The sequence below is a fragment of the Scardinius erythrophthalmus genome, assembly GCF_964197995.2.
Source record: "Scardinius erythrophthalmus genome assembly, chromosome: 9".
Classification (NCBI taxonomy): domain Eukaryota; kingdom Metazoa; phylum Chordata; class Actinopteri; order Cypriniformes; family Leuciscidae; genus Scardinius; species Scardinius erythrophthalmus.
Window position 1 is genome coordinate 6,721,031 of NC_138229.1, and position 72,089 is coordinate 6,793,119.

Genomic DNA, 72,089 nt, shown 5'->3' on the forward strand with positions numbered 1-72,089 from the left:
CTTCATTGAGTGAGCGAAGTGCGTCTCTGACTGCCATGTGGTCACCTCCACTTCTTCGAAGAGGTCTGGATGCACACCACTCACGATCTTGCCCAGAGGACCATCCCACAACACTAGGTCGCCGACCCTTTGCAGCCTTTGTGGAGCTAATCGACCTTCTCGAGAACTGATCAATAGATCGATCTTCTCTGGGCGGGCCAGTTCTCCCGGCTTAGCTTCAGGGAAGAACTGCTCTAGCCGCTCTGATCTCACCACCCGATCCACTTTGGCGATGTCTTCCATCCCGTAGCAGATCATCTCGTGAAACTTCAAGGTTCCTCGTGAGGTCCACACTTTAATTGTCACGAGATACCTTTTCGTATCAACTTTTACCTTCATTGTGCCGACACCATACACGACAAGGGAGATTGGTTCACCTGTCAGTCCGAGCCTTTCCGCCGCTTGGTGTGTAATGTAATTCGTGTCAGAAGCGAGATCGACCAAGGCTCCAAGGCTGTCTCCTCTCTTTGTCGTGACAGGAACGAGCATCATGAGGACTGGATGTTCTTTCAAGCCACTCCGTTCTATCAGCCCCTTGCCCGAACACACTGTTGACATTGCCTTGTTAGTACAGGCTCTACGGACAGCCTCCAACTGGTGGGGAGTAGGTCCCAACTCGGCAAACATAGCCTCTTGCTCCTCCGTCGGACCACGAGGTCCCCTCTTTTCCTCTGCTTTGTTTTCCCTCTTAGCAGCATCCTTCTTTGTTGATGCCTTAGGGCAGAGAAAATAGTGGTGGTCCACTAGAGTGTCGCCTTTCTTACACTCCTCCTTACGACAGAGGAACTTTGGAGTGCAGCCACTGTCGACCCCATGAACATCCAGGCACTTTATACATGCTTTTGCCTTTTTCACCTGAGCTTTCTTCTCCGACAGACTGGCCTTCCTGAAAGTTTTACAGCGAAACAGTTTGCCTCCATGTTCTTCATCACCACACACAGCACATGGTAACTGCTTGGAGTCTCTTTTTACTTCACTTGCTGTAGTCTTAGTGAACGACTTCTTTTCTCTCCATCTGTCACCTGGTTTCTCTCGGCAGCTTGGTCTCTCAGGAGTATTAGCAGGCCATGGCTTGCTGGGCAGCAACTGCTCCAACCTCACGAGCAACGACTTTTTGTCTTCCAGGAACAGCAAGAGCCTGTCGAAACGGTTTCCTGGGTGGACATTGTTGGTAGGGTTTCTCACACACATGAGCCACTCTCTTTTCATGATATCAGGGAGTTTACTCTCCAAAGACCGAATCACCAGCTGATTCTGTATAGCGTCTGCGCACCCTAGGTCTGTGAGGTCTGTAAGGACCATCCATTGGCCCAACGACGGAATCCAACGGCCTGGCGAAGGTTTAAAGCGTGTATGTCTTTTCAGCGATCCAGTGAAGTTCACTTAATTTATTGGAACTTATTTTAGTATTACTTTAGCTCTATGCGTAATCTGACTCCAATTTCAAATGATAATCAAATTTAGATCGTATTTCTGATTAGAAAATAATCATAAATATTGATTATGAATTAATTTAGATCTTTGATTACTCTGAGTATCCCATACTTTCAGTTATTAATTCATTATGGACCCGAATGCCGCTTAGAGATCACGTCGGCCAAATCGTGTTTCTCACGGACACAAACCAGTTAATTCTGATTTCAGTCAGAGGATGTAGAGTTTGCTAATACCCCTAAAGTCGGTTGCCTACTGCTCACTCGAACTAGAGAGTGTAGTTTTATTTAGCCACTTCCATACAACTTGCTGAACCAGTGATAGACAGAAATCACAAGGTCTTCAGATGACGTGCCTACTGCTCCGTTCATACATGCGCCTTAAGTTTGACCTACCTTAACTAAGATTTGCGGTAGCACCAGCCTCCTTAATATATTAAAAATAATGATTTCAGAATACTTCAGAATAAATCAAGATGTAACATTTATTTGTCAGGTAAAAATGTATCATGCCAATTACAGAAGTAAATGATTAAAAGCCAATTCAGAAAATACATGACATCATTTACTCAAAGATGACTCTAAAAGTAAGCAATGTTCTCCTGACAAAGACACACAGTAATGTGTCAGGATTTTCCAACAGGAAAATACTGCCATGCATTACTGTGTGGGGGATGATCCCGGTAAAAGATTCCCAAAGATTGCTCTGTCCCCTCACCTTAAATACCAGACCAGAACAACAGGGGTTATACAAATGTTGTTTAGAGTTGTTTGGGCCAATCCATGTACCCCAGGGGGGTAGCACCTGGTTTCTTGAGATATCTTAAAGAGATATCCGCCAGAGAGGAGATACAGGATTCTCCTAAGTTCTCAATCTTTCTCATTAAACCAATGACTGCAATGAAATTAAGACCATTTTACCAATCGCACTGAGACCCTTAAAATGATACCAAACATGAAAAGGAAAAAACAACACATTCACAAGATATGCGATATATAGACATTCTTAATTTAACTTTCAGTGACTTGAGGAGGGAGAAGAGGAGGGAGAGGGGGGATGAGTTGAAGTCAAACAAAGGGACAAGGAGATAAGTTTGGGCAGGACAAGGTTCTGTGCTCTGTCTTTGCTATCTGCTGTCCAGGGGGCATTTTATGGCATTATTGCAGGGTGAGTTTTGTTTTAGCAGGAAAATCAGTTCTTACAGGTCCATTGCTGCCCTCTCCACCGCTAGGATCAACTCTAACGTCTCTCGTGGCTGGTGGTTCTTTACAGCAGGTCGTGATTGAAGCTCCAACACAATCTCGGTTCTCTAATTCCCTGAAGATATCGTTTGCATCTCTGCAACGCAACAGTCTGAGTTCACTTTTCACAGACTCACCTATACTGTCTAGTAAGTGAAGTTTCTTGCATTCCCTTGACCCCGTAGGTTCCGCTTGCGCCTGGATACTCTCCCATTCAGCCTTCCAGCGCCAATAGTCCTTCCTGTCCCCGGAGAACTTAGGCAAACTTATGGGTGTGAGTCTTATTTTTGGTCGGGCCCATTGAGAGCTGTTATCCCCACTGGCATACAAACCAGGGCTGCTATATGGAATGCTACTACCTTGTCCCATGCTGAGATCGACGGGCGGAGCGGCACGAACACTCAACAGTTGTGGCGTGCTGGCAAGGGTCGGAGGTAGGGCGAAACTGACACCAAGTCCACCATCAGACCGTCTTGACTGCAGGGTGGGCTGTAACGTATGTTCGGGGGTACTGTGTGTGGTAGCTGCTACATACCTGCTCTGAGATTGACTATTGACAGTAGCACCTTGAGCAGCACAGGTAGATATGCTTGCTCTGTCAGTGGGCATGAATGAAGGAGAGCTCGTAACATATACAGTCTCTTGCCTATCAATGGCTGAATTGACAATAGCAGGCCGGGTATTAACAGGTGGAGCAGTAATAGTAAGGGTTACTGGTTGGATAAAGGTGATGTTATCTGCAGCTGTAAGGCTGTCGATAGCTGTTGTGACATGCCCACCGACCGCGTCATCGTCTCCCAAATCTTCATCCTCTTCCTCCTCACCTCTTTCACCGTCACCATCGTCTTTTAATTCAGTGCTGCTCCGCTTCATAACCTCATTATCCCGTTGACATGTCCACTCATCCATCAGTTGCTCTTTGTCCTCTCTCAATGATAAAAAGAGCATCCATTTGTCCTGTCCATGTGGCCGATAGTCTCTCCAAGTGTACACAGCCTCCCTGAGTTCATGGAGTTTCCTATCCAGTTTACCACTTTCAACCCCTTGCTGCGGCCATGGCACTACTTTATTTTTCCCGAGCGCTTCAGCCCGATCAAAAGCAGACTTGAACTGTGTTACAAGAGTGTCTATGTCCGGCGCTGCATACTTGGACCACAACATTTCCATAATCTTGCTCTCAGTTTCAATGAACCTTTGCTCACTGGCATCTCTCCTCGCCAGGGCGTCCCGCGACTCACTGTTGTCACCCGTAGGGTCTATCTGGTTCTGTGCATCAACATATTCATTACTGACATCAAGAAGTTTGTCATAATCATCCTTCAATCTCGCTAACTCTTCTGATAACTCAACTTCACGTAAACGGCCAGCACTAACATCAAGGCGGTTTATTCGTGTTGTAAAGTTTCGTTGTGCATTTGAGCGTTTCCGCTTTAAGCTCTCTAGATCTGGCTTGTCATCTGCCATTTTGTCTTTTTATTTTATTTCTTGTATTTCTTCTTTTTCTAGTGAACAGAATCTTCCAAATCGCTCTTGGACAAAATGACTCGTTCAAAAGAATCGGTTCAAAGAATCGTTCGTCCGCGAACAACTCTTTTCCAACTGTTACGGCTTGTAGTGGTGTTGTTTACAAAGTCACTATAATAGCCCCGCGGCTGTCATCATTATCCAAACAGTTTTACTCACGGTTGTGGAAGTTATTCAGCCCTTTAACGGCCCCGTTAGCTCTTGGCTTCGGCTTCTCCGTTGTAATGGTGTTGTATGTTGACGGCCGCTTCAGAATCCGAGGCTGTGTTCCCGCCGGCGCGAGTCATCAACAATGGCTATCCGCTCGGGGCTCGTGTTCTCTCTAGCACGGCTCCGACGGCGGTTTACAACTGTCCAGTTCTTTACTAAGCTACCTTTTATAGCTCAATAAACTCCCCACTGGAAGGGTTTCAGGACAAGTACGGTGGATACAACTCGTGTCACTTTTTGAGCTTTTATTGCGCACACATACACAATACTCTCTCACACAAGGTAGCTTGAATGCTATCGCTACGCTAGCCTGTCAGTGACGTTAGTCAACCTTAGTCAAATTAGGTTAGGTTAGGTTGTAAACCTGCAATGAAAACACAAACACAAACACCAGAATTAACTAATAAAACTACACACTCAAGTGATATTAAATATCAACCCAAATTACTAGCAATGTTAGTTTACAGTCACTCACCGGCAAGGCGTACCAGTCCTGACCATCAACTAAAATGAAAATGAAACATAAAACTAAAGGCGCCTGCGCACTAACTTTTTAAGCATACACAGACATTCAGGGGATCAGGAATGATAATACAACAAACCTGTAACCTAGTAAGATTATAACACGAAATATAACATAAATATGCTTGCATTTGGAATGTACACAATAGTTTTCTCGAATAATTCAGAACGTAATAATAACATCTTGTAATATATATACATACATATATACACATATATATATATACACTAGATATACCTGCTGGAAAGTTCTACAGTGTCTGATGAGTTGTTAAGTACTTATGTGGATGTATTTATATATGACACCAGTGTCAAAAAGAAAAATGTCTGCTCTGTGACAAACAGAACGGACAATAAAGTTAATCTAATCTGACCATTTTTCAAACACAATCTCTGACATTACATTCACTGCATGTGCAACTGCCCCATAACATAACCAAAATGACTTATTACTTGACAGTTATTTAATAGTCATGTGCCTCGACAAGTAAAGTCATAACATAATACATTTGCAAATCATTAGCTAAGGATTAATTAAAGCAGACAGCTAAAAGTTGAAGTACATAGCTTTTACTCATTGTGGTAATAAACGCATTAATTTACACTATTAGCTAATACTATATAAATAAGGAATTAATACATGATGGCACATTTAATTAATAGCAATTCGTATACTTCTTAATCTATTAATCATATAGACTCTTTATAGTTGCTGATGCAGTAATCCTTAAACGTTTTAGTTCTTCATGAGTCCTACGATTATCTGTGCATTAGTTAAGCATGAATTCATGGATAGTGCAACCGTATTATAAAGTGTTACAGAGGAAAAACATATTAAATGTGTGAGTCCTTCAAGTTGATGTGTGATGAGATAGTAGTTTTTCATAGTTTTCAATAGTTTTTCATAGAAAATATGTATGTGTCAACATGGACGTACCTTTTTTACAGTTTGCAATAAATACTATAATGCAATTCCCCAAAAAACACACACTGCCCCCAAAATATATGTCCACAACTGGAGAGATGGCTCAGTCTTGGTGTCACTTGAGTTGTTTTCTGAAAAGTGAGACACACTTCATTACTGTAGTTGTCAGTTCAGGTATTCTGAGGTCACTCAGCAATGCAGCAGTTAGACTATTAGTGACCAAACAGAGATATTTGATTTGAGAGATGTTCATTTGCACTCTTAATGTATTGTTTGTGTGTGTTTGGCAATATACCTTTATTATTGACACAGAGCTGTGTAATGTTTATTCTGTCTTTTTTCCAGCTGACAGGGTTGCTATAGTTACAGATGATGGATTCCTCACTGCAGTTCAGGATGAGAGTGTTGTTTTGTGATGTCACTTCCTGTGGAGAGCATCTGTTGTTCTGATAGCTAGAGTTTATCATGAGGTCATGAGTTCTGCATGTGAAGTTCACAGTACAGGAGTCACTGCTGGACCAGTGTGAGTTTACAGTCAGAACAGGAGCATCAACAGCGTCTGAAACACACAATTATTTTTTTTAACAATATCATTGTCACATGTCTGTCCTGTCTTGTTCTGCACTTGGGTGTCTGTTATGTTGAGCCATGTGCTTGTGTCATTGTTAGCCCCGCCCTACTTGTTATCTGATTATTGTTTGAGTTCTCCCACCTGTTCCCCCTGATTAGTTTCCCTTTATTAGTTCCCTCTTGTTTGCAGTCTGTGTGGATCGTTGTCTCTGTTTCACCCTGTGTTATGTTTTGAGTGTTTGCCTGCCTTGTTTTTCCCCCACGAGGGAGTTTTGGTTTTTAGTCTGTTTTGTTTGTTATTCATTAAAATTCCTTTCCTGCACTTGAATCCTCGCTTCACCTTTTGAATTCCCGTGACAGAACGATCCACCAGAATGAGGATTCAGCAGAAGGATTCCTGCCCTCACCTGGAGCGAATCATGAGACTCAGCAGTTTGGTTTCCCTCCGACAGCAGGGGACCAGGGTGAAGGATTTCGCCCGGAGATTCAGCGCGGCAGCAGAGGGACTCGGGCTTGGGGATATAGTCCTTAAGGACGTATTTAATATGTGTTTGGATGTTCCCTTGCCTCAGTGGGAGATGAAGGGGCTGGAAATTTTAGACTTTCCGGGTTTCACTAAGTTTCTCCACTATCGTGCTCGGTGGGATACATCGGACCCGCCTGCATCCCCGCTGCCCAGCCCAGAGAATGCATCGCCGCTGCCCAGCCCAGAGAATGCATCGCCGCTGCCCAGCCCAGAGAATGCTTCGCCGCTGCCCAGCCCAGAGAATGCATCGCCGCTGCCCAGCCCAGAGAATGCATCGCCGCTGCCCAGCCCAGAGAATGCGTCGCCGCTGCCCAGCCCAGAGAATGCGTCGCCGCTGCCCAGCCCAGAGAATGCGTCGCCGCTGCCCAGCCCAGAGAATGCGTCGCCGCTGCCCAGCCCAGAGAATGCGTCGCCGCTGCCCAGCCCAGAGAATGCGTCGCCGCTGCCCAGCCCAGAGAATGCGTCGCCGCTGCCCAGCCCAGAGAATGCGTCGCCGCTGCCCAGCCCAGAGAATGCGTCGCCGCTGCCCAGCCCAGAGAATGCATCGCCGCTGCCCAGCCCAGAGAATGCATCGCCGCTGCCCAGCCCAGAGAATGCATCGCCGCTGCCCAGCCCAGAGAATGCATCGCCGCTGCCCAGCCCAGAGAATGCATCGCCGCTGCCTAGCCCAGAGCTCCATCCACCCTTAATTCCGTCCAGACCTGAACCTGCACCTCACCATCGAAGACGGCGGAGGAGGAGGAAGACCTCCGGCCTCCCCAATGTCCCGGAGAATTTCGTTGCGAAGGAGCCAGAGACTGTTCACGTCACGTCTGCCCAGCAAGAGACTGTTCCAGTCACGTCTGCCAAGCCTGTGTCTTCGGACAAGATGGCCACCACTGAACCTGTTCACGTTACGCCTGTCGAGCCTGTGTCTTCGGACAAGAAGGTCACTACCAAGACTGGGTCTTCGGACAGGATGGCCGCCGTCGAGCCTGTGTCTGAGTCGGTAGTGTCTGTTCCTGAGCCAGAGCCAGTGTATGTCCCGGAGCCCGTATCTGTCCCTGAGTCGGAGCCCGTGTCTGTTCCTGAGCCTGAGCCCTCAGTGACCGCGACACTGGCCATTATGGCCACAGCCATGTGGTGTGTGTGGGCTACACACACACTTGAGCCGGTGGTGTCTGTTCCTGAGCCGGTGGTGTCTGTTCCTGAGCCGGTGATGTCTGTTCCTGTTCCTGAGCCGGAGCCAGTGTCTGCCCCTGAGCCGGAGCCAGTGTCTGCCCCTGAGCCGGAGCCCGTGTCTGCCCCTGAGCCGGAGCCCGTGTCTGCCCCTGAGCCGGAGCCCGTGTCTGCCCCTGAGCCGGAGCCCGTGTCTGCCCCTGAGCCGGAGCCCGTGTCTGCCCCTGAGCCGGAGCCCGTGTCTGCCCCTGAGCCGGAGCCCGTGTCTGCCCCTGAGCCGGAGCCCGTGTCTGCCCCTGAGCCGGAGCCCGTGTCTGCCCCTGAGCCGGAGCCCGTGTCTGCCCCTGAGCCGGAGCCCGTGTCTGCCCCTGAGCCGGAGCCCGTGTCTGCCCCTGAGCCGGAGCCCGTGTCTGCCCCTGAGCCGGAGCCCGTGTCTGCCCCTGAGCCGGAGCCCGTGTCTGCCCCTGAGCCGGAGCCCGTGTCTGCCCCTGAGCCGGAGCCCGTGTCTGCCCCTGAGCCGGAGCCCGTGTCTGCCCCTGAGCCGGAGCCCGTGTCTGCTCCTGAGCCGGAGCCCGTGTCTGCTCCTGAGCCGGAGCCCGTGTCTGCTCCTGAGCCGGAGCCCGTGTCTGCTCCTGAGCCGGAGCCCGTGTCTGCTCCTGAGCCGGAGCCCGTGTCTGCTCCTGAGCCGGAGCCCGTGTCTGCTCCTGAGCCGGAGCCCGTGTCTGCTCCTGAGCCGGAGCCCGTGTCTGCTCCAGTGTCTGCTCCAGTGTCTGCTCCAGTGTCTGCTCCAGTGTCTGTTCCAGTGTCTGCTCCAGTGTCTGCTCCAGTGTCTGTTCCAGTGTCTGTTCCAGTGTCTGTTCCAGTGTCTGTTCCAGTGTCTGTTCCAGTGTCTGTTCCAGTGTCTGTTCCAGTGTCTGTTCCAGTGTCTGTTCCAGTGTCTGTTCCAGTGTCTGTTCCTGAGTCGGTGGTGCCAATTCCAGTGCCTGAGCCGGTGGTGCCAGTCCCAGTGCCTGAGCCGATGGTGTTTGTTCCAGTTCCTGCGCCGTGGCCGCCCGAGGGGTCTTCACCGCCCTGGCCGCCCGAGGGGTCTTCACCGCCGTGGCCGCCCGAGGGGTCTTCTCCGCCCTGGTCGCCCGAGGGGTCTTCACCGCCGTGGCCGCCCGAGGGAAAGTCTCCGCCCTGGCCGCCCGAGGGAAAGTCTCCGCCCTGGCCGCCCGAGGGAAAGTCTCCGCCCTGGCCGCCCGAGGGAAAGTCTCCGCCCTGGCCGCCCGAGGGAAAGTCTCCGCCCTGGCCGCCCGAGGGAAAGTCTCCGCCCTGGCCGCCCGAGGGAAAGTCTCCGCCCTGGCCGCCCGAGGGAAAGTCTCCGCCCTGGCCGCCCGATGGACAATCTGCTCCACCCTGGCCGCCCGATGGACAGTTTGTCTCTTCCGTCCCGCCCTGGTCTGTTCCTCCCGTCCCGCCCTGGTCTGTTTCTCCAGTCCCGCCCTGGTCTGTTTCTCCAGTCCCGCCCTGGCCTGTCCCTCCCGTCCCGCCCTGGTCTGTCCCCTCCGTCCCGCCCTGGTCTGTCCCCCCCGTTCTAGTGGAGTGTCTGGAAGCCACTCCTTAAGGAGGGGGTTATGTCACATGTCTGTCCTGTCTTGTTCTGCACTTGGGTGTCTGTTATGTTGAGCCATGTGCTTGTGTCATTGTTAGCCCCGCCCTACTTGTTATCTGATTATTGTTTGAGTTCTCCCACCTGTTCCCCCTGATTAGTTTCCCTTTATTAGTTCCCTCTTGTTTGCAGTCTGTGTGGATCGTTGTCTCTGTTTCCCCCTGTGTTATGTTTTGAGTGTTTGCCTGCCTTGTTTTTCCCCCACGAGGGAGTTTTGGTTTTTAGTCTGTTTTGTTTGTTATTCATTAATTCCTTTCCTGCACTTGAATCCTCGCTTCACCTTTTGAATTCCCGTGACAATCATAGATCACTCTGTTAAGCTGTGCAATTTAAATAGCTGTTTACAGTACAGACTGTTTCATGTAGCAGATAAACTGATGACCAAAAACACATTAATATATTTAACAAATTGATATTTGTCTAAAGATATGAACATGTCATTTCACTACATGTATAGTATAATATTGCACAGAATAAAAGCTGAACATAAATGAGTCTTATGATCTGAAAACTCCAAGCAAAATTACACTCACCTATAACAGATACTCTGTATTCCACAATATTGTTCTCTGATTCTCCGCTTGCTCTTGCTGTATAGAGTCCAGTGTCTGTCTTCTGCATGTTCTTCAGTGTGAGAGAGAAGGTTTCATCATTGAAATCCACTCTGTCCTTGTAGGAAGAGTGAAGTCTTACTTTTTTAGATTCAATTATATATCTAACTATAATCTCTGATTTATCATTTGTCCAGGATAAAATATCGAACTCTGGTAGTTCTTGTGTCTGTATATCCAGTTGAACAGAATCTCCCGTCTTCACAAACACATCAGAGATCTCAGCACTGAACCCTGAGGAGAGAGAGAGAAAGAGTGACTGCAGCTGGTGAATTCCACTGTAGTACATTGCAATAAAAAGCAACAGAACAATAAGACAAAACATGAAAACATGCATGTACTAATGAACTAAAATGCCAAAGAGTACAGATACGGTTTTAAGCGGTCCTTAAAAACAAGAAGAGTCAAGGAAGATCTAACATCCAATGGCAGATTATTCCACAATCTAGGACCAGTGACAAAGAAAGCACAATCACCCTTCAATTTGAGACACGCACAAGGAATAGTTAGAAGATCCTAGTCTTACGCCTGAACTTAGTAAGCTCAGATAAGTATTCTGGCGTCATTCCGTGAAGTGCTTTAAAAACATGTATCAGAATCTTATACTGTATCCTAAAATGTATTGGTAAACTAAAAAAGATTACAAGGACATGTATCTGTTTTCCCAGCTTTCATTAACAACCTAGCAGCAGCATTTTGTACTTGCTGCAAGCGGGCGACGTGTGTTTGACATGTCCCAACATAAAGTGCACTACAATAATCTAGATGGGAAAAAATATAAGTGTGGACAAGTTTTTTCAGGTCGCTAGCTGAGAGAATTGGTTTCAGTTTGGCTATTGCTCTTAAATAGAAGAAGCAATACAAATCTTTATCTGTTGGTCAAATATGATAGATGAGTCAAAAATGACTCCCAAGTTCTTTACTTGATCCTGCAGGTACCCCTTCCATGGGCATAAGTTATCGATTACCATTTGACTACCAGCTGTGTGACCAAAAATAATAATTTCCATTTTGTTTTCATTCAATTGAGCGAGATTTGATTTTCAGCCATCCACAGATTTACTTTAGGCAATAAAAGCGTTTTGAGAAATTCTGATGCTGTAAGTGGGGTGAATATATGGGAATATACCGTCGACATAGGAGCAGAAGGACATACACTTGGGAGATTCACATTAAATACCACTGGACAATGATCAGAAAAACTGTGGCATGATATCAAGTTCACAAATCGAAATTCTTAAAGACAGAACGAGATCAAGTTCAAAGAGGCATGATCAAATAAATAATATATTTGACATTTAATACAACTTCTTAAAGAGAGAATAGCATAATAAAAATGTAATGCAGCTATAATGCACATATCTGGAGATATTTGCTGCTGATTACCTCATAGGGAGGAAAGTTTAGTCATAAACCATGTGACCTGGTTCATACTGATTGTCTCACATTTCTTGTTATTAATATTAATCAAGGTGTCACATTTATTAAAAATAAATAATATATCCATACTTGTTACATTTCTTGTTACAATATAAGGCTACTTATCAGTAATCTAGAGAGCCCATTGTTTCATGCATGTGTACTGTTATTTAAAAAGTTATTCCTTCGGCTCCCATAGGGAAGTAATTGGTTTGGTAGAGCTGACTGTCCCAGCATATGGGTAAAAATGATAAAAAAAATAACCCAATAAAATGACCTAACAGGCTGAACCCATATGGGTTAAAAAAATAATAATAACCTAGCATTTTTTTGTCAATTTCTTTTCAGAATACTTTTACAAATTAATCAGACAAAATTACTGACATAAGTTAAAATTGTATAATTGTATAAAAATTTTATATAAAGCAGTATCATTTAGAGAAAATGCCAATAAATGTACGTATAGACCGTATCTGAGCCATGCCCTGTCCAGTCATCACTGTCACAATATAGTCATTAATGGTCAATCAACATAATTAACATGTGTTTTTACCTGTTTTGAAGGTCAGAAGAGAAAGAAGAAATACGAGGTGATGTACTGCCATCTTCACAAAAAGAAAAGACTAAAAACAGAACTGAAAATGACGGATGCTGAGACTCCCTATAACGGAAATGGAAAGTTCCTCAGAAGTCCTGTAAGCACATTTTGACTTCTCATTTCTCATCACATCTCCTTCACATAATACATGGATCATAAGGGTGTGTCTGTGTGTGTGTTACTCAAAAGAGGTTTTTACACAAAAACTTTAAAGACATCTATATAAAAAGTTGCAATCTGCACCACATCCTGTGGAATCTGCTAACAAATGACGCTAGATCTTTTCTCAAAACTAATTTCACTTTTCTAGGCTTTTTTTTCTTTCCACAATAAAACAAAATCAGACATTCTGTAGCTGGTGCTTCACAGCAGCTGATCTCAGTTCAGTGATAATTTTTTTTTTTTTTTTGACCATGTTTCCACCTGTATTTAGCACTGGCCACTTGGAATCAAACCACCAAAAATGCATCTTAACCAGGTGGAAACAGGGCCATATTAGTCTTTAATATATTTAAAGAAAATGTAATGTCTACGTGGCCAATTACAGTCATACTGAATTATTGATCAATATAAATGTCACCTGGCCTTCGTTTTCAACTTTCGAGTCAGTGACTCACAACCCAGACGCATCCAATATATAAAAAACTAAAGCTTAATTTGTTAAAGTAGTTAACAAAATAACACTTAGTTAATATACAATAACAAATTTATATTGCTCTGTTTATTGGACATTAATATCAAATGTTATGAAACTTCATACTGTACATAAATTGTGTACAAAAGAACAATTCTGTCATTACTTTTATGAGTTTATGTATGTTTTGTGAAAAATATGACTGAAAATCTTATCCTTTGTAAATGAGACAAAATATATTGTAAATAGTGCTTGAAAATCACATTTAACCTGGAACACTCATTTAATATACGAAGAGAGATATATTCAAGAGAGAGACATGATTATATAAATCCAATTAATATTATGAGCTGTATGATTTCAAAAATAAGTCAGAACATGAAACAAACACTTTAATGAAAATCAGGCAACTACAACAATACAATTATTACTCATATATTGACTTACATTTTTATGCTTGTGCATGGCACGTTTACGATCTATTGATGAACACAGCAGCATCCACTGTTTGCAGACACATTTTTACATATATTCAACCTCAGTTATGAATGACCAAGTGGTCTCCCTTTTGAGGATTTACACACTATTGAATAAATTGTATTTTCTGTTTCAGTAGGAAATGATGTTTTTTGGTGTTGTCCTATTGTACTGTAGGTGGTGCTGGGGTGATTTTCTGTTTGCACCTGTGCCCGTATCTGTGAATATACATACAGTAAATACAAAATAAGTACATATATTTTCCATCTATCTATTTGTCTCTCTCTCTTCACAAGGCTTTGTATGAGCATGTATTAAGTGTCTGCGCAATGAGGAAAGTAAATGTCTTCTTCTCTTTCTTACCTCAGGACTAGGCATGTTCTGACTGGTATTGTGAGTGTGTTTGTGCTCTCCTGTAAACCCATAGACAGTTTGAGGATTCGCTGATTTCTCCAACATCTCCAGGGGTCTTTGCTCTTTAGTCTTTGTCTGCAGAACAAACCAATCAAACAGTCACAAATCCTTCTGCACATTTACATTTACATTTACAGTATGGCTAGTAGTGTGGACACTGAAGAGGTTTGATGTATTTCCAATAATTCTACAGCATAAATTGACATTCTGGAGAATTATGGGTTAGAATTCATTAATTCATTCTTGAATTAAGAGCATTTATTATCTAAGATGGCTACACAAAAAGATTATTACCTCAACTTGTGCATAAATTGTTTGATTCTCTTCTTGGGCCCCTAAGAGATTTAGAATAGTATTATTTTAAAGAAACAACTGATCATTGTTGTCATCACAGAAAGTGTAAGCGCGACTATTTGTGTGTGTTCTTTGCTTTTCCTTCAGCTAGTGATTGAGTACCTCGAATAAATCCGGGATACAGTCCTTTTTATTTCATTAAGACAAAAATACCTTTTTTATGCTTCTTGTAAGAGCAGCATATTACAGAAACTGCTGCTAAAACCACCAGTGGAACAACAGCGATGATCAAGTGCCAATAGAGAGGACTGTTGCTTTCTTTGGGATTCTCTGCTGAAATGCAAGACATCACATTAACAACTACAGCCATCAGAACAATCATTGAGGTTATCTCAGTATTGAGAATACATTTTAAAGAAATTAATTATATGATGTAAGTTATTTACTTAAGGTTTGCTCATGAGGTGTGCAAATGCGGTTAATCTCTATGGTGTCATTCTTCCAGCTGACTGGGTTACTATAGTTACAAACAACTATGTTCTCTATACAATGCAGGGTTAGAGTCTGCATTTCAGTAGATGTCACTTGCTCTTCACTGCAGTTGTTGGTGTGGTAGCTGGTGCTGAGTGTAAGGACATAACCACTACACGAGACATTCACAATACAGGAGTTAACACTGATCATGGTGGCGTTCCAGTTCAGGACAGGAGAATCCACTGCATCTGAAACACATATTTAAGAACATTTTGCTTGAAGATATGGAAATAATATGGATTAAATGACTTTTTAAAGAGCATGTTGTAGCTATGCAATGCAACAAAGACAATTATTCTGGTGCTTTTCTGCTCCCTTGATGTTGAGTGAGAAGACTTTCTATTTGACACTTTACTTGGATCTTTTTTAGATGAAGTGAGCTGACTTCTGCTCGTCACACCAGAACAACCATTGCATCACATCACATCATATTTTAGTTGATGTAAAACATTGTATTTGCTTCCATTTCTATGTAATAATAATAATTTTTGCCACTTCAGATTTACTTGAGATTTAAATAAAAATGCATTGTAAACTTTTACTCTGTAAGTAGATGCACAACTTTATCCTCCATGTTTCTGCCACATCATAGCGCAGATACTCTTGAAATTTTGATCTTAAAAATTGTCCAACAATCACCTATAACTGATACATTGTGTTCAGCAACCATTGTGTCTTCTTGTCCTATTGTTTTTGCTGTGTAGAGTCCACTGTCGGTCTTCTGCATGTTCTTCAGTGTTAGAGAGAAGGTTTCCGTGTTAAAATCCACTCTGTCCTTATATAAACTGTGAGGTGTTAAATCTCCAGATTGATTTGAAAATGTGACTACATTGTTTGATTTATCATTTTTCCAGACAAATCTTGTAAAGTGTGGCAGTGTTTTATTTATGTCCAGCTTAACAGAGTCTCCCGTCTGTACAAACACATGGTTTCTGGATGCTGAGGAGAGAAACAAGAAGAGAAGTTATTTTTAAAAAATGTGTCATGCCTTGGTTTAAATTTTAACTTTTAACAATACAACAGCTTTTAACCTTTAAATGTATTTATTTAGACCATTAGGGAGCAGACGTCACAGTTACTGTACATCACTGCAGCTGCTTGCACATTGTAGAAATACAGTAAAGTATCTTAAAATACGTCAATGCCATTGTTGTTTTTCTAAAGGCACGTATATAAAAGCTACTTAGATGTCCTTATTAAACTAAGTCATAATCCTGGCTTAATCTAAACCCTGTCTGTGAAACCAGGCCTAAGTATGAAGTACTTGCTGTACAAAACTACTAATACTTTACTATACTTAAAAGTGTACTTTCATAAACTAAAAAATGTGTTAAATATTTAAGAATTCTAAACTATCATGCCTATACGTTCACTTGTAAGTTGCAGTACAAACAAAAAAATTATTTGTAAACTAGTTGTGCACTAAAAGTTTTACTACTGTTATACTGAAAGTATACTTTATTAACTAAAATGTGGGCCACTTTAGTCCCAAGTAGTATTGAAATAGTACACTTATAAGTAGCTATCCTACTAGTACATTGATATTAGTATACTTACAACATAAAGTATACTTAAAATATATATTATACACTTGAGTATACTTAAGTACACTTTTTTGTGTTTTTTTTCCTCTCAGAATTGTGAGATCTTTTATTCTGTGGCTTCCATAGACGTATAACTCAGAACTTTCATTTTCTGCCACCAGGTAGACTCCGCCCACAAAACACATCATCGCTATTTGCAAACACCCAAATTGTCTTTTATGTATTTGTTGTGCATCATTTTTCCACAAGGCGGAGCTGTTATCTTAGTTTCAGTATGGAGTTGGCTCAATTTTCCTTCTTTTAATTTTAAAGGTTCCAAAAGAGGATTTTCATAGAATAATTATTTTTGGTTCCCCAAAGAACCTTTCAGTGAACAGTTCTTAAACCATTTTTTCCTTAGTGTAAAGAACCTTTAATATCCTAAAGAAACTTTTTTCCATTATAATGAACCTTTTGAGCAATGATAATGTTCCATGGATGTTAAACGTTCTTCATCTAACCATCAATACCAATAAAGAACCTTGTGGCTAAAGAAGCGGCACTAACAAAAGATTGCCCTTTATTTACAAAATAAAAAAAACTCTGTGAATATGGCTTTTTAACTTATTCCACATTAATCCGTCACTTTAATACCAAGTAACAACCAGACAAATGGTGATTTTTTTCACATTCATTAACTGCTTGGTAGAGATCTGTCTTTTTTTTTTCTTTTCTTTTTTTTTTAACAGAAAGTACTCTTACAACATTGCCGGAAGATCATAATTTAATTACAATATTCTCAAATGCGTACACATTAAAAGATAACAAAAAGCTGGTTTCTAGATTGTATGGAAGTATGCAAGCTTCCAAGAATCATTCATCAATATACATTAAACAAAAATGGGAGAAAGAGTCTGACTCACAAATAACAGATGAAGACTGGACAGACATATGTGTGTTACAGGCAAATACCACAAACTCAAGATCCTAGAGGGAATTTGGATGGTAGAATTTAGTAAGATTTTTTATAACTTCCAAATTAACAGCACTTCATACAGGCTCACAGAGCCGTGGCTTTTGCTGGAGGCAATGTGAAACCCCGATGGCTAATCACTATCATATTTTCTGGGCATGCCCAAAAATAAAATTATTTTGGCAAGGAGTAGTGGCAGAGATTGGGAAAATATTGGGAGTAGAGGTTGATTTTTCGTTCACTACTATATATTTAGGTAAAATACTAGGAAATGTTTTAGACAAGGATAAATATTTATTAAAAATATTGTTATCAAGCAGTAGGAAAGCAATAACCCGTAAATGGTTGCAGGATGACCCTCCAACTAAGGATCAATGGCTAGGGATCGTAAACGAAATATACAGTATGGAGAGACTCAAATTTGACAAATGTAACAAGTTGTGGGAAAAATGGATTATGTATGTAAACCATTGAGGAAAGTGTGATAACGTATATCAAGATGTTGGAATTATTTTTTTATACTGTCTGATATTGTAGCATCCATGATAACTTTGTGTTCTTTGTTCCAATAAAAAAAAAGTAAAAAAAAGAAAAGAAAGTACTCTTACAGAAGCAGCTTTTCTCTGATGAATTTGTGCTCACTCACCAAGTTGCAGGTTTTTTCGTCACCTGCTAAGCAAAATTCTTATGTTCATACACGGAATTCTAAAGATGTTGATAAAGATAGTAAAGATAACTGAGATAGAGACAATATGGAAAGCCATGAATGTTTTTACTGCCATGAGGTTGGGCAGCTCATCATTGCAGCTTGTCCTGCTTTAAAACGGAAATCTACTGCAGAAAGGCTAACTCTTCAAAGAGCGTGGCCTAGTTGACAGTTGCATATGTTCACCAGAATGTGCATCTTCATCGACTGCTGATTCCTCATTCGAACCGTTCTTTTATAATGGAACAGTGTCCTTTAAAGAGTCGAAGTCTGAAGCCAAACTCCACTCCTGAATTTGTTCCTTTTGTTTCTGGTTTTCACTATTTTCTTGTGATTAAAATCTAATTTTGTTTGACATCATTCATAAGATTGTGAGTAAGCGCACATGCATTTATGTTACGGCTGGCCCTAGACAGTTGTAAATCATTTATAATACAAATAAATGCAAATATTAGTGACCTACTCCTTGGATGGTCATGTGATCTCCAAATCAGTTGAGAAAGAGAATTTCCGGAATATTTTGAATGTTTGAATATTGTATATAAACAACATCCATCTAGCCAGTTATGGAAATGAAACAATAAAATATGAATACTGTAATGTATTGCATATAACAATAGAAATAATTAACCATTAATCATGTGAGCAGCTTTTCATACCTGTGCTGGAGATCCGAATTGTCATGAAGAGCGTTAGAAGGTGAATAAATTCCATTGCAACAGACAGATTGGACCGATCCAGCTGGGTATATAGCACCTACTTGTCAAGAAGAAGTTGATCGTTTTGTCTAAACACTCAGTGAACCTTATTTAAGTGGTCTAGCCAAAAATGCTTATTACAGCATATTGCGAAAACTAAATGTAATGTTGTAGCCTATACTGTATGTCTGCTGTTCTGCTCTTCGTCACTATAGCCTGTTCTTGCATCTGTAAAACTGAACTCAAACTGCCCAAAGTGATGCTGTATCATGACACAAGCCCCTCTAAGAGATCAAGGAAGATCTTACTGCTGTACGGTTACTAACATCTTTTTTTTATAAACCACTAGCCCTGTGAGTGCAGACCTGAGCAGGCTGCACTTGTCAACCTATCAGATTATTTTCAGAAGCCAAAAATTAAATCTCATCTCATCAAATTTCATCCCAATTGCTTGGACATTTTAAGAACATTAAAGTCAAACACATAAACAAGTCCAAACAACTGACAAAACAAACCATGTATGATTATCACAAAGTCAACAGGGAAGTACAAGTTTTTCTCCAAAAACACGTAAGGGCATTTGGAGGCCATAGTTTTAGTAGCTATTAGATCAGCTCATTTAACCGTAATGTCTCATGTCTTTTTCACATGTATCACAAATGTGGTGGGATATACCTGTACATAGGTCACCATTTAAGGAGTTTAACTTCGTACAGAAAATACATTTTTAAAGCTCATGATTTCTCTGCACATGCAAAAAGTGTCTCATAAACCATACTTAAAAGAGTCTGGGTTGTTTTTTCTGCAGTGCCAGTAAGTATTCTTTTATCTTCAACTTTGCCTAACATTGTGGCCTGTAGCTTATAGACAGAGAGACAGAGGTGAGAGAGACCGGTGAGACAGATCAGATAACTGAAACTGAAGCCCACATATCCTTCCTCTTTCAGAGATGACAGATGTTGCTACAGAGAGTGCTGCTTAAAAACTCCTGTGATAGACCCTGTGATTTTATTTCAAGAAATGGTCAGTGCACATGATGTGGATTTTTTCTTTTGCTACCCTATATTTTCTGTATTTATACTTATAGATTTCTTTAATATGGGTCTTTTTTAGGCTCACTAGTGGGTGTTGTGCTCCCACGTGGTATCTTTTGAGAAACTAGTCTTGTGATCTGAGCTTCTCCTTATTTGGACATTCTCTTAGTTCCTCCTTATGTTTTGCCTGACTGACTGGAGGTAAAGGTGCTGTATGTTAATGTTAATGTTTTTGTTTTTACTGTACAAAAGCACAAACATATAATATGTTTGCAAAGATTTAGGAAACATGCTAAATTCATATACTTGTTTCTTAAAAAAAAAAAGGATTTTTTTTTTTTGAGAAACAAAAGGCTCTGCAGTGTTTGCATACTTTACAAGAGATGAAGCAGAATATTTAAGTACACAGAAGTTTCAGATGTTTTTGTGTAGCAGCAGATACATGTTCATTCAATTCTTTATGTGTACATGCCTAATACAGTGCATGTATGTAGAAGAATAAAGTTCAACATACGCCTATATTTACATACCAATAAAATAAGGTCTATTTATTTTTATCAGTTTTATTTAGATAAACATGAGTCATGACACAATTACGATTGCATTTAAAGAGCTTTTACTGCTATAAAAACACAGATTTGTGAGCATGAACGTGTTAGAATAAAGGTAAGTTAACGTCATGTCATATTTACGAGATTTCAACTTGTAAAAAGCATTCACATCCTCGTAGAGGTCGCAATTACAACTTGTAAAATGGGAATTTTACAAGAGCTCCGACTTGTACCACTTGACTGCTGTACCAGCTGATCGCTGCAGATTAATTGCAGCTCTGAAACAACTGAGTGAAAGCTTACAGGCTAAAACATGGGAAGCAGTCTATAACTGTAATGATCCTGACACTGCATATGACAACCTCATAAATGAGATCACAAACTCCATTTTTTGTACCATCCCAGAAAAGGATGTCGTATACAGCACAACTGGTCACAAGCCCTGGCTTACAAGGTTACTTAAGGGTATTTTAAAATCTATCACCCACAAAAATAAACTTTATAAAAGTTCATTAAAAACCCCAAGTGCTATGAACAAGGAAATATATACTAGTTACAGGAATAAACTTACATATATAATAAGGAAAAGGAAAAGTAACCATTATACAAACCTCATTAAAGCATCACAAGGTGACTCTAAGAGGTCCTGAAAGTGCTAAATGAAGTTCTTAACAAGAGGAAAAACAGCACTGTGCTCACATTTAGGTAATAATTTTGCAAATGACACTGATTTAGCAAAGAACTTTAATTATGGGATAACATATAGGGATTGTCAAAGTTTTTTTTTTTTTTTTGTCATCTACTGAATTTTTCGTCAACGATACCAGGGACACCGAAACACCGGGGAACATGAAATTTGGTGGGCATGTAGCCCCACTAGACTTTTACGGAAAAATTTCATTTGGTCCCCGGGGGCCACTCCCCCACCCCCCCCCCCCCGCGCTGGGCCCCCCCAAACCCAAAAAATGCAGTTTTTCCCAAATAACTACCTGAACCGTGGCACAGAGGATGAAGAAATTTTTATGGTATGTTGGTCTTAAGGGCCCACATCAACCTAGCCCATGATCACTCATTTGTGATTTGCGCCCCTCCCATAAAAAATGAAAATGCAAATTTATTCTGCTTTAATCGCCGCTATCTTCAGTTGAGATGTTCAGAACTGCACCATATTTCATGTGTATGATTAACTTGACATCCTCTGGGGGTATCCTCTGCTAAGTTTCGTAGAATTTCATCCATGGGGGGGTATAAAATAAATTCATTTATGTGCACATTTAGTGACTGTACACTCACCGGCCTGTAGATGGTGCTGTTGAGTGAAGGGTTGCTGGTTTAGGATGATACTGTCACACACACACATGCAGGAATACAAACAAACGCAAGCATGCACACACACTGACATCCACACGCACAGACACACACCCATACACACACATACAAATCCACATGCACAGACACACACACACAAACACACACACATGCACACACACGTACGCACGCACACATACACGCACAGACACACACACACACACACACACACACAGACACACACATACACAAACACACACACACACACACACACACAGACAGACAGACAGACATGCACATACTACTACTTTTTTTAGGTATCAGCCATATACCCGATTTACCAATACCCAATGTGTTATGCTTGGGCAGTATACTAATGAGGTGGGTGGGACATGTTTCATGCCATGTTAGATCACATCCTGAGAGTCTACGCTTTCAGAAAATGTCGGAAAGTCTTTTATTTCCTGTCGTTTTATTTTGAAACTGTCGTGATGTCATTTCCTTTCCGAGCGCATCACATCCTTATTCCCGACTCCGCATTCTGTGGGATGGTGGCTCTCGTGTGCGTAACGCAAGCGAAAAGCACACACACACACCCACACATATACCTATTTGTACACCAATGCTTGTACCCAAACTTCAATAATAAAGTTTGCTGGAATAATTTCTCCGTGCCCTTCTCTCTGACCGGAGCCCTGTCAAAGGAAACTGTCAGACCAGTATTAGCCCCTTCAGAGTGTCCCACTCTAACACATGGTCCTTCGAGCCGGATCTGACAGCTTTCTGGAGACAATATGGAGCCAGGACAACCATCTGCAGATCCAGCAGTGCGTTCTCGACCCCAGCGGGAGATACAGTTACCAGCATCCCTTGCAAACTTTGAAGTTGGGTACATACCGAGAGTCACAGTACTTCCTTCCACCGAAGCTGAAGAACTCGGAGCAGCAGCCCCAGCTCACGACATCCCAATCCCTGATCCACTTTCACTGCCATTTGTGAGAGCAGAGTCATGCCGATCCTTGGTATCTTCTCATCGTAGCAGGCCGAGATCTCGAGCCAGTGCTGCCTCATCAACCAAGAGGTCCGTTGCAGACGGGCTATCCGAGCTACAGAGTGCCATGTTGGAGGAACAGGTCAAGCGGATGGAATTAGCAGAAGTGCAGCGGCAGATTATGGAGCAGACGCTAGTGGACGAGCAGAGTACTCTTCTAGACAAAGAAGCCAGAGACGCCCTCGATGAGAAGGAGGACCTTCTCAGAGAACAAGAACGGCAGAGACGTCGACTGGAGGAGAAAGCAGAGATGGCATACAAGAGTAAAGAGGCTATCACCAGGCATCAGATGTTGCGACGGCGACTGAAAGAGAAAGAGATGGAATTGGCACAAGCAGCTCTTATCACATCTTTCCTGAAGGAAGAAGGAAGTAAAAGTCCCAGTTCCTCCAGGCCCCCTCAGTGAAGGTGAGTACAACCTAAGGTCCTCATCAGAAGCTCAGCCTCTCCTACTCACTCACAAGGTGAACATGGACTACTCCATTCTACTCCATCTATTCATGTTCTGTCACCAGTCTCCAGTGCAGTCATTAGTCCACCTGTCTTGACCAGTCTTCCATCAGTCCAGCCCACTCCACAAGTGAGTGCTTATACTACTACTAGTATACTTGCCCAGCCGCAGACTACGTATATTACCATGATTCCTCCTCCTGCAATCATCAACCCAGCTTCGCAGTCGGCTCCCAGACCAGCCGTGAGTGCCGTTACCTCACGTGCTCCGCCACTGTCAGTCGAACAGTATATGGCCCCACTTCGCCAGCCACATATGGACTATAGCCAAGCCCAGGTCCAATATGTGCCTCCACCTGTTACACCTCTACAGCCAGTGCTATCAGCTGCTAACACGCTGTCCTATCCTTACCCCGCTATGCCGCCACCTCCACGACAGGGCACAGCGCCTCTAGATTACAGGGCAGCGCCGGGTACAGACCTCATGGAGCTCCTAGTTGCCACATCTTATGGCCTTCCTAGACCTACTCTACCTCACTTCACCTCAGGTAAAGAGTCAGACTTTGCCCTGCTCAAGATGGCTTTGGACAATCTGCTCAATACACATGCTCACCTCACAGAGCAGTTTAAATATCAAGTCCTCCTCGATCATTTGAAACTGCCAAGCGCCTACAAGCTAGCCCAAGCCTTCATGTATCATCCAAAGCCGTACACCTCATCCCTCCAGGCTCTCCAAGATAAATATGGGCAACCGCGTCAGCTCGTGCAGAGCGAGCTGGGTGCCATCTTAAACTCACCTCATGTAAGATCTGGAGATCCAGAGGCATTTGACAACTTTGCTCTATCAGTACAAGGTCTAGTTGGCATGCTCCGCTCCCTCGAGGGTGAGAATGGCTACGAACTGCGATGCGGCTCCCACGTCGACAGGCTGCTCAGTAAACTGCCTACTAACTATCGAGACGCGTTTGTGGAGTACAGCATAAACCGAGGCATCCTGAGGACCGGCACTGATCAGACCTACACGCTTGAAGACTTCTCTGTTTGGCTTCAGTTAAAGTCACAAGCAAAGCGCATTTCATCTCGAGCAGCTCTGATGTTCCAAGACCAGCCTAAGCCAGTTAAGGGCCAAAGGAAATCCCAGGGTCCTTCATCCAACGTGTTTTACAACACTGAGAGCCAAGCTAAGGTAGCCCCTCCAGATCCTGCTTGCAGCCCAAAGTCACCCAAAGTTAAACCCAGTGTGAAGCCTTACTGCCCGTACTGCGACGCCCGTGAGCATTACCTCAGCTTATGTCCCAAATTCAAAACACTCACTCCATCAGAGATTTCCACCTGGATTAAAGACAGAGGCTGTTGGAGGTGTGGCAGGAACCATAAACCTGAGGCATGTACTCTCAAGAAGCCTTGTCAAGTGTGCAAACAGCAACACTTGACCGTGCTTCACGAAGTGTGTTCCCAAGAGGCTAGGAAAGTGTTAATGGTCAGTGCTGCTCCTGACACCATATACGTTGATCGTCCTAGTCGTCCACAGAGAGTCATGTTGAAGCTAGTTAAGGTGCGCCTGTACAATGCCGAGCACTCTCTGGAAGGTTTCGCTATTCTGGACGACGGATCAGAAAGAACCCTCATCCTTCCCTCAGCAGTTCGGCATCTCCATTTAACCAAAGAGCCTGAAAGCTTGCCTTTGCGTACTGTCCGCCATGAGGTGATCCATCTACAAGGAGCCGCTGTCTCGTTCGACATCTCCCCAGCTCATTCTCCCAAACAAAGGTACCACATCTTTCATGCCTTCACTGCTGGTGAGTTGAGTCTGTCTGAGCATAGCTATCCTGTCAAGTCACTTATGCGTAGATACCCCCACCTGCAAGGTCTTCCTCTGCCGAAGGTTGAAAAGGTCCAGCTGTTTCTGCTAATAGGCTCTGACTTTCCACATCTGCTGCTTCCCAAACAACCGGTCCGAGCAGGTCCTCCTGGGAGTCCTGTAGCTGTGTGTACTGCTCTTGGTTGGACGTTGCAAGGCCCCGCCAACCTCAACCTCACTGGTGAGAACTCTCACTGCTACATCACCATGTCTCCTAACTCAGAGCTGCAGCGGCACGTTGAACGACTGTGGGAAGTTGACATAACACCGTATGCCAACGCCAAGACTGTAATCCGCTCCAAAGAAGATCAGCAGGCCATAGAACTGCTGGAACAGCGCACAGTCAAGGTAGAAGTGGATGGAGTAATAAGGTATGCTACTCCTCTACTGAGGCGCAAAGCTAGCCTCACGCTCTGGGCTCCAAAGCACACATTGCTCCCACAGCTACGGAGCATAGAACGCCGTCTTGCCAAAGACACTGCTCTAGCCAACACCTACTGTCAAGAAATACAGAAGCTTGAACAGTTGGGATACGCCAAACCTCTACCTCCTGACACAGTAGACAGCTCCACAGAGTCCTGGTATCTGCCGCACCACGTTGTCCACCACAACGGTAAGGCGAGGATTGTCTACAACTGTTCCTACCAGCACAACGGTCAGAGTCTCAACAGCCAACTGTTGCCCGGTCCGACCTTAGGTCCTACTCTCCTCGGTGTACTTCTTCGGTTCCGAGAACACAGTGTGGCTATCAGTGGTGACATCAAAGCATTGTTTCATCAAGTTCGCCTGCTACCAGAAGACAAGCCCCTTCTCCGTTTTCTCTGGAGAGGTATGAAGAGGGAGGAGGAACCAACAGTGTATGAGTGGCAGGTTTTGCCATTCGGGACGACATGCAGTTCCTGCTGTGCCACATACGCCCTTCAGCAGCATGTGAAGGATAACAGCAGCGGTCATGAGGACATCCTACACCTTGTGGAGACTGCCTTCTACGTCGACAACTGTTTGACCAGTGTCACGAACGCTGATGAAGCCAAGACCATTATCAACCGGATGCGTAAACTGCTCTCAGCTGGAGGCTTTGACATCAGGCAGTGGGCCAGTAACACCCCCACAGTTGTTGAGCATCTTCCACTGGAAGCGAAAGCAGCAAGCACCGAGTTGTGGCTCTCTCAGCCTCGACAAGATCCCGAAGAGCCAGCCTTTGGCCTTCGCTGGAACTGCCTTACCGATCGCCTTGGGTACCGCCACAGACCAGTAGAGTATTCACAGCCAACTCTGAGGAACGTCTATAAGGTGATGGCAACGCAATATGATCCCCTCTGATACCTAATTCCATTCACCACACGAGCGAAGATCCTGATTCAAGACCTGTGGAGAGTGGGAGTTGGCTGGGATGAACCGATCAGACCAGGGGCTCTGCTGGATATCTGGAGACAATGGGAGAGTGAACTAGTCCATCTTCCACAAGTGGAAATCCCCCGATGCTATATCCCATCAGTAGCAGACACTGGGCCACCCAGACGAGAGGCACACATCTTCTGCGATGCCTCTGAAAGAGCCTATGGGGCCGTCGCTTACCTCCGTACCCAAGACAATCAAGGTGAAGTCCACATTGCATTTGTGATGGCTCGGTCACGAGTGAGCCCTCGCAAACAACTATCCATGCCACGCCTCGAACTGTGTGCTGCTCTAGCCGGAGCCCAGCTGGCTAAAGTCATTATGACAGAACTGTCACTCCCTTCCCAGCAAGTCACTCTCTGGACTGACGCGATGGCGGTTTTAACGTGGCTCAATTCCGAATCGTGTCGCTACAAGGTATTTGTAGGAACTAGAGTCACGGAAATTCAAGAGCTCACTGAAAACTCGACCTGGCGGTACGTCAGCACCGTTGACAATCCAGCCGATGACCTTACTCGCGGCAAACCCTTGCTCGAACTCAGCCAGCCAAACCGGTGGAGCCAAGGTCCACCATTCATCCGACAACATCCAGACTCCTGGCCATTGCATAAGTTAATAGAAGCCCAAGAAGCTGATGAGGAAGAACTTCGGAAGACATTGTTCTGTGGAGCCACCACCTGCTCTCCGACCACGACACTCAGGTCTGATGTAGACAACTGGGACAGTCTTCTCAAGGCTACCCATGAGAGCCTTCACGGGGCGGCTGATGATCAGAGCAGCCCTACCATGACAGCAGCTGACGTCCAAACAGCAGAGCTACATGTCCTCAGACAAGCCCAGAGTGAGTCCTTCCCTGAAGAGGTGGAAACTCTTGCTGCTGGTAAGTCCATCTCGAGAGTGAGTCGCCTGCTAATGTTGCTCCAGAGTATGATGAAGCTGTTGGCCTGGTGAGAGTGGGAGGTAGACTATGCAGAGCAGAAGATCTTGACCCAGATGCGATGCATCCTATCATCCTCGATCCCAAATCTCATGTTATGAAGCTGCTCATTAAGAAATATGACAGCGAACTGCTACATCCTGGTCCCGAGCGGGTTTTCGCCGAGATGAGAAGATATTGGATCCTGCGGGGAAGAGAGTCTATCAAGCGTCATCAGCACGGCTGTGTTGAATGTCAGAAATGGCGCGCTACTCCAGTGGTCCCTCAGATGGCAGACTTACCCCCTGCCAGACTGCGCTTATACAAGCCACCTTTCTGGTCGACTGGAGTCGATTGTTTCGGCCCTTACAACGTCAAGGTGGGCCGGCGCACAGAGAAGCGGTGGGGTCTGATTTTCAAGTGCATGACGACGAGCTGTGTGCATCTTGACCTACTGGAGAGCATGGACACTGATGCTTTCCTGATGGCTCTCCGCCGCTTCATCGCCCGCTGCGGAAAGCCATTTGAGATCCTGTCTGACAGAGGAACCAACTTCCGAGGTGGAGCTGCGGAGCTACAAGTCAGTTTTGCCGCTTTAGAAGTTCCTCTTCAAGAACAGCTGGCCAGACAGCAAATCGAGTTCCGTTTCAACCCCCCTGGGTCTCCACACTTTGGGGGAACGTGGGAACGAGAGATCAAGTCGATTAAGTCAGCTCTCCAAGTCATCCTTCAGGACCACACCGTCGCCGAACCTGTGCTGCAAACTGTGCTGATTGAAGTGGAGGGAATAATCAATGCTAAACCGCTTGGGTACATCTCCTCCGATGCTGCGGATCCGGATCCCATCACACCGAATCTACTGTTGATGGGACGCCGCGACGCATCCCTCCCACAGGCTGTCTATGCATCTAGTGACCTTCTCAGCAGGAGAAGATGGCGCCACAGCCAGATCCTGGCAGACCATTTCTGGTCCAACTTCATCCGTCGCCACCTCCCGGATCTTCAGAAGCGGTCGAAGTGGCACAAGGACACAGACAATCTGACTGCTGGCCAGGTGGTGATGGTGGTTGATTCACAGCTACCCAGAGCTCAGTGGCCCATCGTGAGAGTGGTGAAGACCTGTTCCGGTTCGGATGGACGAGTCAGGGCAGCTGAAATTAAGATCAAGGGACAGACCTACCTACGGCCAGTCGTGCGCCTTGTGCGGTTGCCAGCTTGGGAGGATGAAGACGACGCCGACTAAGTAGACTTTCCTTTGGGATTCAAATTTATTGCTAAATTTGGGGGCGGCTATGTCGGAAAGTCTTTTATTTCCTGTCGTTTTATTTTGAAACTGTAGTGATGTCATTTCCTTTCCGAGCGCATCACATCCTTATTCCCGACTCCGCATTCTGTGGGATGGTGGCTCTTGTGTGCGTAACGTAAGCGAAAAGCACACACACACACCCACACATATACCTATTTGTACACCAATGCTTGTACCCAAACTTCAATAATAAAGTTTGCTGGAATACTTTCTCCGTGCCCTTCTCTCTGACCGGAGCCCTGTCAAAGGAAACTGTCAGACCAGTATTAGCCCCTTCAGAGTGTCCCACTCTAACACAGAAAATATATAGTTTATATAGTTGAATCAGTTTTCTCTTCATGGTACAGACCAAAATGTATTATGTGTACACTTTCTTCACCTAAATCCATAAAATCCCATTCATTTCAATGGCACATTTAATTAAGTGTTCTACTAGGTACAGTTGGAATGAGTTTAATTTTGTTAACATTGTTTTTTTACAACTCTGAGACCAGGGCTACAAGATAAAACCACTTTTTTGGGGAAAAAATGTTTTTTATTTCAGTAAAACACAACAAACCCATGCCAAAGTCAGATAACTGACTTTTACCATCAACAGGCACCTCAACCGTTTGGTAGAGGTTTGTAGAAATTGAATGGGAGGGTCCTTTGAAAAAAAATCACAGATTTTTCATACTTAGTATGTATAAATATAAGTATATATACTATTTTGATCCCATGAGGGAAATTTGGTCTCTGCATTTATCCCAATCCGTGAATTAGTGAAACACACTCAGCACACAGTGAACACACAGTGAGGTGAAGCACACACTAATCTCGGCGCAGTGAGCTGCCTGCAACAACAGCGGCGCTCGGGGAGCAGTGAGGGGTTAGGTGCCTTGCTCAAGGGCACTTCAGTCGCTTTTTACTGGTCGGGGTTCGAACCAGCAACCCTTTGGTTACAAATTTGAAGTGCTAGCCAGTAGACCACGGCATACTAGAGCAAGATAAAACAAAAAAAATATTTTTTTTCATTACTTTATCATGGAGTGCATGTGAAAGGGTTAATGATTGTGCACCCATCGGCCTGTATATGGTGGTGTTGAGTGAAGATTGGGTGATACAGTTGATGTTGAAATGTCTTTTCTGCTGAGATAAACACACACATTCATAGACATACAACCCCCTCTTGTAATGTTGCAACATGTTATAACATTCACAGAGTTATAAACTGGAACATATACATATGCAGGCACACACACATATACACACTAACTGTACATACTCCAAAACCTACATAATTCAAACCCTGACAAGATCATTTTCTTAGACACTTCAGTTAACTATACTCATTAAAAGATCAACTCACTCACATATTGGACTCACTCAGAAGGTTGTGTTATGGTTCTCTTACGAGAGGTTCTCTCGTATTGCGTAAGTAGCTTACGCATTGGGAAAGTCTTCTTTCTTCGAGATCTGAAGCCAAAAAATTATCCTTAATTTTGTATTCATTGTCAACGCAGTGCAGCAGCCGACAGACCTAGGCAGGCTGTATAAGCGTGCTCATTGGCTGCTCGGCTGCAACTGCTTAAGCCTATCGGTGAGCGCTCTGAACGCGGCAACCAATGAGGGCCCTCCACACCCTTCTAACCGTCAGAATGGGCGTGGCCAGCGTGTATATATTCAGCGCTCACAGGCTAAAATTCTGATTTTCTTGTCTTCAGCGAAGCACTTCGCATCGCTGGATCTGGAGAAGCCGCCGCCGTTGAAACCAGCGACCAGCAAGCCTAGGACAGCGCCTGAAGAAGCCGGCCGCCTTCGCCGCCTTCAGCCTTCCGTGCCTGCTACGCTATCCGGCGTCATATCCTTTTTCACTGCTGTGTGTTCGCCTACTGCAACACACCCTCTTCTCTAAAAGAGCACGGGGCGTTTTTCTAAAAATGCCCCGTTTTTCTTGCGGCTCGTGCCACGCCCCGCTCAGCAACGGAGACCGCCATCCCATCTGCGCTCTCTGCCTGGGCCGCGATCACGCCGCCACCGCACTCTCCACGGGCGGCTGCCCCGAGTGCGAGGAACTTTCAATGTCGACCCTGTGGGCTCGGCTTGAAGTTTTCGACCAACATGTCTCCCCGCCCGTCCCTGCTGGGCCGCGCAAGAAGAAGCGCCGCTCACAGCGACCGCCGGAGACCAACCAGGCGCACAGAAGCTCACCGGAGTCTCTCCCTCGAGCTTCTCCCTCGCCTTCCCCGCCCCCCCCTCACGGCCGCGCAGCCGCCGGCCCGCGCCTCTGCCGCTTCAGGGGATGAGGCGGATGAGTTTGGTGAACGCGCCGCGGACAGCTGTTCTCTCCTGGCCTCTGACAGCGAGGAATGGTCCACTGCCTCCTCGTCAGTCCAGGATTCAGGCCGATCTCGAGCGGGCGAGGACGTGGAACTTTTACGCCTCCTCACGCGAGTTGTCGAACAGCTGGGCCTTGACTGGTCTTCCCCGGAAGAGCCAGCCCCGAACAGACTCGACGGCTGCTTCCTTCACCAACGCCGCCGACAGCCGGCGTCCAGAAAAGCACCCTTCCTGCCTGAGCTTCACAGCGAGCTCTCGAAATCATGGAATGCTCCATTCTCCGCTAGAGTGTCTTCACACGCCTCATCGACGCTCTCACAGGTTGACGGCGCCGCTGAGAAGGGGTATAATTCCATCCCCCCTGTGGAGGAGGCGGTCGCAGCGCACCTTTGCCCGCCCTCTCGTTGGCGCTCAAAGGCTGCCCTCCCGTCCAAAGCATGCAGGACCACTTCAGCCCTCGTCGGCCGCGCTTTCGCCGCCGCGGGGCAGGCTGCATCAGCACTCCACTCTATGGCAGTACTGCAGATCCTCCAGGCTAACCTCCTCCGTGATCTGGACGAGAAGCGCTCGGAGCCTGCTTCCCTTACGGATTTGAGGAGCGCTACGGACCTTTCCCTTCGCGCCACGAAATCCGCTGCCCAGGCCATTGGAAGGTGCATGGCCTCTCTGTCAGTTACAGAGAGGCATCTCTGGCTCACGCTCGCGGACATGAGGGAGTCTGAGCGCGCGGTGTTTCTCAACGCCCCCCTCTCCCCCACCGGCCTGTTCAGCCCAGCGGTTAGCGGGATCGTCGACCGCTTTTCGGAGGTGAAAAAGACTTCTGAGGCAATGAATTTGTTTCTGCCTCGACGCTCCAGACCTGCTGCACGCCGTCCTTCGGACCAGCCTGCACAAAGCTCTGCCCAGCGTCCAGCTCGACCTCCGTCCTCGCAGCGACGACAGGGCGGCCGCCCTCGCTCTCGCTCGACCAGCCGTGCTAGACCGCCGCCTCCCCGGGGACCCCGGCAGAGGATCGCGGTGAAGCCTGAGCCTCCAAAATCCTCCTAGCCCGAGGAGAGAAGCGACGATTGGGTCCCGCCGCGGCCGGACCGTCGTCAAAGCTTCAAGCTCTGTCAGTCCCCGTTGCCACGGTTACTGCAGACACTCATTTCGCAGCCAACGAGCCGGTGAACTCACCCTCTCGCCTGCACACAACCGCCGTTTTCACGGCGACCCAGAGAAATCTCAAAGAGAGTATTATGCCTGGTCGCGCGCCTCGCGCTGTAAGTGTTTCAAATGCAGTAAATGTGCCCACTTATCTGTGTTCACCTCTGCACACAAGCACTGTAAACCCCGTGTCTCTCACAGAGTCCACTCGCATAAAGCTGGCACAAGCCGCTCGAGTGTTAAAAGTAGGTCACGTGTCCACCCCGCTGTGCCCACACCTACTCACTGCCCGCTCTGTTACACAACCCCTCTCTACCGGTCAGGTTATAAACACGGATGCTGTGCCCGCTTCCACGCGCTCACACATCCGCTCTCTTACTTCGCCCCCGACGCCGCCTTCGAGCGTCGTGCTTCACACTGTATGTTCCCCGTCAAAAGCCACCGGGACGCTGTGTGTAAAACGGCCGGTCACCGCTGTGAGCGACCCGCCGTATCCAAGCACCAAGAGCGCGCGCGTCACGCCCGCCCCTCCGTTTCGAGCTCTCGAGCCCGCGATCAGCGGCGATCAGAGCCCGGAGGCTATTCTGCCCCTGGCTGCACACGCGAAAGCGTGGGAAGCTATTCCAGGCGCGTCAGAATGGGTGCTGAGCACAGTAAAACGAGGCTATACTCTGCAGTTCGCTCGCCGCCCTCCGCGCTTTCAAGCGCGTGTCGAGACCAGAGTGAATGGGGAAGTAGCACATCTACTTCGAGCAGAAATAGCCACACTTCTGTGCAAAAGGGCAATAGAACCGGTTTCCCCTTCCATGAGCGAGTCGGGCTTTTACAGCCGTTATTTCCTCGTTCCCAAGAAGGACGGAGCTCTCAGACCAATTCTAGATCTGAGACGTTTGAACAAGGCTCTTATGAAAAGACCGTTCAAAATGCTCACAACCAGACAAATCCTCGCGCAAATTCGCCCGAGGGACTGGTTTATATCTCTCGATCTAAAAGACGCATACTTTCAGATCCAGATAATACCCCGTCACAGGCCATTCTTGAGATTCGCCTTCGACGGTCAGGTATATCAGTACACCGTCCTGCCGTTCGGCCTGTCTTTGGCACCCCGCACATTCACGAAGTGCATGGACACGGCTCTCGCTCCCCTGAGGGGTCGGGGAATGCGAATTTTGAACTACTTGGACGATTGGCTGATCCTAGCACAGTCAGAGGCCGAACTCATCGCCCACAGAACAGTGCTTTTAAGCCATCTGGACAGCCTGGGGCTTACGGTCAACTGGACCAAGAGCTCGCTCGTGCCCAGTCAATCAGCCTCTTTTCTGGGTTTGGATCTGGACACTGTAGCGATGACGGCCCGCCTGTCGACACAGCGCGCGCGTTGCATTCGACGCCTGGCCGCGTCCCTCCGGCCGGGCAGCACCGTACCTCTCAAAACATTTCAGAGGCTACTGGGTTGTATGGCCTCAGCCGCAGCAGTGCTTCGGCTGGGTCTTTTACGAATGCGCCCGCTACAATGCTGGCTGAATGCCCGAGTGCCTCACAGAGCATGGGCTTCCGGCGGTATTCGCATCAGAGTGACTCAGAGCTGCGTTTCAGCTCTGAAGCCCTGGTTAGCGGCCGACTGGTACCAGCGGGGAGTGACAATGGGAGCTATCTCACACCGCAAAATTATCTCGACGGACGCTTCCACCTCAGGCTGGGGCGCTCTGTTCGAGGGCAAACCGGCTTTTGGCCTATGGTCAGACCGGGAAAAATGCCTCCACATAAACTGTTTGGAGATGATAGCGGTCGAGAACGCGCTCAGGCGCTTCCTCCCATTCATACGGGATCACCATGTGCTAGTCCGCTCGGACAACATGTCCGTGGTATCCTATGTGAACCGACAGGGCGGTGTCAGATCCAGGAACCTGTGCAGGCTGACAGAACGCCTCCTCGTGTGGGCTTACCGCTCGCTGCGCTCGCTGAGAGCCGCGCACGTACCGGGCCACCTGAATGTCGGTCCAGACAGGCTGTCCAGGGACAACATTCCCCCGGGAGAATGGTCTCTGCACCCCCAGACAGTCCAGTTTCTCTGGCGCCTATTCGGCAGAGCGGAAATCGACCTCTTTGCGTCGAAAGACAATGCTCAATGCCCGAAGTTTTATTCGAAGAGCGAGGACGCGCTGTCCCAGACATGGCCCAGCCTCCCGCTGTATGCTTTTCCTCCGATCTCCCTGTTGCCACAGGTCATTTCGAGGATCAGAGAAACGCACCACTCAGTGCTGCTTATAGCCCCGCGATGGGAAAACCAAACTTGGTACCCAGAGCTAGTGAGGCTGTCGCACTCACCCCCGTGGCCGATCCCGGTGAGAAAGGATCTCCTCTCCCAAGCCGCTGGATCGATCTGGCATCCCCATCCAGAGCGCTGGTCGCTGCATGCATGGGTGATCAACGGATACCCGTTGACCTGTCAGAAGGGGTCATGAACACGATCACGCAGTCGAGAGCCCCCTCCACGAGACGGCTCTACGCGTCAAAATGGTCGGTGTTTTCTAAATGGTGCGCTACTCAAAACCTGGATCCGCGCGCATGCGGGGTCCCGCGGGTGCTCTCCTTCTTGCAAGAGCTGTTGGAAAAGGGCAGATCCCCTTCCACGCTCAAAGTATATGTGGCCGCTATTACAGCGTTCGCTGAGACGACGCTCGGCCGGGCAATGGGAAGGAATGAGCTCATTATCCGCTTCCTCAGAGGAGCTAGACGGATGAATCCCCCGCGGCCCCCCTCGGTTCCCTCGTGGGATCTGTCCTTGGTCCTGGCGGCCCTAAAGGCTTTTCCCTTTGAACCGCTTGAATCCGCGGATCTAAAGTATCTGTCGCTTAAAACCGTTTTTCTGATAGCTCTGTCTTCAGTCAAACGAGTGGGTGATTTGCACGCGCTATCTGTTAGCCCTGCATGTCTCGAGTTCGGGCCGAATGACTCGAAAGTCATTCTCAGACCGAGGCACGGTTACATCCCCAAAGCGATTGGAACACGCGCTGTTATCGGTGCTGGCCCGCGCTGCTGGCCGCCCGCATTATTTTCTGCCGCACGGGAATTTTCCTCTTCATGTGAGACCGACTATGTCGTTTTCTCCTACCCTTATGAGTGCTTATGTACTGTATGGGCTCGCTCCGCCGGCCCTACTGTTTGTACTGTTATGTTTATAGACCGGCCGCGCCGCTCTATTTCATATGCTGCATGAAGTGCATGTACTACGCTGGCCCGTCTCTCCGACCGGCCACATTTCCCAGCAGAGTGTTTTCCCCGGTTCCCCTGGGATTCATGGGCTGGATGCTCGGCGCACACGGCATTGACAAAGGGTTCCCGATGCGTAAGCTACTTACGCAATATGAGAGAACCTCTCGTAAGAGAACGTACTCGGTTACTAATGTAACCTCGGTTCTCTCTAGAAGAGGGAACGAGTATTGCGTAACCTGCCGTGTCGCGCCACGAGCTTTTGCGCTTCAGACTGCGAAAACCAGAATTTTAGCCTGTGAGCGCTGAATATATACACGCTGGCCACGCCCATTCTGACGGTTAGAAGGGTGTGGAGGGCGCGAAGCGCCCTCATTGGTTGCCGCGTTCAGAGCGCTCACCGATAGGCTTAAGCAGTTGCAGCCGAGCAGCCAATGAGCACGCTTATACAGCCTGCCTAGGTCTGTCGGCTGCTGCACTGCGTTGACAATGAATACAAAATTAAGGATAATTTTTTGGCTTCAGATCTCGAAGAAAGAAGACTTTCCCGATGCGTAAGCTACTTACGCAATACTCGTTCCCTCTTCTAGAGAGAACCGAGGTTACATTAGTAACCGAGTACGTTATGTGTTATGTGTAACATAACACTATAAAAGGCTCTTTTATAGCAGGACTTTGTATTTCTCATGTTGATACTTTGCATGGTTGTTATCCATTGTTATCATTTGATGTCATAAATCTTATTGCAAAGTCAAATATCTTATGGCTTTAGAGATTTCTGTTAACGGCTATATGGTTTTGTGGTTTCTTCTGAATGCCGTACATGGGAAATTAGTAATTTCACAAAACACCCTAACCCTGAGGACAACTGACATTATATGTAAGTACCACATTGAAATGTGTTGCTGTTGAATTTGACATGTTTATATATTAAAATATATTAGTTAGTAACCAAATGTAGTTAATTACAGATCAATAATAGACATTCAACATTTATAACAATGATACCTTGTGCACCTTTCAATAATGTCACTGTAGTATAGGTTTACAAAGAAACATTATAACTGACTTGCTTTTTTATCAGAATTTTCATGTATTTCATATATTGTTCATGAACTAAATGTTATTTGGTGTTTGTGTTTTTTCACAATTATTATGTAGGATTTGTCAAAGGTTTTTTTTTTTTTTTTTTTTTTGTCATCTACTGAATTTTTCGTCAACGATACCAGGGACACCGAAACACCGGGGAACATGAAATTTGGTGGGCATGTAGCCCCACTAGACTTTTACGGAAAAATTTCGTTTGGTCCCCGGGGGCCACACCCCCCACCCCCACGCTGGGCCCCCCCAAACCCAAAAAATGCAGTTTTTCCTAAATAACTACCTGAACCGTGGCACAGAGGATGAAGAAATTTTTATGGTATGTTGGTCTTAAGGGCCCACATCAACCTAGCCCATAATCACTCTTTTGTGATTTGCGCCCCTCCCATAAAAAATGAAAATGCAAATTTATTCTGCTTTAATCGTCCCTATCTTCAGTTGAGATGTTCAGAACTGCACCATATTTCATGTGTATGATTAACTTGACATCCTCTGGGGGTATGCTAAGTTTCGTAGAATTTCATCCATGGGGGGGTATAAAATAAATTCATTTATGTGCACATTTAGTGACTGTACACTCATCGGCCTGTAGATGGTGGTGTTGAGCGAAGGGTTGCTGGTTTAGGATGATACTGTCACTAAGGTTGCCAACTGTCCCGAATTAGGCAGGACGTCCCGTATTTTGGGCCTAATTTATTTGTCCCGTGCGTGACCTCCCGTGTCCCGTTTTTTGACAAGCTGATAAACCACTGACTGATACAACAGCAACAGCAGCAGTGCTGACCACGACACTTGAGAATGATCACCGACACCTGTCATCATCCAATCACAGCTTTTTTTAATCACTGTTTTGAGACAAATCATTGTTTGATTTGCGAACACCCTCTGCCGTCTGGTCGCTTCCGCTCAAGCCGGACTCGTCTCACGCTAACGGTAATTTCCTTTCACTGTCCACGTTTTGATTTCGGCTAATCAATTTTGGCGAATGCAAACAACGTGATTATTGTTCATGAGTCTAACATCCAGCCACGCAAGAAAACATGTAATCTACCTGAGGGAATAATATGCTCAAAAAACATTTCTGATTATTATTAATGTTTTAAAGCTTTTAGAAAGTACATAGAAAGCTTTTGTAACATTATCTTAACTGTCACTTTTGATTAATGTAATGCATCCTTGCTGAATAAAAGTAGGCAATTACTTTCTTTCTTTTTTTCCCAAAAAATAATCTTACTAACCCCAAACTTTTGAACTGTAAGCCTAGTGTATAATGTTAAAAAAGCTTTCTATTTTAGATAAATGCTGTTATTTGTAATGTAATGTGACTTTTTTCATGTATGACATTAAAATTATTTTTAGAATTAAATACATAAATAGGTTAAGCAATACAAATGTGTTTATGTCTGATAACCTTTTAAACACAAACTTAACTGCAGACACTGAAATGACGTACACTGTGTGATACAGTACAAATATTTTGAGTGTCCCTCATTTTCCTATAAATAACCACGATTGTCCCGCATTTTCCTTTTCTGAAGTTGGCAACCCTAACTGTCACACACACACATGCAGGAATACAAACAAACTCAAGCATGCCCACACACTGACATCCACACGCACAGACACACACCCATACACACACATACAAATCCACATGCACAGACACACACACACAAACACACACACGCACACACATGTACACACGCATACATACACGCACACAGACACACACACACACACACACACACACACACACACACACACACACACACAGACACACACATACACAAACACACACACATACACACACACACAGACAGACATGCACATACTACTACTTTTTTTAGGTATATGAATAAACACGCAATACAGCCAAATTGCTCCACGTCATTTATTTTTGTGGAAAGTCAGTGCAGGCCTGAGCGGCGGTCATATTTTGTACCGCCATGCGGTACATCTAGTAATTACTTTAACTCTATAGGGGAAAAACTTTCTAACAAAATAATTCAACCTCAAGGTATTTCTTTTAACCATTAGCCTACTTGTCAGGCACTTATGTCAATTCCTTTTTTATGGTACCAACTTGTTGTGATGAAGTCTATAAAATTATCTCAAAATTACGAAGCTCGTGACACTGCTGGTGAGCAGGGCTCGAGACTAACGGCGTTCTATCGTCCTGGGGACGATAGAAAATGTGTTTAGGACGAACAGAAATATTCTCCAGGACGCCTACAGGACGAAAGACATTTTTGTATGTGTGTTCATTTATTACTAGCCTATTTGGGTAACTTGCTTAGAAAATGCCAAAATTAACCGACCAAGCGCTGACTACAACGGAGCGCGTCTTCTCACGCTGTTACTATAGTTACTATCACCGGCTACTCACCCGGAGACTTGTTTCGCGGTAGGCTACATCTATCACATGACTTATTTTCACAGACGAAAACGAGACGATAACTAAATATCAATATGTTTTTAATGACAAAAACTATGACGAAAATCTATTGACATTTTCGTCAACGAATAAAACCTAGACAAAAAAGCGATCCAGTCAGAACTGATGTCCTGCATTTGTGGTAGATGCGCACATTTGTACAGTACTGTGACGTGCTGATCTACCCAGCGGCACACGGGTTGACATGCGCTGCATGCCTCATAAAACGTTAAAAAATGTAAACATCTGAGAGAATGAGTAGAGCAGACATATAGCAGCTAGATCTGAATAAGAGTGACGACGCAAAAAAAAAAGAGCTCTATTCGGTACGGTTCTCTGTGCGCACACACCCGACCCGAAGCGTGCAGCCGTTCACACAGACAGCGCGCGAGTATGGAATTGAGCTCTCTTTCGTGTCTGAATGGACAAATACACACAACATTATGTAGAAATGTCCGTTTTGGAGAGTATTCATGTAAATTATGTCGGTTATGTCTTAAACAGTTGTGAGTGTATCGGATGTGCATCAGTGCATTGGATCCGCATGTCATTGGACACGACCCCGATGTCTTAAAGTGACAGTGAGTAATAAACCTGATGCGGTCTGTGTCCTTAAAATTGATCAAGCAACAAAAGAAAAAGAGAAAAGCATTTACTGCTTGTTAATAGCTTTAATAAGGATTAATTATATTTAATTCATACAAATAAATATGTCTGCTGCTTGAAAGAATGATGATATTTTTGAGATATGTAGTCACCATTATTTATTTTTTAATCCAACCAACTCAAAAACGTTTTGAGCTGAATGTATTTTTCTCTTAATTTTTGTATATGTAAAAAAAAAAGAAAAAAAGAAAAAAGATTAGTTCTGCATGAATACAAAAAAGCATTTAACACCTGTTATTTTTTATTAAATCTGTTTTTACCTGTTTACAGATAACTACTTTGAATGGAGCTAAATAAATATAATAGTATATATCATAAACATTTTAATGGTGTTTTTATTATGTGATTAACAGCTAACAACTATAGATGATAAAAACAAAGTAAAGAAACAACATGTTTATTTTGGGACGGTTGACATTCACTTTAGGACGGTTCAAATAGTTTTTCAGGACGGTTCCAGGACGGAGGTGAAAAAAGTTAGTCTGGAGCCCTGCTGGTGAGGATGAAATGTTTAGTAAAATTCTGAAAGCGATTGCACTTGATATCATGGAGCCACTTACTTATTGTATTAATCTTTCTTTGATACCTGGAATTGTGCCGAAAAGAGCAAAAATTGCAAGAATTATACCAGACTAAAACCCAGACTACTTCCGGCGAATTTTCATTCTCTCTCCAGGATAGTCTGGAGCAGAGCCATAGAGAGAAAGAGTTGCGACACTCCCATAGACCTCCGTTGTAAATAATGGCGGCGCTTTTAACCGCCTACTTCCGGGATTTGAAGATCGGAATAGTTCTAAACACTGTCATTTTGGCGTTGGACACCATTCACTTACATTGCTGCGCGTCGAGTTGTTCTAGAGTTAAGTTGTTGAAATATCGACCTCTTTTGATTTGTCAACTGTCTATATTGTATCAGAGGCCCTTTGCGATGCTTATACTGGTCTTCGTTTGTATATGCACAGCGTAATTATTTATATTTTATGTTGGTTGTTTCAACCAATTTTCAAGCACTGCCTGCTAGCTAGTGCGACTTCGTCAGCTGTGACAGTAAGAGTTCGGTAATGAATCACTACCACCTTTATAGCAACTTTTATTTAATTAAATTTTTTGGGATATACTAACTTTTCATTATGTTTTATTGTCTTGAGTGAAGCGGCTTGTGAGAACAATGCTGGACCTCTAGGATTGTTATGGGATCACCAGTCCTGTGGATCACCTGCCCCTGGTTTTTGTTTTTCTTGTTCACACACACCCACACAAGCACACATTTTTGTTGTCTGTCATTGTTTAATAAAAAATATTTAAGCGAACTCTGAACGGACCGCCACGGCAGACCTCTTTGCGTGATCACGAAGGTAGGCTAATGGCTGAATCAAAATTTATAAGCAAAATCACGGGAATCAATAGCCTAATAAAGCCCAGTTGTGCTAAAATAAATATCATGAGACGTCCATCATCAGATGAATGATATGGAAAAGTTAAGTTAGAGCCGCTAAAGCCAGTGCTACTACCCATGCGAACATGAACACTGAGCTTTTCCCTCCAAAAATATAGCCTAAAACTTATCTCCAAATGCAAAACTGACATTAACAAAATGCAATAATGCAATAACAGCTGAAAAAGTACTTGGGTGTGTGTTTTATTTTATATTTACCGTTCAATAATGCAATCGCTGCTGTCTGTCCCATAGAAGAGCATGACAGCCAGCGTATGTTTTAGAACTATTGGGGCTTACATGAACCACGTGACAGCCATAGCGACGACATCAAAGAGTGTCGCAACTCTTTCTCTCTATGGCTCTGGTCTGGAGAAGAGCCCATTCAAACTCATTTCTGTGCCGCCGAAATCGCAGCACCAATCAGAAATGTTTGGGGAGGGATTTACATGATGACGACAGCGCAGCGACGCTGAAGGAGTTCTCACGCACACGCAGTGAAAAATACATTGCGGAGCAGAGAGGAGACTGACAACACGCTGGCAGACAGGACAGAGCAGGCTACTTTTCGGTTACGTTTGATATTAAACATATTAAACAAAGTCTCAGCTTTCAAATTTGGTAATTTTTTAAAATAAATTTAAACAATAAATACCGTTTTGTTGCTCTTTAATGTGCCGTGACAGATCGCTGTAGAGCATCAGTTAAAGCTGTTCTTGTGAACCGATCATCTCTTCCTTCTAGTTAATTTATAGCCTCAAATAAATATGAACAAACATAAGAAGGAATGTTGTTTTAACCACGGAAAGGCGTCAGTACACTCCATTTTTCAAGTTCAAATCTATGGTAATCTACTCTCCTGACTGCTTTGTCGGACAAAATGGCGGATGGCGAAGTATGATTGGTCAGATCACCTGTCAATCAAGCTGAGCAACGTCGGTTGGTGACGCCCGTTTGGAAATGATTTGTCTACATAGCTTCTCCAGACCCTACACTCAGTTTCAACTGAGAAGGGTCTGGTTTTAACCAGGCTACCAGTATTTAAATCTGGGGATAAAAATTATTTGAGTAATTATCGTCCCATATCAATTTTGCCTACAATCTCTAAGGTTTTAGAAAGAGTAGTGTACAACAGGTTAAGTGGCTACCTTGATAAGCTAAATATTATTGCTTCATCCCAATATGGTTTTAGGAAAAAAAGTACTACATGCATGGCTTGATCTGATTGAAAAGATCAATGATGCCATTGATAAAGGCGACAGTGGTATTGGTATTTTTTTTTGATTTATCTAAGGCGTTTGATACTATTGATTATGAAATCTTATTGAATAAATTACATCATTATGGAATTAGAGGAATATCACTTAACTGGTTCACAAGTTATTTATTTGGTAGACAGCAATATGTAAATATTAATGAGCAAATTTCTTTAAGTAAACCCATCAAATGTGGAGTTCCCCAGGGATCCATTTTGGGCCCTCTTCTCTTTATATTATACATAAATGACTTTGAAAATTCCACCTGTCATGCTGAGGCAAGGATGAAGCAGAGAGAGAATCCAAGTGCAAGCATACATTTAATTAAACAAACAGGTAATCCAGGCGGAACACGGAACAAGAACAGGTAACAGTACATTAAACAACGACCAACAACCAACAACTGAAGCACAGAGGTTTAAATACACAGACAAACAAGCTAAACAAGATAACAAGGGGGTGTGGCTAATTAGAAACACCTGGGAGAACTAATAAGCAAGAAAAACTACAAAGGACTACAAAACATGACACAGAACAGGAAATAACAAAAGTGCACACAAGACAAGGGAAACACAGGACAGGAAACATTACATAGCCCCCCACCTAAGGAGTGGATTCCAGACACTCCTCAGAAGAGAGAAAAAAAAAAAAGTCCAGGAGGGTGGTGGGTCTGATCCGGGGGCGGGACGGGGGGCTAGGCCCGTGGAGCGGAAGAGGGCCTGAAGACTCCGACAAGGCAGAAGCCAGGGCGGAGCAGGCTGTGCAGGCGGCCAGGGCGGAGCAGGCGGCCAGGGCGGAGCAGGTGGTGCAGGCGAACAGGGTGGAGGCGACCCTTCAGGCGGCCAGGGAGGAGACGACCCTTCAGGCGACCATGGCACAGGAACAGACACCGGCTCAGAGGAGACCATCTTGTCCGAAGACCCCTCGGGCGGCCACGGCGGGGAAGACCCTTCGGGCGGCCAGGGCGGAGACGACCCTTCGGGCGACCATGGCACAGGAACAAACACCGGCTCAGAGGAGACCATCTTGTCCGAAGACCCCTCGGGCGGCCACGGCGGTGAAGACCCCTTGGGCGGCCACGGCGGTGAAGACCCTTCGGGCGGCCAGGGCGGAGACGACCCTTTGGGCGGACAGGGCGGAGACGACCCTTCGGGCGGCCAGGGCGGAGACGACCCTTCGGGCGGCCAGGGCGGAACAGGAGACCACCCCTCTGGCGGTCCTGGTGGATCGGGCTGGTCCGGAGGTGTATTGCCACCCCCCAAAATTTTCTTGGGGAGGCTCCCCGGTAAAGAGTCCTGGACCAGCGATGAAGAGGGCTTTGAGCTGGGCAGGACCAGCGGCGAAGAGGGCTCTGAGCTGGGCAGGACCAGCGGCGAAGAGGGCTCTGAGCTGGGCAGGACCAGCGGCGAAGAGGGCTCTGAGCTGGGCAGGACCAGTGGCGAAGAGGGCTCTGAGCTGGGCAGGACCAGCGGCGAAGAGGGCTTTGAACTGGGCAGGACCAGCGGCGAAGAAGACTCTGAGCTGGATGGGACCAGCGGTGACGAGGACTCTGAACTGGGCGGGACCAGCGGCGAAGAAGACTCTGAACTGGGCGGGACCAGCGGTGAAGAGGACTCTGAACTGGGCGGGACCAGCGGCGAAGAAGACTCTGAGCTGGATGGGACCAGCGGTGAAGAGGACTCTGAGCTGGATGGGACCAGCGGCGAAGAGGACTCTGGGCTGGCGTGAAGCTCTTGATCGGCAGAAGTGACGTGAACAGTCTCTAGATCAGCAGAAACGACGTGAACAGTCTCTGGATCAGCAGAAGCGACGTGAACAGTCTCTGGATCAGCAGAAGCGACGTGAACAGTCTCTGGATCAGCAGAAGCGACGTGAACAGTCTCTGGATCAGCAGAAGCGACGTGAACAGTCTCTGGATCAGCAGAAGCGACGTGAACAGTCTCTGGATCAGCAGAAGCGACGTGAACAGTCTCTGGATCAGCAGAAGCGACGTGAACAGTCCCTGGCACAGCAGGGCTGACGTGAAGTAGCTCAGGCACAGCAGGGCTGACGTTAAGTAGCTCAGGCACAGCAGGGCTGATATGAAGTTCTGGCTGAGGTGATACTGTGGGTTCACGGAGCTCCTGTTTAGTGGGTTTAGCTGGGCTGACGAGATGAGCGACCCCGACCTTGCCCACAGTGAGAGGAGAGCCGCACAGTAGCAGGGCGAAGTCGATGAACTGTGCCAGGGTCCAACCAGGACCTCCTCCCGGCATCAATTCGGCAATGTAGTCGTCCAACCCGCCCCAGAAACACTCAATCATGCGTGTATCGCTCCATGGAACCAGATGGCTAAGTGCCAAAAACTCCTCCACGTAGACCTCTATGGATCGGCCATTCTGGAAGATGTTGCAGAGAGCAGTTATAGTTTCCTGATTCTGTAGAGTTTGCAGTGCTACGGTGGGAATCGAGGAAACCTCTAGAGCCGTTGGAGCTTGCATGGTGTGTGTGGCCGGGTATACTCTTACATAATCCGTGCTGCTGGATTTATGGTGTGGTCGGTCGTTCTGTCATGCTGAGGCAAGGATGAAGCAGAGAGAGAATCCAAGTGCAAGCATACATTTAATTAAACAAACAGGTAATCCAGGCGGAACACGGAACACAGGACAAGAACAGGTAACAGTACATTAAACAACGACCAACAACCAACAACTGAAGCACAGAGGTTTAAATACACAGACAAACAAGCTAAACAAGATAACAAGGGGGTGTGGCTAATTAGAAACACCTGGGAGAACTAATAAGCAAGAAAAACTACAAAGGACTACAAAACATGACACAGAACAGGAAATAACAAAAGTGCACACAAGACAAGGGAAACACAGGACAGGAAACATTACACCACCAGGGTTTTACACAAGGTTTTATTTGCTGATGACACAAATTTATTTATGTCACATAAGAATCCAGATGAATTGGAAGAAGTAATAAATAGCGAGTTAAGACATGTAGATTTTTGGTTTCGGTGTAATAAATTATCTCTTAAAGGGGGGGTGAAATGCTCATTTTCACTCAATCTCCTGTTAATCTTGAGTACCTATAGAGTAATATTGCATCCTTCATATCTCCAAAAAGTCTTTTGTTTTATTATATTTTTAATTGAAAGATTGGCTGTACCGAGTCTTTCCGGAAAAACGAGCGGCTGGGGGCGGGCCGTGTGGGCGAAGCTAAAGCTGTGCTAACGCGCCGAGCTAACAACACACAGAGACATTTGTTCAACAGTTTTACTCACCGTTCCAACGCACGACCGCGAACCTTTATCATTGTGACTGCTCGATCCTTAAGCATTAGACGATCTGGGCTTTGTTTATAAAACAATCATCGTCGAAATGCAGGGAACAACAGTCTTACACAACTCCGTTTATGCTCTGGAAAACAAACTCCATCCACGGGTGCCTTAACGCCGGGTTCTTTGGGAATCTGTGCAGGGTTGTCTTGCCCTGGCAACCTAAAACACACTTCTTTGGTGACACTGACTTCCCAAAAGCCGGGCAGGGCGCTTTGATGGCGAACTGCTTTCACTCTCTTGCTCTGTTTTACGAGTGCGCGCGCGCCCGCGATCTTACCGGAGAAGTGCCCTTAGGACCCATATAAGGAAATTCCGCCCTCTCTTACGTAAGACAGAGCCATACTCGAAAAAAACTTTCCGAAACTTGTGACAAACCGGAAGGACAATTTTTGGAACAAAAATACTCCTTCAAACGTACAACTTAACTTTTGAAACTTTGACCATGTTTAACATGGGAATCCAACTCTTTAACAGTGTAAAAAACTCAGTATGCATGAAACAGTAATTCACCCCCCCTTTAACATCAATAAGACAAACTACATTGTGTTTCATTCCAACAAAAATCAAATGGTAAACAAGCATGTCTGTCTTAAAATAAATGAACAAATTATTGAAAGAGTTAACACCACTAAATTTCTCGGAGTCTTTATCGATGAATGTTTACATTTCAAATGCCATATTGATCAGTTATTAAAAAAAATGTATCTAAATACGTTGGATTATTTTTTAAAGACACTTTCTTCCACAGTCAGCACTTCTCACCATTTAAACTACTGTAATGTTATATGGTGTAACACTTTTACCAGCTACCTGAAAAAAATACAGACTTTAAGAAGAAAATAATACGGGTAATAACATGGTCTGAGCCCTTTACCCCCTTTCGTCGCCTTGGTTTATTAAGGCTTTCCGAATATGATGTTTTTCATAATGCTTGTATAATATTCCAGGTCATGCATAAGTTAAATTTCTGATTATGTGAGCTTGTTCCAATCAGTCGTCCCCAGCACACATATGACACAAGGGAAAAACATTTAATTACTGGCAAAATACGACGATTAAAATATACGAGCCTGAGTGTAGTTTGTAGGAGACCGCAGATTTGGAATGAGCTTGAGGAAAATTTGAAATTGTTGCATTCTGTCTCCATTTTTAAGAAAAATCTCAAGGAAAATTTGCTCATAACATATGATTGTTGAACATTCCGAAATGTGTTATACTTGCGCTGGGATCGTGTGTGTTTGTAGTGTTTGTTTTTCTGTTCTATTTATATTTTTTGCTGTCTATGGTATATTGAGTGTTTGGTTGGTATATTATATGTTGTATGTTATGATATGGGCCCCCTCCTAAAAGCTTTTAGTAGCTTCTTTGGGGTTCCCCATTTCATGCGATCTACATATGACCATTGTTTATTTCTGTAATTGTGTTTATGATACAATGATGATGTGTGTAATTTAGCCATTGATAGTGTTGCCATAGAAACGCATAATTCCCAGTCTGACGATGTGAACAGCTTCGAGTAGAAGTGATGTCAATGTGGTAATTTATCGACATGGCATGAACGCAGCATTAACACAAATCATACTTGATTGTTGTCATCTGTGAATCTGGCCAATCGTGAAACAGCTGTGTTGTCATCAGAGCTCAAGCAGCTGCTCTGGTGAAGCTGTGCAAAATGAACCAGCCGGTGTTGTAGCAAATTCTAAGTCCTCAAATCGGGTCTCGAAGAAATCTCTCAAGAGTCGAAGTTCCAGGTGTCAGAAGAAGTAACTTTATTGACAGGCAACAAAGTGAGATGCCAGCTGGCCATCTGGACATCTGATTTGCAATGGTCAAACCTCAGTTCTTATACCTTTTCTTATCACTAGGTAGCCAATCAGCTATCAAGATCTCGCTACCGTTAGCATCATCTTTCCCGGAGACATTATTCTATTGGTGGAAAAATCTTTGGTCATACCCATTTTCTAGAACATCTTTGGTCAAATGATTCAATGCACCTGCAGTGTTGTCATACCATCCATCATTTTTAATTGACGTTTTTAGTACCATCTTATCAGTTACCCATACACATCTTCTCTCTGAGCTTGTTAGGTACTCTTTCATCCTCACAGACCACTTGACCTAGTTTAACCTGATGTATCCTGATTTAACCTGGGTTCTGACTGAGACACAGAAATACAGACTTTTACATGAGGCAAAGGAAAATCTCCAACACCGGCTGCTCTCCAATCACTCTCTTTGATACTTTGATAGCATCACAATCACGTGGAGTCAAGACAGACAAAATTTCTAACTGGCATGCACTTTTTCAAGTAAGATGGCGATCGGTCTCCCTGCGAGGCGCCGCATCAGTCGAACACACTAAGCAGAACACAACGATCCAATCAATTCCCAATTGACAAATCAAGTCCCGTCCTACATTTTTCTTCATCATTTTGTATAAAAATGTCTGTAAGGCTATTTTTGTTTTGTTGCTTTATGAAGTAGACCATGTGGAATTAAAACTCTTGCTTTATGTCGTTAAAATGAGAAGTCTATAACAGATATGTTAGCTAGTGGGGCTTGTCGACTGTTGTCTACTGTTCCTATAGTGCGCTTTTGGGAGCATTGATTTACCAAACCAATTTTACTGGGTCACGAGCTTCAGTAAATCTTTACTGATAAATCCTTGTCAGGCAAGGATATTACCATACACCGACCTGAGAAACATCCACCCTTCATGTTACGTCCCAGGATGCTCTAATATCATTTGTTGTGAGAAAATGCTTGTGTGCCCTGTGTTGTGCTCTGTTTCTCTCCCTCACTCTCTCTCACTCAGGTTAATTACCATCAGCTGCATTCTCATGAGCATGCCTGAGACTGAGCAGAGGAGTATAAATGGCAGCTAACACAGGGGCATTACTCAACAGGTCTTTAGGAGCTTCAAATGCTTGATCATAGTCACTGCTCCACCTAAATGAAGTTTTATGTAACAAAGTTCGGGAGGAGCATGTTCAGGTAATCATCCAATCAGCACAAGAAGAAGCCAGTATAAATAAAGCCTTCCCTTACCTCCTGTCTCATTACAATTTCTCAGCATCCCGCCACCACCCCATCACCTCACTTCGGCTGGGTCTGCTCATAGATACTATGGTCTATACATTCATATGGGGGAGTACTCTGGGGTCGGGCCGAATTCCGAGCTCGGAGCCCTCCCCCCGGACAGCAAGCCAAATACGCATTATAATACTACATCAGATTTCATTAACATGTGAACTCGTGAAATACTCTCGTTGTGCTTATAGGAGGTCTGTGAGAGGAGTAACTACAGAGGAAAGGTTTCTGCAAAAACCTCTGTAGTAACCTGACATTCCCAGAAATCGGCGAAGCTCACGCTTGTTGTTAGGTTTAGGGAACTTAAGAATAGCTTCCACTTTAGCTTTAACAGGTTTCACCTAACCATGGCCTACTTTTTTCCCTAGGTTACTGTAGCCTTCCCTATCTCACACTTAGACAGGTTTAAGGTTAGCGAAGCACGTTTGAACTTTTCAAAAATATTTCCAAGGTTTTATTATGCTAATTTGAATCATGGGAACTGGGAAGACCATATTAAAACCTTGGAAATGCTCTGTGAAAGGTTAAAACGTGCTTTGCTAACCTATTTCACACACAAAAACATGGGCTTGATTCGGTTGTTATAAAGGTATGTAAATATATATGTAATTAAAAAAAATTGTTTTGTTTTTTTATCTGAAAATTTCCACACATAAATGAAGGCCTGGTACTAGAGCACAAATGCAATGTGGAATGAACATGATCACACACACATGCCCGCCATACCTGTCAACACTCACGTTTTCCCGGGAGTCTCCCGTACTTCACACCCATCTCCCGCCCCCTAAGTTTCGCTGCTAGAGGTCGTTTATTCAAAACATGCCGTGATGCCGTGAATGAGCGTGGAATCATGGTGGAATCATGGGAGTTGTCGTATTCACCTCCACAGCCAATGGAAAGCAATCCGACGGGACTCAAATAAAATCAAATCAAATTTATTTATATAGCTAGCACAATTCATACATCAAAGCAAATCAATGTGCGTTACAAAGAAAAATAATTTAAAAAAACAACAAATAAAAACATCATAATAATAGTACAAGATACACACAGACACAAGAAAGATTTAAAAGATGGGATAAAAAAAAGGCATAAGAAACTGTAAGGCTGAACAGTTTTACAGTTCAGCCTTACTCCCTTTGATTCTAGATATATTTTTCAAATGATAGAATGTTGTTTTGGTGACTGATATGATTGTTAAATGTGAGATCTGAATCTATCATAACACCAAGATTACGCACTTTATCCCTGGTTTTAAAGGCACGAGAATCTAATTCTGTAAAATGCAGAAGACTCAGGCAGAAATCATGGTAATGGGTGAGCTAATTTATTAAAGTTTTATTAACTTTACTGTGGTATGAAGCAGGACGGGGCGTGAGCCTGGGAATTTTTTTCCTTGCTGTTTGCTTATATTCCACAGTTGGCTGCTGCCGCACCATACATTTTGTTGTTTATGCATTTTTTATGATTACAGTTGTGATTATAGTTATGTTTAACATTCACCTCATTCTTCCCTGAACTTGAACTTTGTTACAGTTACGCTTGATAACTTAAATTCACATTATTTATTTAATTCTAATAAAAGAGATACAAGTTCTGAAAGGTCCCTTTATCTGTCGAATTAAAATTGCAGGGTAACACATCGCTGTATTACTTGGTACTAAAATACATTTGAGTTTGTTGAAAGTAATGAGACACTCGATTGCCCATTGCAGTAAGCTAGATCAATATTAGAATATCATATTAATAAAAGCTGGATTATTTGTGTTGCTGAATGGCATGCAATTCATTTAAAAATGCATTGTATGTGAACAAAATGCTGCATTACTACAAATAAAGCTTTTTCTGATCACGCTATGTTCGCCACTTGACAGAATAGTGTTGCCTCTCTAAGGCATGATACAGACATGATAGTTTTCTGTCGAGAAAGTATCCAAACTGCTCATCTGTCTAATAAACTGCATAATTTATAAAAGTGTCTTTGGTGTTTCCATGGTTTACTACAGAAGTAAAACAGAAATTGAGAGTAAGGTGGATATGATGTAATTGATAGGTGACTGGTTACACTGTTACACTGGTTGAAATGGCTTTTTTCCATTCATTTAAACATTGTTGGAAACATTTGGGGTAATGTAAGTACACAAATCAACAAAATATATAATATCGTTTTAGTGGTTAAGCGAACGATACAGTTATCTCTTTGTTTGTCTGTCTCTCAAATCATCATTGCACCCAAAAGAAATAGAAAGATCAAAGAAAGAGAAACAGATTCCATGGTTGATCCATGACTGCTTGTCCCTAAGAAGAAATGTAAGAATCTGTTATTGTTTTTTGTTTTTTTTTACAAAAAGCATGATGAAAAAAAAATATATATATATAGCACTGACTTTAAATTAGTTCAGAATGTGAGTTGAAGTGACATTGATTATACTTTCTTGTGATTGTTGAGTAGATTGTTAAGTTCTGAATTCTAAATGTGAAAACAGAACTCCCAAATGACTTACCAACAGTTACATTGTATTGACCAATAATAATATCTGATTCTCCACTTGCTCTTGCACTGTAGAGTCCACTGTCTGTCTCCTGTATGTTTTTCAGTGTTAGAGAGTAGCTTATAGTATTGAAATCCACTCTCTCCTTGTAGGAACGATGAATTTGTACAAAATTTGTTTTAACATTGTATGAGACTACAACATCTGAATTATCTTTAAGCCAATCCAAATCACCAAATGTCTTATTTGCATGTTTTTGTAAAGTCAGCTGAACAGATTTTCCTCTCTGGACAGTTATTGGTTGGATTATGTTACTGGATACTGTGGGGAGAAAAAAAAGCAAGTAGTTATGACAATGTACAGTATTGCTCAATTCAAAGAGGACCTATTATGATTTTTTTTATTATTATTTTTTTATTGTGTTTAGTGTGTGTTAGTGTGACCATTTGGAGTCCCTAAAGGCACCGAGGTGCTGATAGTGATCAAGGCCTGTATAGGCCAAGATGTGTGTACTTTGGGGGTTGATGAAATGTCACACCTTTAGTACGGTGGGGGAAGTTGTAATTATCTGATTGGGTTTGAACATCTTACATTTGGATTTTAGTCACATGGTCACGGAAGGGATAAAAGAAGATTGAAACTGTTGCTCTGTCTCTTTTGATGCTCTGGCTCTCTTCTTATTCTTTGGGTCCCTTTCTTGGGGCTCTCTCTTTACATCCTCTTTTCTCTCTCTCTCTCTCTCTCTCTCTCTCTCTCTCTCTCTCTCTCTCTCTCTCTCTCTCTCTCTCTCAGGTAACATTTGACATATTTGCTGAGTAAGATTAATGGTAGTTATCATTAAAGTTATCATCATCTCATACAGTACATCTATTTTGTAACTATTTTAACTGTAACCATAACCATATTTTGTCATTCGGCAGTCTTGCAGACTGAACCCCTGCAGTAAATCCACCCTTAAAGAGTAACTACTTACTACAGTAAAGCTCAAATAAAGAAGCTAAAACTGAACACAGAAAACTATTTTATGAAAATGAAATCCAGCCAATTACAGAGAGCATAACCATAATAAGCTAAGAAAAAGGGTAAATGTTACAGGATTCATAAATTGCTGTATGTACACTTCTGCAGTTTAAATAACTGATTTTATGATTATTGTGCTGCAACTTAATGATCAGTAAACATGAGGTGATTTTAGGCAGTTGTTTTAGTGGTAATAAAAGGGCATGAAAACATGGTACATCAAATCGTCTTGCTTTCATATGTATTTTCAGGACCCAATCATAGAAATCAAAATAGTTTGTTAATCAGTAAAAGACATCAATATTTCTGAATTACTTTTAAAAATCTAAATACTGCCTTACCCTTTCTTCATTATTATTTTTTTAATATAGATATATCATTAAATATTAATCAGTAAGAATGTACTTTGAATAGTATAAAGGGTCTTGGTACCTGTGTTGAAGATCAGAGGACTGATAAATGTCACAACGAAGATCAGAAGTAGATGCGTTAATGCCATTTTCAATAAACCCTTATTAAACGAGGATGTTCACACTCACACTGCCATCGCCTCAGAAGGGGAAGTGTATACAGGAAGTTAACTTTACTACTGCAATCTTTTCAACACGCGAGCATTAAACAGAATTTGCAATAAATACAGATATATATTTTAACAGGTCTGCTGGTTCAAGTCGACGCCAGCTTGAAAAATATGGTGACAGACAGTTGACTGTATAGCGATTGACTCACATAGTATTTTTTCCCTACTTTTACCAATATTCTTCATAATATCTTTTGTGTTCAACAGAAGAAAGAAGCTCATACAGGTTAGGGACGACTTGAGGGTTTGTAAACGATAACAAAATTAGCATTTTATTGGATGATCTATCCTTTTAAGATGAATATTAGCTGGTAACAAAGACACATGTAAACCTTGAGGAAGATCCATTAAAAAATAAAAAACCTGCTTCCCAGAGAAAAAAAAAAGCATAGTTTTGTCCTTTATTGGGTTTAGATTTATTTCTTTAACTTTGTTTCGAATTCTAGTTGAGTTGTGTATCTGGTCAGTCATTTGCTGTTGTGCATTGCAGGTTCCTCTCTTGTGGGTGACAACTTGTGAAGTTTTATTGGAAGGAACAAGCTGTGGTTGATTCAGCGTACACACACAACTCTAAAAAGTCCCCAAGCTATTGTTATATCTGATGTCATATATCACACTTGTTTCATGGTCATTCACTAGCTTCTTAGAAATGTTTCCATAACATCATCTGTTGTAATTGTTGTTTGAAAAGAATGTTTGAATGTTTAAAAAAGTGTCACAAGCATTTAGAGTAATGATTTTACAGAAGTAAGTTTGTGACTAATAATGTTTCTGTAGAGCATGTGGGAAGTGATACATGAGGAGAGAGGGGGAAAGCCAGTTTAAAGTTAGTTGAACCTATTTACATTTCTCTATGGTGTATATTTGTAACACAGTCACCTTATGAGGAGTATAATTATTATTTAAGAGAATATATATTATTGAATGATAGTCCAAATGCTTAAACAACTTTACAGATTTTCTTTTGCCACATATAAAAACTTTTTTCTCCTTCATTTGAGAGCTCTTGATGTGTCATCTGTAAGTGTGATGATGAACTCATCTGTTTCTAGTTTTGTTTTGTGACTGGTCTTTTTTTTTTACTTATCTAGCCTTTTTCGTGCTTTTAAGCTATTTATAATAGTATAGCTCTTAAAGCTTCAAACATGTTGACCAATCAACACTGTCAGAGTTTTCAAACAATGCAGAATCTGTCGCAGAATTTTCATGGTAATATCAATGTAATGTCAGTTTTTAGAGAGCCACATGACTAACTGTCATGACAAAAAAAAAAAACAGTTTTTTACAAACTGAAAGTGCAGACAGACAGAGATCATTTCCTCTGGTTTAAGGGTTTGAACCAGTGCAATATAAACCATGCTGTTGCCAGGCTTGAGTAGCAGAGATGATGTCCCCACCTAGTGTTCACATGAATGTGATTTAATCCTTATATTGCAGTATGCTCAAATGTCCAGGTATAATACCATTCTTGATCCTGCAGTAGTGAGTAAAAGCATTTAACAGAGTAAGCTGGGGACGCACTTAAAGGTGCTGTAAGCGATCCCGAGAGTCGAAACTTCTTGTTGACATTCGAATTGTTGTCAAACAAAACACTGAGGCTAGCTAGACCCTCCCTCCTCCTCATCCCGTCTCCTCCCTCCTCCCCTCCCTTCCGACATAAAGAAAAGTCAAAGTAGTCACAAACAAAGTTAAAGGGCACCTATTATGCCCCTTTTTACAAGATGTAATATTGGTCTTGGGTGTCCCCAGAATGCATTTGTGAAGTTTTAGCACAAAATACCCCACAGTTAATTTATTATAACCATTTGAAAATGTCATTTTTGGGGCCTGTTTTAAAAAGAGCTGTTTTTGGTCTATACCACCTTAAATGTAAATGAGCTGCATATCCCCGCCCTGCTGCTGGACCCAGATGATGAAGAGAGTCCAGCACAGAATAAACACGAATGAGAATGGACTAAACGTCTCGAAATGGTTATTTGAAACATTTATGTAACTTACTTACAAAGTTTTAATCGCGTCCTCTTTGCAATTATGGGTGTGCAACACACACACACACACACACACACACACACACACGAACTGTGAAATCGTTCGCGCAATTTTTTTAAACCACACAGACACACACACACACACACACACACACACACAAATACTGTGACGTTAAAGCTCCAGTATGCGACTTTGGTATTTGACCACAAGAGGGCGCAGTTTCAACAATAACAAAGGCGAAGCTTGATGACGCTATGAAGGAGGTGACGATGGGAGGTGTCGTTTTTAATGCGTTTCCACCATCTAGCGATATATCTACATGGAATTAATTAATCATGATCACGGATGAGGTAATTTATTCGTTTTTGTATTACCTGTATGTCTGATCGTATTATTTTATTTCATCATAATTAATGAACTGCAAGGAACGTGAAATGTTATGCTATATTATCCCGTTACAACATACAGCTATTTGTCAAATGATTTGTTTGGTTAATGTTGTGCAGTTTTACGTTTTTATGGTTAATGCCGTGTTGTTTAACGTGTTCAAACCAATATCTAAAAGTACATTTGAACGAACATTTGCAAGTAAAAATAAATATATTTTTTTAACATCATATCCGATTGTATTTAATTGTACTGCCATAAGCTCGGTCACCACACGTGATAAAAAGCCTTACCAAAGTACAAAGAGCAATATAACTTTGTTTATAAGTGCTATTATTGACAGTTGCATGTCTTACCTGTCTATCAATACACTCGCGAGACCAGAGTCTCGGTCAAGTCCAAGATTGACGCGCAGCTCTTTTCATCTCGAAAACGCCTGCCGATATTTATCTGGGTTTTATTCCTCCGTTTGTCACACAGTCTGAGTGTATCCGAATATGGACGCTTTCGTTTTGTTGGCACTGCAATAGTCGCCAAAGAGTTCGTGATCCATAACAGCTATAACCATACAGTCTATGGCTATAACGCTTTAACCACCACTTCCGCATTTGACCATGCGATATTCCGGTGTGGTGGGTCATATTTTTAATTTTATTCTTTTTTTATTCTTTGTCAGACGTCTTTATTGTTTATTGTGATAAGAAAAAAAAACTCAATAAAGTTGTTGTAAAAAAAAAAAAAAAAAAAAAAAAATCCAGTGTGGTGGAATATCCTATCACATGGTCCACACAGGGAAAAAAGGATATTGCATCACTGAGGCGCGACATTTCTTTTCCGGGACGGCCAGTTATTTAAAATCGGAATTTCTCTGAAATAAAAAATCTTTGGAGACTTTTGAGATATTGTAAGTACACAACTGGAGGAAATATATCACACTGTGCAAGTTATTTTTGGAAATTTTATTACAAAATTCCTACATATTGGAGCTTTAAGTACAAACGATTTATTTATTTTTTTCTTAAGGGGAGGGAGATAGACGTTTATATACTGTCTATGGAGATAGAGCAGACCTTAATTTATTTACATTTGTATTTGCTGCAAAAAATGATAGCATACGTGCAGGGCCGGATCTAGACATTTGGAGGCCCTAGGCAAAATTCATGTTGGAGGCCCCCCACCCCCAATAAAACACACTTGAAACAAATATGATTCCTAACCTTTTTATTTATACAACATTTAATTTTAAATTTAGTATATTTTTACTTACACAGTACATAAGTTTGGACAAATTACTATTTGTAATGTTTTTGAAAGAAGTCTCTTATGCTCATCAAGCCTGGATTTATTTGATCAAAAATACAGAAAAATAATATAGTGAAATATTATTACAATTTAAAATAATGGTTTTCTATTTTACTAGGCTATACTTTAAAATATATTTCTGTGATGCAAAGCTGAATTTAGTGTCACGTGATCCTTCAGAAAACTTTATAATATTCTGATTTATTATCAAATGTTAGAAATGGTGCTTAATATTTATTTTATAACATGTGATACTTTTTTTCATGATTCTTTGATTATTAAAAAGTTGTTTTAAAAAAGTCTTCAATATCACTTTTATAAATTTAACACATCCTTGCTGAATATTCCTGTTTTTTTTCTGTATTTTTGATCAAATAAATGCAGGCTTGTAGCATAATAATAAACTTCTTTCAAAAACATTAAAAATAGTAATGGGTCCAGACTTTTTACTGGTAGCCTATCAAACTTTATCTAAGCTAATCTCTTTTTTTGTTTAATGAAGATGTTATTGTTATTGTTGTTATTTTGCTGTTTTATTCAGTTTATTCACAGTTCCAGAATACCACTTCAGTAGATGAACATGAACGTGCTTTTATCATTTTTCTGCGTTATGGGCAGGATTTTTCCCTCCCATTTAATCAATATTGACTGCAGATATTGTCATATTATTAATATCAGTAATATGTTATTATGTATTGCATTGCTACCTTAAATATGCTATACACAAATCAAGTGGAAGAGAAAGACACGATCGCTACTGAGCAGGAAAAAAAATCTAAACTAATATTCCTATAGGCTTTGATGTCAGGGTATTATCTAATCATCAGCATCAGAATATAGAAGATAGACCCATATGAGATCTTTTATTTGAAACATTTAAAAATGTTGCAGTGTGTTGGTTTTTTAACTTTGAATACAAACGTCTTGTCTTTTACTTTTGTAGCTTTTTTACTAGTCAGCTCTGGACGCGATGTTATTCATTGATTGTACGCGCAAATTCAAAGCGTCGCGTCTGGGCACGTTAATGACGCTCGCGCTCTTTTAAACTCATAAAGCGGTGAATGGTTTTTCCAGAAATGACGCTGATCTACAGTATCCCACAAGTTTATATTTAAAATACATTGCAATCACACCAAAATCGATGACCTGCATTACGAGCTGTGCTTCTTTGCGTGCCTATTTCTGCTTTTGCTTCGCACTCAGCACCTGATGGATGCGTTCGTTGACCGCCTCTGATCGCCTCTGACGTCCCCTCGGACTAAACTGGCTGGCGCCTCTACAGTCATGGGCTGGCGTTAATGTGACGTAATGTAACAGTCTATGGTTAAGATAAACATCGTCACTATTTTTAGTTGATTAATAGGCTACATTTTGAAATAAATTGTAGATAGGACATTTAATTTTTTTTTTTTTTTTTTTTTTTTTTGTCCCTCTGTCTGGGCCCCATCCCGCCAATCGGGCCCTAGGCACGTGCCTAGTTTGCCTTTGCGTTAATCCGGCTCTGCATACGTGACATAAAACAGTCTGACGTTGTTTGTTGAGACATCCTATGACGACGACAATAACTAGCTTTAGACGCATTTGTTGTTGAACTGGCTGACATCAATTGAAATGACTATTTGCTCAAAAATAATAAAATACACTTACTTCTGGAGCCTGGTGACGTTGGATCGCGAACAGTAGGCAACGATCCACACTTGAGGATTAACTTCCTCGTTCACTAAACAGTCAGAAGATTATTCTCGTATTTAGGAAGTTTAAGTGGCGCCTTTTAATCATAAATAAAATCCATCCGCTGCGTTTTCAGTGGCTCTGATGTCAGTGAAGACTACATCCCACAACAGAACACACTACACTTCTTGAGACATTACACACCGGCTGCCGTTGAAACAATGGAGGATGGTGTACAGATCACCGAGGGCGGGGTCTATGCCAAAACCAGATGTCAATCAAATCACGTCGGTGGGGCTTAGCGCTTTTCTACGTCACAGTGAGGGAAATCTAGAACAGGGTGTTCTGAGACAGTGCTTGTGATTTATTGAGATAGTAAAAAAACTACTGGGTGGATTTTTATCATTCTAGGGTGGTTTTGCTCACACACTGCCAACACACATTTATGTTCAAACACCATGTAAAAGTGAATTTTGCATAATAGGTGCCCTTTAAGTTTTACTGATACTTCATTCAATGTGTAATGTCGCCAAGTTAGATAAAGGGTTTTATATATTGCTGAACAGAATGCAGAAAAAGAGAAACATTATCTTAAAATAATTTCGGCACCTGAGGTTATAACTATAGCTCCCATACAAGGACGCAATAATAGCATGATAACGTTCGCGTTTCCCAGTGAGCATAAACAACGGCGTAAACAAATTTAGTCAGAGTTGTCAATAGCCTATAAATGAACATTCAAATTCATAACAAACAGTGGATGAAAACAATCATTCACACAAATTGTCGCCCTACTGTGAATTTGCTTGATCATTTACAATAGAGATTGATCGCTGCTAGAAACATACATGTTGTATTCACCAAAGTTAACGCTGACTGCATAGATCTAGCTAATTACATCCTTGTGTTGGTTTGGCGAACATGAACGTCAGTTTAGAAAGAAAAATGGATTTACCTGTTCTGCCAAAAACAGAGCAACTATGTCGGATCGGAAGCCCTTCTCCCGCCGGAGTTCTCACCACCTTTTAAAGGATTTTCCGATGTAAATTCGGGACTTTGTGCGTTCCTTATCCTTGTCCCTCTTCTTTGCAATTTGTTCATCAGAACGTCGTCTCTTTGGTCGTGTGTCGGCCATAATTCAAACTTCCCTCTTCATGCTTCTCTGTTCTCTCTCCTCCACACACCCCCTTCACGTGCACGCGCACTAACCCCCCAAACCCCACCCTCCAATACTTTTTGTCGATGATTGGCTGGATCTCTGTTTATTATGTTTCGTGGTGCGGGTGAGCCCAGTTTGTTTTTGTTGCCGTTTGTGGAGCCTGTGGTGTCTACAGAGACCGCGTTTTTTTACAGTGTGTTCAGGGGACAGGCAGCTAGCGGATAGTGAGGAGATGTTTGCTGTATGTGACAAAAAATATTTTGGCTTAAAAAAACGCGTCGCATCACTTACAGCACCTTTAAATAAATGTTCAGTGATATCTTTCAAAGATTTCTGAATTTTGGCGCAATTTTTTCTCTGTATAGTGTATGTATAGTATATGCCATTTTATAGTATGGCAACTAGTAAATACACTAAGTTTCGTCATTCTAGTATGTGTGAAAGCATTTAAAACAAGGGTGTTACCACTAACCCCGCGTTATTGTGCCCCGCTCTCCCCTACGTAAGATATTTCTGTTCATTTTTGTGTGACGCACATATAACAGATTGATTTGAATAGCTTAATATAAATTAATTAATAATGTGAACCAGTGACTATGTTCATACTGTATGTGCACTAATAATGTGATTATTATTTTGCAATAATCAGGGTAGGATTAAATTGCATTAAGATGTTTACATGACACAAACTAACCTCTTCACTCCCGTTTACACACGATGTTCATTATTCTGATTAGTTGCTTGGAATTGTGGTTATTTTTATGCATTATGTATATACCCCAATTTAAAGCATCAATGAACTCACTGGCCACTGTTTTAATCTACTTTTGTCTAAAGCAAAAAAAAAAAAAAATTATATGGATGTATTTTATTTTTTTGGCAATGTGCCTAAAATGTCTTTATTTATATTAAGACATTAGTGTTACGCAACGATGTCAACATGATCTCAGTTTCAGTTTCTTGCCTTTTTTTATGGCTGGTATACATAGTGATGTAGAATTTGTAACTTAAATACTGTATGTCTTCAAGATGAAGTCTTACAACAGACATTTACAGTATGTATAGCTCTTATAGCTATAAAAAATGAAGTACACAAAACAAGTGACCAGCGCCTGTGTAGTAATGTGATAGAATGTGCAAGAAGATCTTCAATTGAAATGAGCTATTTGAATATGAAAATCATGCTTTGCTTGAATTTATTTATTTATCCTCATGCTGCAGTATGCTAAAATGTCCTCAAATAAATTTGTAATCCTGCATTTACTGCATACAGTATGAGTAAAAACATTTAATACTACAGTGTAGGGAAAAAGTGGGAACGCAACATTAATTCAATTCAGATTTATCTATATTGCACTTTTCACAATACACATCATTTCAAAGCAGCTTTACAGAAAATGCATGAGTCCATATTACAATTTAGAGTGATCTGTTATTATCAGAGGTAACTAAGTTATGTATTTCAGAAATTTACATATACAAAATCACAGTTAAGAAAAAAGGTATTCATTTAAACAATGTAATAATTTAATGCAGAAACATTGAGGTAATGAATACTTGTTTGTTAACAAATAATTCTGACATTTAGAAAAATGTAGCATTGGTACATGTTGATTCAGAGTTTGGGTCATCTGAAGTCTTCGCTGGGTTTGGCACCGTCTCTTCATAGGTGTTGAGCATCTGAAATCTTCATAATAGGCTTGATCCAAACTGGAGCTGACATACTGTAGTTACCTCAGGATGGACATCCCGAGATAGAACAAAGAAGCAAATAGAAAATAAATAGTGTAGCTGCTGTTCATAAAATTTCAATTAAATATAATCATGAGCATTTAATCTAAGATAACTGGAGTGCAAGGTTATGAAATGTATGATGTGAATGCTTGGCTAAAGAGATGCGTCTTTGATCTATATATAAAACGGAGAGATTGAGGCCAGTGTGAAAACTCTCTCTCTCCTTTAGTGGACTTATATTCTAGATACTATCAAAAGCCCAGAGATTTTTTACTTTAAAAGAGCGTGATGGATTATAAGGCAATAGAATATAAGATTAGTTAAATACACAGGAGCTAAATCATTACTTTGTAATTGATGTGGAACTTAATAGGTAACCAGTGTAGAGATAATAATAAAATTGGTGTTATATGATCACATTTTCTTGACATTAGAGTGTCAAATCAGATGATAGAAGTTATGATTCAATCAACGCGGGTGAGGCTTCTTTATGAATTTGATAATCATCTGCACATTTTATCTTTGTCTCCGCACTTTGATACCAAGTGATTTATTGCCACTTTACCTCACCTTATTTCTGCTTTACCTCACCTGCCCCCGGATCAGCCTAAAGTGAAAAGTGAAAGTGAATGCAGAATTTACCCTCTGCATTTAACAACATCACAAATGCAAAGGGAAGGGGGGTTGTTTTGACCAAATCTGGTCCACATTGCACACATTGTTCTGGACAACAATAACTAGGACAAACATGTAAAGCAACTAAAGACAGTGTTTTGTTTTACTTGACATTTATGGGCAGGGTTAACCTGATATAACCAGTGCTGCGACATCACACTTGTACGTGTGTATGTCTATGAACTTCCTGGGGTGACTTTAGCAGTTTTACATACGTCTCTGTGTAAAATTTACAAAAAAAAAAAAAAAAAAAATTTGAGGTAAGAAAATACAAGTTTATGTTTGACCTTAGTTTACAATGATGTTAATGCTGTAAAAAAAAAATCTTGGAATTAGCTCTGAAAATATAACATTTTACTTTCCCGGATTTAACTTGTTCAGATAACTCGTTAACACTTTACAATACGGGTGCACTAATCTGCATTAATTCATGCTTAACTAATGCACAGATAATCATGTGTTAATGTATGACTCATGAAGAACTAAACCATTAATTAATGATTACTGTATCAGTAACTAATAAAGATTCTAAATGATTAATAGATTAAGTCATATTGTTATTAATTAAATGTGTCATAGTGTATTAATTCCTTAATAACTTATTTTATTAACTAAAAGTATAAATTAATGCATTAATTACCACAGTTGGTCAAAGCAGTGTACTTCAACTTCCAGTTGTCTGCTTTAATTAATCACTAACTAATGATTTGCAAATGTATCATTGTGTTATGACTTTACTTGTTGAGGCACATGACTATTAACTAATTGTTAAGTAATATGCCATTTATGGATTTTGACAGTTTGCACATGGAGTGAATGTAATGTCAGGGAATGTGTTTGAAGGATGGGTGAGTTGGGCTGCACACAAATATCAGCACACCAGAATCTGAACTCCTGACCGCTGTTACACTGTGTTTAAACTAGACGAGACCAGCTGTCTACACTGGACATGACAGACCATCGCAAGCCCATTCGTCCTTCGTAACAGAACTAGCACAAGAGCTCTGAGTACGTAAGAAATATAGTGTGGCATCGGTTTACTTTTGTCTGGGTTTTGTCGTGTAGTGTCGCCCCGCATCCAGTGTAGTATCACTGACTATAGCCCTAGCCCTATATGACCTAATGGACGCTCTATTGTCTTTGTCCAGACACAGTGTTATGAAATAGCAGCGCTCGACCGCCTGTTTTCAGTGTTCCACGACCTCAAGCTTAACCTGACATAGTCCTGTACCATGAACAACAAGGTTCATCGGACTCAGTGAAATCTTGGTTGTACATGGTTGGAAATTGAAATCCATGGCTTAGTGTGGATGTCAAAACCAAAAATGGCATATTACTTAACAATTAGTTAATAGTCATGTGCCTCAACAAGTAAAGTCATAACATAATGATACCTCGGCAAATCATTAGTTAATGATTAATTAAAGCAGACAACTGGAAAGTGAAGTACACTGCTTTGACCAACTGTGGTAATTAATGCATTAATTTACACTTTTAGTTAATAAAATAAGTTATTAAGGAATTAATACACTATGACACATTTAATTAATAACAATTCATATATAACTTAATCTATTAACCATTTAGAATCTTTATTAGTTACTGATGCAGTAATCATTAATTAATGGTTTAGTTCTTTTAATTCATGCTTAACTAATGCACAGATAATCATGTGTTAATGTATGACTCATGAAGTCTTCATGAGTCATACATTAACACATGATTATCTGTGCATTAGTTAAGCATGAATTAATGCAGATTAGTGCACCCGTATTGTAAAGTGTTATCTTTCCATGTTTCCACTTTGCTGTTGACTATTGATTTAATTTGATTTCCAGTGTACATTCATGCCCAAGGTCTAAAATATGAATGTTTTCACTTTGTTACAAATTAAATGTGTTGCAACACTTATTGGTCTTCCCTGATCCACAATTTAAATAATAATAATAATAATAATAATAATACGCTCTCAGAAAAAAAGGTACGAAAGCTGTCACTGGGGCTGTAACTTTTTAAAAGGTACATTTTTGTACCTAAAGGGTGCATATTGGTACCTTAATGGTACATATTAGTACCTAAAAGGGACAAAAGTGTACCTTTTGAAAAGGTACAGCCCCAGTGACAGCTTTCGTACCTTTTTTTCTGAGTAGTAAAATAATAAGAATTTAATAGCATAACATAAAAAAAAACATTTATATAGCATATGTTAGAATTTTGTGTTAAACCGCAGTGTCAAGATATCATCAATATTATGCTTTTTGCACATGTGGAATACTTTTAGCGCATGATGGAATGTTTTGTCCATCGATAAGATGCTGTAGTACGTGCTGAAACATCTTCTAATGAAAACTAGCAATTTGAATATGAAAATTACTAGCATCTTGACTCATTCTGATGCTCATTCTGAAGTTTAAATATAAATAGTTTAATTTGGTGCGTTCAGGTGGGTCAGACTCTGGAGGTTACTTTTATTTTAGTTCCAGGCTAATATGTAGTAATCTCTGACATACTTGTGTCTCAGGCATCTGTGCACTTTTTCCAAGACATGATGTCACTAACCTGGACAACTTACATTTACATGTAGATTTATTAATTATGCAGACACTTTTATCCAAAGTGACCAACGAATGAGTAACATCACCAGCAAATTCACATAAGAACCAATGATATTCAAGTACAGCAACTCTGTATTCCTGTAGCTCAAAAACTAGAGCATGTCTATGCAGCGAGCTTAACACTCCTCCAAAAAGTACCCAAGACAGAGCTGACTTCAAGTGCATTTAATGGAAGCGGTGTAACGCTGCAAAAAACAACAGTAGAAAATATACATTAACTTACCAGACACTTGAGCATAAACCTCTTCTGATACATCATTCTCAACTGTAGATAGCATAGAATACATAACAATATAGACAACATTACAATATTATTGCATACCACAACAGCTTGCATTCCTTTTAGTATGCAAATGTTTACACAAATTTTAAATTAAACCAAAAGATTCTTAAATACCCAAATTACAATGCAAATCCAACAAGCATGTAAAATGTGCTTGGTAGTCCTATCTGTATGCACATCTAACATCTTCAAAAACATCACCATGATATATGATGAACACGAAAGAACATTATTGATTAAGCCTTAACCCTCAAAGACAATGCCTTTTCAAGAGTAAAGTATGGATGGTGATGGATATCAAATGTGTGCTCTCTCCAATGCCTCACAACAAAATGGCTTAACAGCACATGCTCAACTAAAGGGCATATTACCTCTAGGGTTCGCTAAATTGCAAACTGGAGCAGGGAACAGTATCATGTCACTAACAACATGGGTTTGATTCCCAGAGAATGCATGAACTGATCAAATGTAAAATTTACTGTAGGTCACTTTGGATAAAAGTGTCTGCCTTTAATCCTGTATGTTCCAGCAGATTTATATCTTAATACACTGAGAAAGTATCAGTTCCATCAAAGGTTACACTCTACACTGTCTTTCAAAAACTGTATGGGCCATTTTTATACTATGCAGATTGTTAAAATAGAACCTTTTAAAAACTTAATGTAATTGGTACAATAATTAAAACTTTGAATAAAATGCAGAAATTGTTAATAGAAAAAAAGGGTTTGGTAAGTTCTGATGTTTAAACATTTGGAATGGACTTCTTGACATGAAGTATGTAAGGTCATGATACATTTGCATTGTACTTTTTGTATTCACTCCTTACAGAACTGTGACAGACATTTTGATTAATGTTTGATCATCTCTTATTAGAATCCAGCAGAGAGGATCTGTGTGTTCAGTCATGGACGGGAGTCTGTTTGTGCTGCTGCTGTCAGGTTGGTGTGGTCATGTGTAATCTGTATTTATGATGATGTATACACACATAGATGGTTTAACATGTTGATTTTAACAGGGCTCTTCTGGAGCAGTTCTGCTCTTTCTCGTCAGTACCACTATATAAATGTGAGAATGTCGTGGCCAGAGGCTCAGAGTTACTGCAGAGCGAAGTACACTGACCTGGCTACTGTAGACACCATGGATGATGTGAACAGACTGGTGAATATAGTGGATGCTGGATACAGTGGATCAGTGTGGATTGGACTGAAGAGAGGGACACAGAAACGCTGGGCTTGGTCTAATGGAGAAAACACACTCACACAGTTTAGTGCATGGGATAAAATAGAACCAAACAGTCATAACGAATGTGGTTATTTTGACTTTGGAGTTTGGTATAGTTATCCATGCTCATCATATTTACACTATGTTTGCTACAGTGGTGAGTTTTGAGTTGTTATCTGTGTATATGTGTAAATGTAAATCTATTGGGTTGAGGATGATCTCTTCTTTTCCATTCTTCAGTAGAAAGTGAATACATCAGGGTGTATACTTTAAAGAACTGGAGTGATGCTCAGAGCTACTGCAGACAGCATCACACAGATCTGATCACTATCCACAACTCTGAGGAACAGAATAAGATAAAGAGTACTATTCCATCAGGATCATGGGTCTGGATTGGGCTGTTCCAGGACTCTTGGGAATGGTCTGACAAGTGGAGCCTCTTCTTTAGATACTGGGCAGCAGGACAACCATCCCAGAGTTCAGGATCTGGTGACTGTGTCAGCATGTCAACAATCGATTCTGGGAAATGGGCTCATGAAAGCTGTGATCTAAAGCATCCTTTTATCTGCCATGGAGGTGAGCATCTAATAAATTAGATTATGTTAGACAGAATGACTATTCATGTTCTGAACAGAAATATTGTATTACTGTTTAACAGTGAGCGTGTACAAACACAACAATGCACTGATCACTATCAAAAAAATTGAATTCTAAAAACCTGACACTCAAAACAGCACAATTTATGTTAATTTAATTTTAATCAATTTTGTTAATTTATGTTTTTTGGAATAAATTATAGACTAACCTATACAGAAAGCAAGGAAGCTGTGACTATTCACAAACAACCCGATCTCATGAGAAATTGTAGCATTTCTTGTGACTTGGTGACTTGGACTCGAGTCGACTTGAGTCGCTATTTTTATGACTTGTGACTTGACTTGACAAAAAATAAAATACTTGAGACTTGACTCGGACTTGGAAGTTAAAGACACGATGACTTGAGACACGATGACTTGAATGACTTGAGTGTTAATCACATCATGTTTTTAGTTTGAATATTAAATATATAAATTATTTTAAAAAATAAAGTTGATTACCCAGCTGGAGCGCAGGCTGAGAATAGATACAGACGGTTGGTCTGGGAACGCCCCTGGGAACGCCCCGTCACGTGATATGAATTTAGCCCGTGGGGGAAAACATTGCCTTGGCGCTAATTGAAATACACGGGACAATCATGCCGAAGAGTTGCTGTGTCGTTTTCTGTACCGCCAATAAACAAACAAATTATGAATTGAAGTTCTACATCCTTTGTGTGTGTGTGTGTGTGTGTGTGTGTGTGTGTGTGTGTGTGTGTGTGTGTGTGTGTGTGTGAGAGAGAGAGTGAGTGAGTGAGTGAGTGAGTGAGTGTGTGTGTGTGTGTGTGTGTGTGTGTGTGTGTGTGTGTGTGTGTGTGTGTGTGTGTGTGTGTGTGTGTGAGAGAGAGAGAGAGAGTGTGTGTGTGTGTGAGAGTGAGTGTGTGTGTGAGAGAGAGAGAGGGAGGTGTTCAGAGAGGAGTCTGTTGGATGTTAAGCTGTTATTTGTTTTATGGACTCAATGTTGAAAATTTAAAACATTTCAAACACTGTTGGCAGAAGTGAAAAATAAATAATTTTATGAAGTTACAATTTTGTTTGATTCCATGATGTATTTTACTGAACATGAGTATTTACAATGCAAATCCAAATTATTGTAATTTACTGACAGTTACTTATATGTCTTTTCACTTTGTTTTGATCAGATTCTGCAGGTAAAATTACAATTGGTGACTTGACTTGGACTTGACTTGACCTACTACTACAGGACTTGACTTGACTTGACATGGCCTGTGACTTGACTTGACTTGACATAGCCTGTGACTTGACTTGCCCAGAAAAAAATACTTGGTACTTACTTGAGACTTGAAGGTTAAGACTTGAGACTTACTTGAGACTTGCACATGTGTGACTTGGTCCCATCTCTGCTATTTTCTGAGTTGGTGAATTTGTATTGTTTATATTATTATGCAAAAAGCGTGAAAGTGCATTTTGATAATCTATACAAATGAACACAACTTTTATAAATTTTGAAAAGTAAATACAATCAGCAGAAGTCAAAAGCTAAGCGTAGGTTATAAACAAACTACTCCATGGTCGCATGAGTTCAACTTCACCATCACTAAGCTTCTGACAACTCTTTCAGTCTTTGTTTAAAAACATTTTCCCTGAAAGTTTGAGTTCTAATAGTTTGCAAGAGTGAACTTAACACAATAACAGAATAAACAGAATAAATATTAACAGAATAAACACAGTGAGGCTGTGAAAGCAGCTAGTCATTTGATGTTTTTACCTGTTAGACTGATGATGTTTAATGTCCCCGACAACTGGTCCCATTTAGCTATAGCCTTTTATAAGACGAGTAAAAGCTTTAAAAGGCTACAGACTACAGAGGTTGTCTGAGACATTAAATGTCATCAGCTGAACAGGTAAACTCATCTATACACTAGTTTTTATAGCCTTGTTGTGTTCATAGTCACAGTCTTGATGGTGATGTTGAAGTGATGATACCGTGGAGTAGTTTGTTTATAGCCTGCATTTAGCTTTTGACTTCTGCAGATTGTATTTGCTTAAAATTTCATACAAGTTGTGTGTGAAGATAATTATGATTAACAAATATGTAAGAATCATGAGTTTCTATGAGTCACAGACCTTATTTTCCGCAATAAAAAAGCCAATGGAAAAATCATATTGTGTTTTTTGTCGAGTGAACCAGGGTGATGCTAACTTCCAGGTTGGCTTACAAAAATATATCAGTAATTCAGCACTGTCTCTACTGTCTGTCTATTTTCTGTGATTTTATTTTAAATCAGTCTATTCCTATGGTTTGACTTGATTTGTATCTCAGCACTAGAAATCAAGAGTAGCCTTCATGTATAATCATGAATATATAAAAAAGCTATTTGAATCATATACTAATGCATTGTACCATTTTTCTCAAGATGCACTATGATATTCCCACATACTTTCAAAATTAAAAATGCAATAAGTATTAACTGTCCATAATTTGATTCCAAAATACAGCGTTTGTGTAAGAAAAACAGTAAAGTTGTGGTTAAAGAATAGTTGATTTGTTCTTCACACTGTGACTCCGGATAAACTATCTATGCAAGAACTTGAAGGCACCTCAGGACAACTTGAACGAACAGCTACCCAGCTACACTTAGGAGAGATTTGTTGCAAGAGAGTTATTGCACGCCGCAAGAGTTATTGCAATCGCTTCTGTCACCTTTGCTCTTATAGAGAGTGCAAATATTTGCATCCCTCATATCCTGTGGCACAGTGCCTTCTCTCCAACAGACACAAAGAATTTCATGCACCGTTTCCTTACAGCACTTCAGGACTTCAGCAGGATAACAATCCTTTGCCGGGTGCCTTACAGGGGCAAGGACATCCAGTGCTGCATTCAATTCCTCTAGGGTAGGATCCATATTCAGCTTATCCAGCACAGGCAGGCACTCGATAGCATCCAGGGCTTCCTCAGAGACCATGTTTTCTCTGACATATAACTCTAGTGCTCCACCCATCACTCCATCTGCTTCTTGTATTTTCTTCCCTGTGACAGACTTCAGGTGTGGTCTTCTTTTGTGTAGGACCCAATGCCTGCTTGATGCCATCATACATCCTCTTGATGTTTCCAGAATCTGTGGTAGACTGTATCTGGGAGCAAAGATGTAGCCAAAAATCATTGGCAGATGGCCAAGCTCCCTGCTGAATCTTACCTCTAGTGGCCTGAAGAGCCTGCAAGTTTTGTTGACTGGGGCAGGTCTTATAAATGTTCAGTGCATGTCTCTTGGCTTCAATGACTGTTCATCCTTCAATCCTTGGCATTGGCTTCAAACTAATCTGCAGACTTTTTTGTCTTCTTGCTAAAAATGGAAATGGCAGTACTGTGCACAGCATCCCTGAGGAGTTGCACTCTCTCATTTGCATTGCTGTTTATTTCGCCTGGAAGGACGTCCTCTAGCACTTACGCAAGCTCTTCCATTCTGTCACGGTCGGGTGTCTTGATTTGTTTTCTTTTTGTTTCCTTGTGCCTGTGGTTATTGACCCATTTATCAGGTTATCACCTTAAAAACCCATGCACCCAGTGGGGTTACCAGACCGTAGCGAGGTAGCAACCAACTGGCTGGGGGCGGCCCAGCTTGAGGCAGACACAATGGTCTCTCCCACCAGCGGAAGCAATCCCTGGCATTTCACTTTACGCCAATCAAGCAGTAGACTTATAACCGATAGACTGTTGCTTCTCTAGTGGCCTCTCTAGTGCGTGAAGCCCAGCCAAAAATGTTATTGAAAACAAGGTGTTACCCATGCATCAGGTCAGAACGATCCAAGGACGGGGCAAAAGCTGATACAACTTGGTTTTGATGCCGTCGCAGGAGTTGCCAGAGCTACCTTTAGCACTCCAACTCTGGATTTATCCTCAGGGTTGACCCCTGGCAGCCACAAGGCAGCAGAAGTGTCTCACCTTCACCTCTTCTCCTGTCAGTGGAAAACGGATCCGCCGGGTTTAGATGCTAATCCACACATGAAGGCCATGAGCTGGACTTGGTTGTCAGAGGCTAATTGAGCCTTTTGAGGAGTAACCTTTGGAACATTCTTAGTCTCTATGGATTTCATCTCTAATTTGTATGAATTCATACAATCACATTCGTAAGTTTTCTGCTTACTCCTCAGTGACGGGTATGTTTTAGGGTTGGATCTTCATGCTTAGTTTTTATTCTAATAATATGTTTTTGTGCAATTCACATCGTACAAATTCATATGAAATCACCACCTCAGAACATAATTATGTTCCCTGTGAGATCAGGTTTGGAGATGGAGTGTTGACAGAGATGGAGTGTTGACAAGATGGCGCCGGTGTATGTGGCATGCCGTCTACCTATGGTGTTGTCTGTCTATGTTTTAGCTTTTATGTTATTGCAAATAACGGGTATTTTTCAACATACCTCCGCTTTGCTGGTCTATGACCGATCTCAGCTGTTATCCATTCAAGCTTCGGTTGAGACCTTCTTTAAAAATGACTATAAAGATTCGCGTCTTCCTCCACCACCACTGCTGGAGGATATTCCGTGCTGCCTGCGGCGACTTCCCTTCGTTGCTAAGCGATGCAGACGCGGCAGAAAGCGTGGGAAGCGTGGCGGAATTATTATCAGATTGAAGCGGTTTCTTGGAGCTCGGGACTGTATTGGGTCCTCCAGACAAACTTCGCTGGAAACAAAGGGGCGGAACATCACTTGGCGGTCGTGGGAAGCTGTGGGTAGGTGGCTTGTGCCGGCTATCCCCGAAAGAGTGGCTGCTCCTGGCCGCACCGCGGTGGTTCGGGTTTACGAGAGAAGGGTAAACCAGCATAATCTTCGGCCCCTATGCCGTGAGCAGCAGACGACCAGCAGTGAAGCGCGATTGAACATGGCGTTACTGAATGTACAGGCGGTTGGAAACAAAACCTTTATCCTGAACGACTTCATGGCGGAAAACAAGCTGGACTTCTTGTTTTTGGCTGAGACGTGGATGAAGGTAGGAGATGTTTCACCGATGTCAGAACTTTTGCCGCAAGACTGCTTATACTTTAACACACCGCGAGAAACCGGGCGTGGAGGTGGCATTATGACTATTTTTAAGGATGATTTTAAATGTCAACAAATAGTGCTGGCCCGTTACAATAGCTTTGAACTCCAAGTGTTTCAGATTATGTCAACAAATCCTATTATTATTGCACTGGTGTATCGCCCTCCCAAGGTAAACAAAGATTTTATTTCGGAAATTTCAGATCTGTTAGGCAGACTGACAACGCAGTTTGATCGTTTTTTAATCCTTGGGGACTTGAATGTACATCTCTGCTGTGCTAAGGATGCAGTCTCAAAGGAGTTTGTGAATGTGATGGACTCGTATGACTTAATACAATGGGTAAATGGGCCTACTCATAGATTGGGTCATATGTTGGATCTGGTTTTATCTCATAACCTGGCCATTCAGGACTTAAATGTTGAGGAAGTGCCTTTTTCTGATCATAAATCAGTGTTTTTTAATCTGTCGATTGCTAAGACTTTAATGAGGCCTCGGACAAAAAAGTGGATTAGAAAAATAACTTCTGCGACGAGTGGTGAGTTTGCAGAACTCTATGACAGAAAGTATGCAACCATATGCTCTGAAACTACACTCTGCTCTTTAAGTGTTGATGAACATCTCTTGCAATTCAAATCTGTCTGCTCGGAAATTCTTGATGTTATTGCCCCGCTCACAGTTAAACAGACTAATCATACTTCCCTGCCATGGGTAAATGATAACATTCGCACCCTGAGACGATTGTCTAGGCAGGCGGAGAGGAGATGGAGAAAATCTAAAA

General features: G+C 42.5%; 3 protein-coding genes and 1 long non-coding RNA gene across 5 annotated transcripts in view; 1 reads left to right on the forward strand and 3 right to left on the reverse strand.

The window, feature by feature from the left end:
- Positions 1–4,216: 4,216 nt before the first annotated feature.
- Positions 4,217–12,498, reverse strand: LOC308695557 (CD48 antigen-like). 2 transcript variants are annotated; one of them, XM_081373741.1, is made up of 5 exons: positions 12,384–12,498; positions 10,334–10,645; positions 6,191–6,454; positions 5,908–6,026; positions 4,217–4,812 (listed from the first exon to the last, which is right to left on the reverse strand). In XM_081373741.1, exons 1-4 carry the CDS (start codon positions 12,433–12,435, stop codon positions 5,932–5,934), a joined length of 723 nt encoding a protein of 240 aa, XP_081229867.1. In that variant the 5' UTR covers positions 12,436–12,498; the 3' UTR covers positions 4,217–4,812; positions 5,908–5,931. The 2 variants fall into 2 exon arrangements, 1 of the variants encoding a protein (XP_081229867.1); XR_014030719.1 differs by having other exon boundaries at positions 4,675–4,812; positions 4,924–6,026.
- A 943-nt stretch (positions 12,499–13,441) lies between these two features.
- LOC308695882 (uncharacterized protein) lies at positions 13,442–18,966 on the reverse strand. The gene is made up of 7 exons (XM_081374143.1): positions 18,643–18,966; positions 15,421–15,720; positions 14,694–14,969; positions 14,461–14,580; positions 14,248–14,288; positions 13,903–14,028; positions 13,442–13,757 (listed from the first exon to the last, which is right to left on the reverse strand). Exons 1-7 carry the CDS (start codon positions 18,695–18,697, stop codon positions 13,605–13,607), a joined length of 1,071 nt encoding a protein of 356 aa, XP_081230269.1. The 5' UTR covers positions 18,698–18,966; the 3' UTR covers positions 13,442–13,604.
- Positions 18,967–49,464: 30,498 nt separating this feature from the next.
- LOC308695932 lies at positions 49,465–52,627 on the reverse strand. The gene is made up of 3 exons (XR_014030764.1): positions 52,489–52,627; positions 51,049–51,357; positions 49,465–50,842 (listed from the first exon to the last, which is right to left on the reverse strand). It is a non-coding gene; the product is annotated as an uncharacterized lncRNA (long non-coding RNA).
- Positions 52,628–71,152: 18,525 nt separating this feature from the next.
- Positions 71,153–72,089, forward strand: part of LOC308696701 (putative C-type lectin domain family 20 member A) — a gene marked incomplete at both ends in the record, with an annotated part of 4,398 nt that continues 3,461 nt past the window's right edge. The window contains one exon of the mRNA XM_081375595.1: positions 71,153–71,342. Within this exon, the coding sequence (XP_081231721.1) occupies positions 71,153–71,342 (190 nt within the window). The remainder of the gene's footprint in view (positions 71,343–72,089) is intronic.

Bases quoted from the DNA above. Each gene is read 5' to 3' on its own strand.
- LOC308695557 (XM_081373741.1), bottom strand. From the start codon at position 12,435: ATGGCAGTACATCACCTCGTATTTCTTCTTTCTCTTCTGACCTTCAAA. The intron at 10,646-12,383 runs GTAAAAACACAT...CTCTCTCCTCAG, and splicing joins TCTTCTGACCTTCAAAACAG to GGTTCAGTGCTGAGATCTCT. The intron at 6,455-10,333 runs GTGAGTGTAATT...TGTGTGTTTCAG, and splicing joins ATACAGAGTATCTGTTATAG to ACGCTGTTGATGCTCCTGTT.
- LOC308695882 (XM_081374143.1), bottom strand. From the start codon at position 18,697: ATGGAATTTATTCACCTTCTAACGCTCTTCATGACAATTCGGATCTCC. The intron at 14,029-14,247 runs GTAATAATCTTT...TTTGTTCTGCAG, and splicing joins CAATTTATGCACAAGTTGAG to ACAAAGACTAAAGAGCAAAG. The intron at 13,758-13,902 runs GTAAGAAAGAGA...GTATATTCACAG, and splicing joins AGAACATGCCTAGTCCTGAG to ATACGGGCACAGGTGCAAAC.